This window comes from Thalia democratica, chromosome 6, assembly GCF_965202585.1.
Source record: "Thalia democratica chromosome 6, ktThaDemo2.hap1.1, whole genome shotgun sequence".
NCBI lineage: Eukaryota > Metazoa > Chordata > Thaliacea > Salpida > Salpidae > Thalia > Thalia democratica.
In genome coordinates this window covers 12,994,042-13,066,130 of record NC_139170.1, presented here as the reverse complement: position 1 = coordinate 13,066,130, position 72,089 = coordinate 12,994,042, and the positions used below count along the sequence as shown (strand labels likewise).

The window sequence follows — 72,089 nt, the reverse complement described above, 5'->3', positions numbered from 1 at the left end:
ATTTTACAAGTTTTATTTTATTACAACCACAGGACTTATTTTTGCTTAGAAAACGAAAAAAAATCCGGCCGGACCGGTTCAAAATCCAACTTTCAAGTGTATCTGGCTCGACATGAACTTTAATCTCATTTTTAAAGCAACAACAAAAAAAACTCCAAGTTATGATTAGATAAATTATCATGAACAATTTTTTGTTTAAATGAGTTATCCTGTAAGATAAACTGTTTAGTTTATTGTGTTTTGTAGAGTTTTTATCTTAGAAAATGGTCTATTGCTAAAAAATGTGTGTGTACTAACAAGCTCTAGGTTTAAAACTGTACTTTCTTGTCTTTTGCTCATACAAGTAGAGCTTTTTATGGACATAAATAACTTATAAAGTTAGTAGTTTATCCAAAGTAGAGCGGACATAAATATTAAAAACAGAGCATGCGCAAAAGTCTATGTCGAATAAATCCGGCCTGTTTCGTACAAAAATTTGCCATATCACGTCCACCTACCAGAGAAGTTGTCTAACTTTATTAAAGAAAACTGGAAAAGTGTAGAAAAACTGATATATTTAGAAATGAAAAAATACTTAAGTCTGAACCACTACGTATAAAAAAGCATTAGTTTGTCATAAAACAAAGCTAGTAAAATTACCATGAAAATTTTTTATTATCTATATAAGGAACAATCAATGTTTTACCACAAAAGTTTTAATATATTTTCACTGCGACTCTTCAGAAACTAATTGTAGAATTTTGGAATAGAACAATAAAATAAAAACAATAACTTTAGAAAACTGCTTAAGTAATTAGATTGCTGTAAAAAACCAATCAACAAAATCAGTTAATGTAAAATAGTAACTAACGCAAAAAATTAACATTTTAAATTACAAAACGAAACAAAATTATTAACACAAACAAAGACACTTTCAAGTAAACAAAATGACCAAGGAAGCTTTCAAACAAAGTAACCAAAGAAACTTTTAAACAAATAAAGAAACCTTATAGTCAAACTCTTTCTGCTTAAACAGTTCAGGTTTATTTAGAAATATTGAGATTGCTTCTAATCTGACCAAATTAATGGAATTTGTACAGTTGTAAATAACCTTAAATCTTGATGAATCAAAGTTATTCACGTTATTAATCAGGTGTTCTGGTATCGAAGATCTTTTTGTCGCATTTAAAACAGCTTTCGTCTTGTTATTACTGTTTTCTATTATAAAGTTTAATACACATTTCGGTATATGTTCATTTACTCTCGTTTTAAAATGTCTAGATGTTTGTCCAATATAGCTTTATTCGCAAAAGTAGTTAAATTTGTCTATAATACAACTTTTATCAAGATGGGATATTGGGTCTTTCAGTTCCAATCTGAGAACTGGTTTAGAAACAATTATTACTCTAGGCTTAACTTGGTTGTTAGTCGACTGCTGCGTTAGTTCTTGAACTTTCTTCTCAAATAAATATGAAACGTTACCCAAATATGGGAGTTTAAGAACCGCAGAAAGTTTCTCCGGTCCAAAAATTTTAGGTTTTTCACGGTTGTCATCGTGCGACTTTAATACTCTTCTTATTAGCTTTGATGGATAACCACTTTCGACTAGAATTTCATTAATCTTCTCTCTTTCCCTCTGAAGCATTTCAGGGGAACAAATCATACCAGCCCGATGGTATAGGGTTTTTATCAAGTTTATTTTTCTTTTCTTGGTTCAAAAAGATTGAAAATGCAAATATTTTCCTGTAAAAGATGGCTTTCTATACACACTGGTGAGAAATTTATCTTTATTCCTTTTAACTAATATATGAAAAAATGGAATTTGGTCATTGATTTCTACATCCATAGTAAATGAAATTTTTTCATGTAACATATTTAAATTACAAAACAAAACCTCATTAATTTTCTCTGTTTGTGTAATAACTAAGCAATCGTCCATGTACCTTAAGTAAAGAACTTGATTCCGATATATTATTTGAGAAGATATACCATAGCTAGTGATCTACCATATCCACAAAATTAAGGTCCAGCCGAAATCGGATCTTAGTTTATTTTTTAAATTAGGATCCATTAGTTAAAATTTTGATCAGGCCAGAAATGGATATTAAAGAAAAGGGCAATATCAGGCCGGATATGGGTAGTGAATCTAGAAGATTACTAAACCATATTGCTTGTTTTGGCCAACTGTGCACAGGAAAATATTTTTGATATCACGCTGTTGGGTTAGCATGAAAAAATAAAGTGAATAGAACAAATTTAATTATTGTTTTCAATACGAAATTAGTTCTTTTTTTTACTTTATAAGTATGGTCTTTAGTAAAAATTTAAAACAAACTCTTTTGTTTTATATTAAGCTAACTAACCTTATTTCAAACTCTTATTCATAATCATTTCTGTCTGAACTAAAAACTTGCTCTTAACTAAACATTTGAAAAAAGTCTAAACTTTGTTTTTATTGTTTTTGTTGTTTACACCATAGACCCGCTTTACACAATTCAAACGAGTAGGATAGGGTAGGCTTCTCTTCTCCGATTCATTAAAACAAAAGATGATTTAATAATCAATTAGACACAAAAATTCAGTACTTTAAAATTTAATCAGTACTTTATATAAATTAATAAAATATTACTAGAATGTATGTTTATTAAAAAACTTAAACATATAAAAATTACGTATGAGTAAAGGTTTTTTGGTGCTTAATACTTTGTAGCCTTTATTATTCTTTAAATTGTTCACTCTAAAAAACATTTTTAGCTTTAATGTTTTATTTTTATTTCATAAAACAGAAACTTTTTGCTTTATTTTTTGTATACACTTTAGCTTAGGTTTTAAGTAGCTTTGGTAATAAGTAAATACTAAAACTATTACCCGTTTCCGTTTAAATGGTCAACTAAAACACCTTTTACTATAATCAAAACTTTAAAATGTTCAAGCTATACTGTCTTGTCAAAAGTTTTTATTGTCAGTGGAAACGAATCGGATGTGTTTCCGGTTTCGTGACTTGTTGTAAAAGCTATTCGGAAATGATTGCGCAATCTGTTTTCTACTTCTCGATTGGGTGATGTCTTATTCATAAAGTTCGTTTAATGAGCTTTACTTAAGTTAACGCTAAGAAGCCGTTTATAATTAGTTTAATTTGATAATTAGATAATTTAATTAAACATTTAAAGCTATATTAATCGACTAAGCAACATAATTTTATATAAACAGTACATGAAAAATATGATCGAAATCTTAATTTTACCAAGCTAGTACTTAAAAATTTTAAACATGAGTTCTTAAAAAAATAAAACAAAACTTTCATTTTTTAAGTATGTTCGAGTACTACTCTAACACTCAGCACTAAGCATTGTTTTTAATTTAAAGTCCTTTTAAAATAAACTTGTTTATTTATCAAAATTTTGTTTGTATAGTACAGTATAAAAGTTCAGAAGATCCGATATTTGACATCTATTGCTTGTTTGATTATTATAATACAGACAATCAAAATATGAAGATAGTCGCTGTCTTCTTAGCATGCATTGTTGTAAGTTTTAAATTTACTATATACAGTTTTGTAAATATTTAAATTATTTATTAACTTTATTGAGTAAAACAACTTTACTGCTAACAATTGTTTGAAAAACTAGTTATATTTTATTTATAGTAATACAAAGCCGCATTAAACTTAATCTCATCTTCGATTATTTAAAAAAAAAAGTGATATTGTAATCAACTAGATACAAAAAATTTAAACTTTGTACCAAAATTTAAGGTTTGTAATCAATCTATCAAAAACCCTTATACTTAGTAAGTTGTATACTTACTTTAATGAACAAAATATCTAAGCTTGTTACATAATTTTTGACCATATTGATAAGCCAATATTCTATCAATTCTACACATTTCAGGCTTCCCAAGCTGCAGTATTTAACATCCCAGATTACGATTACTGGTGCAATCAGAACTTCTGTGTTGTGCCACATCAAAGCTACTACAGCTACAAAGTCAACTTCAACCAAGCTTGGTGTCAGGGTCACTTCTACAGAGGCATCCTTTGCGAATTCCCAAAATGTTTCGTACCAAAAGGCTGTGAAGCTGGTTAGAATTAAACCATAAAAAAGTATTATAGTACCAAAACAATCACTTAAGTCATTAATTTATTAAATATTTAAATTTTTGAATAAGTATAAGAACAAAATACTTTAAAAAATATGAATTATTTTCGAGATATATATATATTATATTTTTAATGCATTACATCTGTAACTAATATAAAATTTTACGCTACAACATAAGGAACTTAAATTGTATGACATTTTTTTACAGAGGAAAACGCCACCGGAAGAATCAGTGAGATCGAACAGAGACTCGCCCATGTCAGACAACAGATCTACGGTGAGTTGATGCAAGGACAAGAACAATGGATCAAGATGCTCATGGACTTGAACCACCAATACGTGTGCACCTTCAGAGATTACTACCAACATGCTACCAACTGCGCATACTCCGAACTTGAAGGTAGATTGAAACAATACTCCGACGAGCTTGAAGGTTACAAACAACAGGGTATTGCTCGCTACAACGGAAATGTTCAACAAATTATGCAAAAGATTGAGCAATACCATTGTCATCTTGTTGACCAGTAAGTAAAACTATATAAAGCATAATTTTTTTGAAAAAAACGTTTATTTTTAGTATGTGATTCGCTTGCAAAGAAGCAGATTAATTTTAAGTATAGAAACAGAAAATTCATTGAAAAAGTTAAAGTTAAAACTTTAGTCATCACATAAGATGATATACAAATATCAAACTACTACATTTTAAGCTAAGCACTCGAAAACACAAAAAAAAAATTTGAAAAACAACATGAACAATTGTAGAAAACATAAAATCAAACACGAATCAACTAAATTAGGTTAAAAGGATGTCTTCAAAAGCGTCAACACCAAATCGGTGGCATTCATGGTAAAATGGGTGAACGTGCCCAACATTACGTCAACGTTTACCATGAAAAACTTGATAAACTTCGTTCTAGAAAAATTACTTACGTCAGACACATCTTTGCTACTATCTACAGTTAGTGAATTTTATATTTATATAATATTTTGTATAAGTTTTAGCTAATTAAAGCTACATCATGAAAGACTATTAATCTAAACTAGAATATTATACGTAGCTTTTCCGACTAACAAACAGCTTTAAGTAGGTGTATCAAAAAAAAATCTATGTGTTTTACTAAGCTGTGTAAAAATTTATAGAAGGCAAAGATATGCCTTCCGAATTTGAAGATGCAATTAAGCAATGGGAAGAAGAAATGGTCAGATACGATCAGACTTTGGTCCAAGGTTTCTACACTAAAGTGATGCAAGCAGCACAAATGGTTGAAAAAGATTACAGATGTACTTATGTCTGTTACTTCAGAAACGGTTGCTACAGCATTGTAAGAAAACAATCAAAATGGTGAGATCAGTTTAATAAAATAAGTATTTATTTTACTTTTCAAAACGTCATAAATACTTTTTCTTTTTAGCGGTGATCTTCCAGTTGCACCAAAATGCAAGTTTAACCTCAGTAGTGTTGGAGCTTTCTCAGCTGAATGGAACGGATGTGCATACAAAACTCTTAAAACTTGTTCGAAGAGTAAGTTAAATTGTAGTGCTTGTTTTTTAAAAGAAAAAAAGGAAAAAATATTTTTTTTACTAATTTAAAAAAGTTTTTATTTTTAAACTTTATCATTAATGTTAACTCTTTAAATATGTAAAAATGTAAAAATAACAATTTTAAAGCGAAAATGTAATTACAGAGGAACAAGAATCCGGTGGCGAGTTCCATTCTGAGAAATACGAAGAAGAAATTCACAGAAAATGCAACGTATACACTCAAGAGCTCGCATACAAATACAGATCATGGAAGAAGCAAGTTGAAGAATGGTGCCATTTTGCTATCACTGGTCTTGAAGAACTTATTGTTTGCAAGATGCCAAAGGGATACAACGGGTATGTTTATAACTTTTTTTTTGTGTTTAAGAAACTAAAGTTTATAAAAGAAGATCTATCGAACAACTAAATATAGAAAAGTTTTGTTAGAGAACGGTTATGAAACAAGTTTGATCCAACACAAAAGTAAAGTAAAAATATAATTACTCTGTTTTTATAAAAAAATATGAACTTTAAATCATGATTTTATGTGTTAGAATAGAAGTTAGGTAAAATAGCAAGTTTTGTTTTGTCTAACTAATTTTGTGTGAAACGCTAAACGAAAAAAGCTTAAAATTATGAGTTTAAAAGCTACTTAACAGTCCCGTCTCTAATATTATGATTATAGTAATGGATCATAGTATACTAGTTGCATAGAAAAAAAGTTATCAATTTCAGATGCCCACCAACCCAAGTAGAAATTGAAAACTTCCACAACTTGTTGAGATCTCAAGCCAAGGAATGGATCGACCTCCATCAACATAAAATGCTCCACCAAATCGAGTGCGTCCACGAAAGAGTTCACGTTCGCATCTTGCAATGGAAAACTCATGCTGACCAGATGATCCACAAAGTGAAAGCCAACTTCCACCAGTGCATGTCCGGCAGACAGTCAAAGATCGACGCTTACATCAAGGGACTCTACAACAAACGCGTCCATCAACGTGCTGCCATCATCAAGACTTTGACCCACGTTTGTTTGAATTTACAATAACTTTCAAAATATCTCTATTTATTTTTATTTGATAATGATATTTTTCAGATTTAAAAAAAGTTATTTTATAGGCAGTATTAAAATTTTTTTTTATGTAGTTTATAGTATCGACTATTTTGTTCAAAAAATAGTGCACGAATAGACTCCTAGAACTTTAAAATGGTTAATGAAATTTTCTCATTAAAAAACTTACAAAAAATATATTTTTAATATATAATGAAGTGTATAGACTGTCATACTTGGTAAACACAAACTAAATATACATTCAAAATCTAAAGCGTGCCCATTGTCACTTGGTTTCTTTCGACAAGTTCTTTTCCAGCGTTTTTGGTGAAAATCCAAACCAACTCGTACTCAACCTGAGAACTCACTACCACGAATGCGTTGACACTAAAGTGAAGAAGATTATTGAAAAGTTCGATTACTTCCACCACTACTACGAGCCAAGATTGATCATGCACTACTGCTGCTGCTTCAAATGTAACGCCAAGTTCACCTGTCCATCGTTCAGACTCATGTGCAAATGGAACTTCTGTCCACCATCAGTTCACTCATGTACCTTCCGTACTTGTTAGGTAAATTTTCTTTATAGTATTTCAATATTTATTTATGAGTAGTTATTATTATGATAACATTTTTACTTTTAAGGCTTGTATTTTTTGTATAATTTATCTACTGATCAAATAGAGTTGCTTTTGATTTTATAAATAATAGAACTATTCTTATTTCAACCAACACATCTAATAAAACTTATCTTGCAGGTGATCACTGTGAAGAAAAAAGTGGTAAAACTTCAAAGAATAAAGAATTTTAAACGATTTTTTTAATAAACTTCGCAAAAAATTATAACTGTTTTTCTTTGGTTATCACTCTTTATTTTAACTATATTGTTGTCTTGTTTATTATGCAATGTTTGACTCAGTCATCAAAACCTGAGCAACTTGAACAGGACACACAAAATGAGAAATAAAAATAAAATAAGTTTATACTCAACATTGTTTAATGAACGACAAAAAAATACGCTCAAAAGGTTTGGTCCAAGGACCTGGTGTACAAAAAACCTTTCGGTTATCGAGTCATACACCAGAACAGTTTAACGTTATGCCCAGGACAACAATTTAAGATAAAAAAAAACACAAATAAAAAGTTAAACAAAGCTAAGTTTAAAAGGAGCTAGTTATTATGTTTAAACTTATTTGTTTGATATTAAAGGCGATGACTTAATAAGTAAAAAAATAAAATAGTAAATGTACGTTTACTACAAAGAACAATAAATAGACGATTTTCCAGAAGCAGTTTTTATAAGACATAAAACATTTGTACAAGTTTAACAAAAGTAAAGTTAAGCTTTGAAAATTTTAAGTTATAGATTTTAGTGTTACCCTAGAAAGTAAATAGCAGTAAACTGTAATTCTTTTAGCTTAAAATACCTTTAAACCTAATAAACAAGTTTCAGCTAACACAACAAACAATAATCTACACCACTTTTTAGTAAAAAATAAGTATAGTGTCTTTGTCATTGACCGGTAGTCTTTAAAATTTAGCCAAGTAGATTGACTAACAAAAATATTTCGAAAAAATATTAATAAATGAAAGTTTAAATTTGAGTCGTCACGCGCCGCTATCTTTTTAAATTTTGCTTTAAGAATATTAAAGTTAAATAAAAACTTTAAACTGACATGATCAACATGTTTTGTATCTTTTATCAATAACTGTATTTAGGTAAATTTGAAGTAATTTTTTTAACTGTGTTTTATTATTTATAAACTGATGTTGATTTTGAAGATAAGGTAAACCATAGAATCAGAAAATTACTTTTTTTTGAAGCTGGGTTGCAATTATAAATGATTTGACAAAAGCCGAGCTTGAAAATGAAAACTTATAACAAGTTATTCTATTAAATTCAGTAGTTATAAGCTTAGTGACGAAATTAAAAGAAATATTTTCTATAACATTACTAACAACATATTTTAGTAAAGAATATTTAGTTTTTGTTAATGGGCCTTAGTTTCTGTTACTAAGAATTGAAATGATGACACATCAAATTTATTCAAAACGTTCGTATTTTTTTTTTCAATTTTGTATTTATATCACGAGTATAATTTAATCACTATCTTGGTTGTCTATTTTACTTAACACTTAGAATTTTACATTTACCTTTGTAAGTTATATTTTTAGAAAAAAGATTGTTCAATATGTTTATTATCACAAAAATTTTACCCTTGGTGTAAAATAAACTAGGGTAGTACATATAAACCAAACGTTAAAAATAAATTAGCAACAGTTTTTGTAAGAAATTTAAATACAAAAATACGACTGCTAAAAATATCTTCTAAGAGAGTCACTGCCTTTCCCTATATATTGTTTATTAAACTACAAAAACAAGCGCTCAAAATAATTGGTTCGAGGACCTAATGCACGAAGAACATTTCGGTTATCAAGTCGCACACCACATGTATACCTTTTAATATCTTTTCCAGGTACAATAATTACATGTTATATTTCTGATTTATTAGTAGAAACTTAAATCTAATACAGATTTTTATATACAGTTAACAAAATGTTCTTTTATTTTAAACTTTAACAAAACTCAACTTCAAACATGGTGTGTGTATTCATTAACAAAATACTACTTAAGTTAAGCTACAGCATTCTGTTTTTAATCAGATTGTCATTTTATAAAGAATTATTTTTATTTCATACATTTTTATAGTATAAGCTATGCTTATTCAGTAAATAAAAAACAAAATAAGCTTCCTTTAAAGTTATTAATATAGTAAATGTTATTTAAACTGTTGGATTTAGTATACTTAAAGCAAAAAATAAAACTATTTAATTTGAAAATGCACAAAGACTAAATAAATAATAGCATTTCTAACAGCAATAAATTATAAAACAAAAGTTCATTCTAAGGATGAAGCTAACAACAGACAGATCTTGCTTATTTAAAAAATGATTGTAGTTGACTTAAGTTCTTGTATTGATGGATTTTTTATTACTAAGCAAGTTATTTCTAACATTGTTAAATAATCTTAGTTATAGCTAACTTAATACAGAAAATCCATCTACAGTTAAGATAATTGCTTTTTATGCGATGCACTTATTTTTAGTTATTTTAAAAGTACTTGAAAACTATTTTCCTTTTCTTTCCTGTAATTTTTTTAAAGATGTATACAGTATACACTTACAAGTTTTAAAACGTTTTTATGTTTGTAAGTTTTATGTTTTCTCTTGTATATTTTATAAATATACAAGATTGCTAATTCACTATGCTGATTTACAAAGTAAAAACTCTACAGTTTTTTTTCAACATTACTTTTTGCCGACATCTTTTATGTTTAAATTCAATTTTGTACTTAAATAACTACTGTTGCAGTTATACATTACGTTAAATTAATTATTTATAGATTTATAGTATGTTTTAAGTATAGTTCATGTACTTAAGACAGTAAATAAAATGTCTTAGTGGTTGTGGCACATAAATGTTAATAGACATATTGTGAATATGTTAAATAATATACGGTTAAAAATACTTAAAATTCTAGTTTTTGTTTCTAAAATGTAATAAAAGTTTACTTTTAAACATTATCTTTTTTGTTTAACTAACCTAAATTTATTAAAGTTGTTTTTTCTTAACTACGACTATAAGTCTTTATTTCTATTCATATACAAATAATATATTATTCTCTAATTTTTGTAACAGTTTAAAATACTTCCCTACTTGTCTTCAAAGTTATACAGTTGAAACTAAAAATAAAAACATCAATAGTTGTCACTAAAAGCAAAAAACAAAGCACTAATTATAAATTTGATTATGAAGGGTCTTTATTTAATTAATTTCAAACGTATAGTTTTTTTTAAATGTATTTTAGTTTAATTGATTAATTTCCTTACATTGGTTACTCTCATTGATCACTTAATTATTTTCAAGTTTTTTGTTTTTAGTGAAAAGCTATTTATAACCTTATGTTTATCTTCTACAGCAGGGTTTCCCAATTTTTTTTTTTAAATGGCCACATTTGAAGAAATTAAAAAAGCTATGGCCCCTTTGTACCAAGATTACTTAAAAATTACCACAATAAAACCCTAAACCCTTTCCTTTTTTTTGCTTTTCATCAGCAACTCCAGTAAATTTTGATTTATGACCTCTAAGCCCCCCCCCCCCCTTTGGCCTGTTCTACAACCCTGTTTTACAGTATGTTTCTAAGGACAATTGTGGAAATATAATAAACTGTAAGAAAATAAGAAGTATCATTTTGTTTGTACCTGAATAAAAAACAAAGTTAATGGTAAATATACAGTTTTATCCACATATTAGCTTTACCTAGATGCTAGGGATATTTTTAATTACTTTAATTTGTATCTTAGATTAGTCAAAGAATTATGGTAAATTTATTATGATCAGTTTAGAAAGTAAAACATCAAAAAAAAATCAAAAAAGTCAAAGCAAATACAGGCTTTTACAAAATTTTTTTTTTACTATTAACATATTTTTTTAAATAATTTATTTAAATAAACTAAGTGGTTTTATATAAAATAACTTTAAGTTTTAAAATGCATGTTTATTTTTGTTTTTATGTTAACAACGGACGACCTAGATTATTTAATATTATATCACAAAGTTAAAAAGAAGTTTTATTTTTTCATTAAGTTAAATATTAAAAAATAAAAATTTTTTTTATTAAATAGGTTGTAATAATGTTTTAGTTTTTGTTATGACAATACTTTTTGTCAACGTTGTCTTACTTAAAATCTTTAATTTTGAAAAAAAAGTTCGTTTTTTTATAAAACTTTTACGCATAATTATGTTAATTGAATTTTAACTTTTATTTTTTGGAATAGAAATATTGTTTTTAAATCATGTTCAAATCAGCTTTAAAACCAAATTATGCATAATGTTTTAGTTATATTGATTTTTTTTTATAAAATCATACAAGTATTTCACATTATGAAAAAAACTAAACTGTAGTAAAATGAATTAAAGTAACGGTTATAATGCTCTACTTTTTTATTACCAGAGAAATATTTCTTATATAAATTTCAAGGTATATCACAGCTACTAAAACCATGAAAAGTTTAGTTCCATTAACTGAAAAACTAAAGTTTTCAAATGATAAGCTGAGAAGTAAATGGAGTAAGCAATTGATTTACAAAATAAACATTTTACATAACGAATTTGAAAACGCTCAATACAATATCTGCTTGGATAACTTAAAAGTTGACAAGGATGAAAACCTAGTTGTTGTTAACGTTTCAGACAAATTGATCGTTGGTGAAAAGCTAGTTACAAATAGCAAATTCGACGCACCTGAGTTGTTTAAGGGTGAAAGTAAAAGTAAGGCAAGTGACATTTGGGCTGCAGGAATTTGCATTTACTATATCAATTGCTTTAAATTTCCTTGGAAATCTGCATCAAAAAGCGATAAAAACTTTAGTTTATGGGCAAATAAAGGCATGTTTCCAAGCGGTGTATACAATTTATACAGCAAAATTTTGTTGCAAATGCTATGTGTGGATCCTAGAAAGCGATTAAGTGCTAAACTGTTAACTTATAAAACTTTAGATGATAAACTTAATTCAAGTGTATTAGGTTAGCTGTTACACATTTGATATAAATTAACTCATTCTTAACTTAAAATATGACACAAGTATACTTTTTAGACCAAGTAATGTATTAGTTTTTATACATTTTAGGTAAGCTTTTCACAATGGTTGCAAGTGATTATATAAAGTATAAGGCAGACAACCAAAAGCTTTCAATAAGCTTTCAACGGAACTTACCATTTCAAAGTTACGACGACATTTTACCAAAACAATGTATGTTTAAAGTTTATACAGCATAATAAAAAAAGTTTAACAAAAGTTCTAGTAAACTAATTAAATAATCATATGGTATTAAAATATAAACACTAAGAGAATTTATAAAAGTTTTTTGTTCATTATTAACATATAGTTTACATAAAAACAGTGAAAGTTGAATGCACAAAGCCAAGTCAGTTTCTGAAACGAAAGATAAATGAAGATAATAAAACTTGCACTAAAACAACAGAAAATATACCATCAGGTTACAAGGAGTTTTTGGACGGTTTGATCTACCTCAACCCGAAACTTGTCAGGCAAGTCGAGGAAAGAGTGCCAAACTACAGAGAGCTTGCGAGTTCAAGCAACGCTCCGCACTCTAATTTGCCTTCGTGTCGTTTATGGCCCAGCAAGGAAACGCCGCCAAGTGTGCTAAACAGCCAAACGTCTTCATTTGGCGGTAAAATATACAGCAGCGTTTCCGCGAAGCACATTGACGATTCGTTGGTTGTACAGGAAACGGAAGGTCGAATCGGGTACTTGCCCTCGCTGTTCGTTGCCAAGGCGACCGTCGCGTTCCCGCCAGTTTGCGAGGGGGAAGTTTGGACCGTTGGCTGGATCCAAGCGCTGACAAAAAACGAAGTAAAAATCATCAGGAAAAATCTAAGGCAGCCTGAAAACTTGGGCAGACAGCCTAAATATTTAACGTTAGTTATTTTGAAGTTGCTTTTTTTGTTTCTTACTATAATTAGAAACCATTTATTACAGTAAACTAGCTGAAACAAGCTAAAAAAGTCAAAAATACAGTCATGTTACAATACATGTAAACTTTATACTAGTAAAACTTATTGAAAAGTTTATAAGCTATAATATTTATATTTATAATAACAAATGTTTTAAATTTAAAGATTTTTGTTTTTTTTTTTATTTATTTTTTTTTATTTGTAAAAATCGTAAGATATAATACGATATGTTTTGTAGTTAGTGAAAAAAATAAAAAGAATCTAATTCATTGGTGGATAAGGTGATTAAGTTCTGTATAGCTTAGGTTTTTACAGGGTTGTTCTAGCATGTTTTCACTGTCTTTATAAAAAATACATATAGCGTGTAGCTCATGTATCGTCAATTTCAACTAGATATTCTATAAATTTTGATAATACATTATTTAACAGTATACCACTTGAATAAAAAGCTCATTAAATAATTTATGTTCTAAAAATTTTTGTTTTAAGTTTATTTTTTCATTTAGCAATAACATCATTTTTTACAGAATGTTTGGAGGTCTTGATAATTTACAAAAAGGTTATAAGTACTGTAATGATGGCAACAACACTTCATATCCTTGGTTTCAATGTAGCGAGAAACCAGACAGTTTTGTCACAATAGAGGGACCGACTAACAAATATTCCATTGTTCACGTATTGGTAATTGCTGTTTACTATTTCAAATTTTTTTCAAAGTTCTCACAAATACTGATGTTCAAAGAGTTTTAAGGTCATTTGAGAACAGTTTATATTAAAACTTATGGTGATATTTTAAAACGCAGTGGTAATTTAATTGCAGATACTCTAACTACAACAAGATTGGGCCACGTACAGCCCGCCGACAGTATCCTCTGGCCCACAACATACTTTTTAGCTTAAAAAACATCTTGAATTATATTGAGCTTTATTTTTGAGTGACAAATATTTTTTTATCTAAACTAGGTTTTTAGTACCGAGTAGTGCTTATTAATTGATTATTTCTTTGCAATATTACTTTTGAAGACTTTTTTTTTTAATTTTATACTTTATCTTTTTAATTACACGGCCTGATAAAACTTTCCTTAATATGTTCGGTTCGCGAAAAATATTTGCAGATAAATCTGGTCCGCCAACTAGAAGACTTACTCTAAGACAACTTTTACGTTTATGACTTTTAATTTTTAGATACTTCGTGAGACAGTAACAAAGTGTTATTGAACATAAACATACGTATATACTAAGCGTGCAACAAATAAATTATTAGAAATGTTATTTTCAAAAACTATGTGTAACTGTAAAGTAAAACAATGTTTAAGAATACTCAGCGTATACAGCTTAACAATTATCACAGTCAACAAATTTGAAAAAAATAATAAATTTGATTATTGAATGATTTTTTGCAACTATTTACTTATTTTATAGCTACGTGACACTCCAAGTGCGAAAGTTGAAAAGAACATGTCGCAATACGAGCACTACGAAATTCTGCAGTACGAGCGAGAAGACGAGTTTGAACTGATGCTGACTGCAGTGGAGGAAAACTCAGGTCACATGATCATTCTGGCTACTGTTGAATGGGGAAAGTCGCTTGTATTGAATTATGACCGCACACAACTAATGCATTCAAGAATGATGGTGAAAAATTTTGAAAACTACTGCCGTCCAAAAAACAGTTAGTTGAAAGTTTTTATTTACAACTCTACTGACTATTAGATCAACAATAATAAGTTAGTATTTTTTTGAGTTTATAATATTTTTATTAAACTTTTTTTAAGCTAATAAATTATAGAAATTCATGCTCAATTAAAAGTTTGTGCAATAAAACTAAAATTTTAAACAACTCTAGGCTTAAAAATTATCTTGAAAGAACTACTTAAAACTATGTAAATACCTAAAAAAATAATAAATTGTTTAAAAGGTTTATTAAAAAAGTACTTTTATTTTTTTTAGTTCTCCTGACTCATACATCAATTTATAGGCTGCAGTCGCTCAACAGCTAAAAGACCCAGAAAGCCCTCAGAAGCACCCATTTACACCATCAGCAGTTTATCAAAAGTCCTGACAAGGCCTGCCACAACAAATCCCTTGTACAGCGCCCTGCACGGGCCGACAGCAAACAACTCTCAGGTATTCTGTACTTCACCGTTCTGGTGAGATCAAAAGAAAGTATTTGCGATCCGGTAACACAAGTACACAGCAGTGGCATGAAAACACTCCGCTTAGTCTTTACAACGGTAAGAGATTTTGTGTCTTGAGGAGCGGAAGTGATTGTGAAGACGGTTTGTTCGATCGGGATAACGACGCCTCGCTCGGACTTTATGATCATCAGAAGCTGAATAAAGTGTTCGAGACAGTTCAGGGCATCAAGCGTTTGTTGAGGGAAAACATGGGAACGCTTGGTATGCTGCAGTACCCTGTTACGAGGCTGAATTCAAACAATGGACGTTTTGAATTTGAACCGAGTTGTAGTAAATAACTAATTTTACAAAAATTTTTATTATCTAGTTACTTTGTTATGTTAGCAATAAACTAAATTAATTATCTATTTAATTGGAAACTAATCAACTAAAAACTGTGTTTATATTCTGACTACAATCTACTTAAATGTAAGAAAAGTAAACTCCTAAGGAACTTGTGTCCAATACAAAATAATTATAAACTATTAAGTAATCGACAACTAAGGCAAATATTTGTTTTAAAACATAGCTTTTTATATGTTACTTTTTTTTAAACAATAAAATATAGCTGAGTAAAATAATTAAAGCTTAAGAAAAGGATTTAAAATTCTAAACAGTATTTGTATGTTTTTCCTAATATTATGCAGCTACATTTACTGAAACTTTAATAAAAGAAAGAAAGCTCTTTTTGTTTGTAATACATATGTATAAACGATATTTTAGAATGTCAACAAAGTAATTAATAATAATGAAGAAGCAGCTTGTAAACTAGTGTTTAAAATCAAACGTATTTAAAATACAGATTAACTTAATATGAGAATTGATTAAAATCTGTCTTAAGTAAAGATTGCTTTGCTATATTGTGTGCTTTATTATTGAAATTGTTTAACTGGTTGTTTAGTTGGATTAGTAACTAAAATAATCAGCTTTTTCCGTACAAATGTAGCGATATTTTTAAACTTACATAACAAACAGGCTTAAAAATAGAAAACAGTTACAATTTTAAAATATCTAATGTTCAATCCTAAACTTTGTTTAAGACTTTATCTGTTGAAAATTACTAGAAAATATGATCAAATTGCAATAATAAATTATTGGAACAATATTTTTTAGTTTAGTAATCGCTTAACTTAAAAAATTAAAATAAAAGCGCAAAATAAGTTTTTAACGTCAGTATTTATTAACAATAACAGAATAACTTCTAACGTATTATCTTAAACTTATACTTAGAACATTTTTTAGGAGAACATTTTAAGTATTGTCTTTGTATACGAGTTAAAACTTCTTGAAGCTGTAAACAAAATTACGGTACTATTTATATGATAATTAGCTTCTTGATGTTAAAAATTCTTTTTATAACCACGTTCTTTTTAGGCTCCCTAACAATGTTGCACAAACTATAAATTCACTGATTAAATACTAAGGCATATAGTCTTTCTCTTTTATCATTAAAAATAACACATACACAGTACACAGTAATAACTAATTAAAAAGTTCAGGCCTCTAAAAATATTAGTGTACAGTAAAATTTGACCATCTAAAAACTAACTGAAAAAAACACATTTTTTCTGTCTGTTTTGTATACTGCTATAAATCTGGTCAAAAAAAACAAGAGAATAACAAATCACACTAAGTTTTAGATAACTCTTTATAAAAACGTTTATTCTTTTACTTGTAGATTTGTGATTTTTTTAGATTTTTTTAATACCATACACACACAAATTATTAGTTCTAGGTAATTATAAGTTATTGTTTTGTAGATCTTTAGCTGATGATGCTTGTTGAAAAATAGTTTTTCCACAAACTTATTTTTATCCTTTTATAACTTTAATCTTTTATAATTAATCAAGCATTAGATTATTGTAAATTTTTGTTTAAAAATCATTATTTAGCTGATTTTATTCTTTTTTCTTCACATAGATTGTTTTTTTTACGTTTAGTTTTTGTTTAACTGAAGTTAAAGTTTTTATTTTTTTGCTTTAAAAATATTATTAATCTGTATGATTTTAGCTTTATGGTTTTGTAAATTGTTGTTATTATTAATATTTCCGTTTAAATTAAAAAAATAGTGTATTTTTAACATTTTTTACTTATTTAGAATTTTAAAGCAGTTATTAAAACAGTAACAACTATAGTTTTCAGAGAGCGCAAAGTGTTTAACTTTAACTTAAATGTTTTGCAAGCAACTATTTGGTGATCTATTTTACATATTAGCTTATTATCTAGATAACGGTCAAGCATTATTTGTTCAGATCCTTAACTTTAGATAAAAATTACTATTAAAAAGTAATATCTGTTTTTAAAAAGACAAAAATTTTACATAGTTACGTTTATTTGTTTTTACAGATAAATAACATATTAAAAATATGGTATTTAAAAACATATATAAAATCTTGTTTTTGCATGAGTTTCGTTATATATAGTATTTTTGTTTACGTATCAAAACTCTGTTGTAAAACTCAAAAAAAAGTTTATACTAAAGACTTTAAAATAATTACTTTTAATCAAACACTTGTTTTACAAGTTTACTTGTTTTTTTTTATAGATTTTCGTTCTTTTTTGTATCGTATTTTTACACAACTTTAGTATAATAGTAAAGTAAAACCAACTGTTTATAGCTATAAAACATTTTAAATTCTAAAAACAAACCACATAAATCATGTTTTACATAACGAAACAGTATTTGAAATAAATATTTATTGGTAGTGTTCTAACATTTTTCTCACTATTTTATATTTATTTAAGTTTTAGTACAATTCAGTAAAAATCTAAAAGATACGCAACAAAACTATAAAACTAAGATTTTTTTTACATAAATAATATTAAGTTATAGCTGATTCTGCTAACTTGCAAAAAAAAATTTTTGTACCATCAGTTTAATGATGTTGCAAAAAATATTTGGTGTCATGAAATAAATAAAAGAAAAAATAATAGGAATGTATTAAGATTTGCACCAACTATAGATAAAAAAAGCTAATATCTAAGGGCGCAAAAGTTTAGCACTATCTTAAAAAATTAGATAAAGTTCTAAAATTGAATCCTACCTTATTTTACATAAATAAGCTTTAAAAATAAAATATTTAGCACAATTTTGTACAAAACTTTACAAAACGAAAACTTTTTTTTTTCTAAAACTAATTAACTACACAGGTTCAATGGTTGTTTTTTCTGAAAAAAAACTTTGAAGGCATTTTGGACTTTGTATTAGACGAAAAAGATAAAAATTTACTAGACCTTAAAACTAATATTAACTAATAGTATTATAAAATTCAAAGCAAGCAATCTCGTTTAACATGATTGTTTATTTTACATTGGTTTCCGAACAAGCAAAGTCATAACTTCAAAACTTTTTTTGTGTATACATTACTTAGAAGAGGTTATAATAAGAACTATTTTTACTTTTTTTAGATTATTCTTAAAATATAATCTAGATTTGCTTTTTTTATTTTGTATAACCAAATGTTTAGAATTCTTTTTTAATGTTTGCTAAACATTTTGCGTTTTAAGTGATTATTTGTTTAACTTTTGTTCACAGGAAATATACCGAGGGTAAATACTTGCTTCGGGATTTAAGCTTCAAAACTTTTCCACACTTAAAGATTTTTTTCTGTTTAGGTTTTAATGTGAAGTAGTAATAGTAGAAGTAGTTTGTCAAAAGACATTCCAACAAAAGTTGTTAGTTTAAAAAGAAGGCATTTTTTCTATTTTTATATTTTAAGAAATTTTTAAAACAAACAAATTTAAAGAAGCAAATGAAAAAATAATAAAAAGCATTACTTAACTGTTTGTCAATTAGCATATATTCTTTTACAAAGTTATTGAAAACAAGAGTTTTTTTTTATGCTTGCTAATGGTATAACTATAACAAGTAAAAAACATCAAAATGATCTTTATAGCTAGAAAATAGAATATCCTGTTGTTTAATTATTCTTGTATTTAAGTATTTGGTAACATAATTTAAAGTAAAAGTTATACAATGACCTTGCTCATCATTGACTTGTTCAAGCTATAGACTTTAATTTATAATAACATTTTTTCCTTAAGTATAAATAGTAAAGTTAAAGAAACTTTAAAACGATAAAGTCTAATAATATGCTGAAATATTTATTTCAAATGTTCCATATTGGTAATATATATGAAGTTTTTAGCTATTAATTACTAAACGTTTTAAAATGCATACTTAAAGTTGTAAAATTTTGATTTTTGTTATATTTTCTTAAAATTAAACCTTATTGAGAATCAATTTTTATCGTTTACATCTATACAATAAGAAGTTTAAAAATCAATTAAAAACAACTGGCTAAAATTTAGTTTAAACAAGTTTGTATTGACTTTCGAAACTTAAATTACGCTAGTTTAAAATTTTTGATACTCTAGTTTAAGTAAAAATTTTTCTACTCTTTTCTTACTTTTGTATCACTATTAATTTTTTAAATACATGAACTATTTGACTGATGTACATTTATAAAATAGTCGTATGTAATTTAAAGATATAATTTCACAAAAATCTGTAATTTTCTTTACAACATAAAGGTAAATTGTAAAGCAACACTTAAGTATATTAAAAATTTTTGTTTAAAAGTTTATAAAAAATGATATTTAAACCCTAGTTATATTTTCCTAATATTAGTTGAAACACATTTTATAATTTTTAGCGCTACTTATGCTATCCAAACTAGTTACACTTGGTAAAAAAGCCACAGGAAACTTAGCATTTCATTTGCAGGAAGTAGCTTAAAAAAACTAGCTTTTCACAAAGTAACTTTTTATTAGATTTTCATTCAGCTTTACACGTTTTTTTTTTTTTTTTTTTTTTACTACCGTTATGACTTTTGGTCTCAGTTAGTGCCTTGATTTAATTCTTTTTTATTTTATTTAATGATGAACCAATTTTTATTCTACGTAGACTTGTTCATTAATTATCGTTTTGGTTGTAGTCGATAAGAAAAATTATTTTCTGAGAATGGATAACAATTCATGGATAACTAACAAAGATATTTCTACAAATATATTTGTTATCACAGCGAGCTGGGCTTGTTTTCAATTTCTACTTCCAAACATAGTCGAACTGTTTTACTCCAACAAAAAGTTTTACAAACAGTTCAACCAAGACGACAAAGCTGATTGTTGCCACAAAACCATCGCCACAATCCACGCGATCATCTGCACCGTCGCCGCGTTGTGCGTACTGGCCTCCGACAAGCCCAGCTACGAAGACGCGCTTTGGGGTAAGTCCCTGAAAGGCGAAATGGTCGGCGCGTTCACGCTTGGGTACATGATCGCGGACCTGGTCATGCTGATTCGTCAACAATCGGACGGCTACAAGGCCATGCTCGTCCACCACTTCATATTTGTCTTGTTCTACCCGATGCTTCTCCTGAACAGCTGCATGACCCATCTGATTTTGATCAGAATTTTAGCGGAAATGTCGACTCCTTTCGTTTGCACGAGGTGGTTCTTGTCAGTGACCGGCCGGGCATCGACCAAAGTGTACTTTTACAACGCCCTCCTCATGCTTTTTGCGTTTTTTGTCGGCAGGATTCTGCTGATGCCGTACTGCTATTGGCGGTATTTTCAAACTGAAGGCACGGTTGGATACGAAAAGCTGGGAAGAATCAGGTTGTGTCTTCCCACTCCGGTAATTATGGACTGTTTGAACATTTACTGGTTTTATAGGATAGTTAATGGGTGTGTTAAAATTTTGAGATCGCAAAATAAAAATGAATAAAAAGCTTTTACATATAAAACACTATTAGTCTTTATTGACAAATTGACAGTTAAACTTTACAACATTAAATATTTTTTCTATCTTTATATTAAAAAATTTAAATATGAAGTAAAAAGAAAATCTGGACAAATAAAAATGTAAGTAAGTGAATATTTGTTTTTTCGATGATTATTTTTTTTCCTATTTAGTTGTTTCATTTACTTTGAATGTGTGATATATAAAATTGTTTTAAACGTATAAGCTTAACCTTAATTTAAGTATGAATATTTTTTTACTAATAAAATAAATAATTAAGTTTAACTGCACAGCAAACATTTAAAACTATTAAACTGTTTATAGTTCTAGACAAAAAAGTAAACTTCTAAATTACTGAGCAAACTACAGCAACGTTTTTTTTTTAATTTTTTTTTTAACTGTTTTTACTTTATTTGTACTGAAAAACTTGTAAAAAAATGCTTTACGTCTTACAGTATCTTTTAAAAAAAAAGTTTAAAAATTACAAAAAAAAATTTGAAATTTCACCCTTTTTATTAGTAAAACTTATTTTACTTAGGGTGTAAACTGAATTTTTAATTCTAATTATAACAAGTAGCATTTGTTTTTTGAAAAAGCTTGTATAAAGTTCTGCGTTTTTCTGCTAAAAACTTGCAAGATAATAGTTCAAAACAACTTTCAACTTTTAAAAACAATTTTAATTTTTTGTTTTAAAAGTTTAATTTTGTCATAATTAACAAACCAAGAACTTATCATTTAAAGATATTTTAAGTTAAAATTATGACGACTTTAATTTTTTGTATGCAGTTAGTTTGTTTGCACTTTATGTTTGCAGTAAAAACAAAATATTTTTTGGACAATATATATATTTTCATTAATACACACACTACTATTTTAAGTAACGATGTGAAACAAAAACTTACCTATTTAAATTTAGGCTATCTAAAAACAAGTTAAATTACATAACAGTATTTGTAATAATATAGACATTTTTCTCTTGCTTTTGCTGTAATTAAAACACCTATTGGAGTTTTTATAAAATTTAAATATCATTTATTAGTTTTTTTTATCGATAAACTTTTTTTTGATATTATTACAATTTTCGAGTATTTGATTAATTAGTTCTAAAAAGATGACAAAAACTTATTATGTTACTACTTAAAACTCACTTCCTTGATAAGGTGTCTGTCCACAAGTTATTGTAAAACTTACGTATCAAATAAATTTTTAAAAATATATTAAATCATGTGTCTACTAGTCTTGCTAGTTGTTTTAAATGTTTTGTACAAGCTACTTAAATAAAACCGTGTAGAAAAAAAACCATCATTCATTGTAAATAAATTTTTCAATACTTCTAATTTTGTCTTGCATAAAAATAATCAATTAAGCAAACAAGTCCTGTAACAAATATTAAAACTTAAATATTTATTTTCCAGCTTTTCTATCTCAAAAAAATCTTGTTATATAAACACTTGTTACAGCTGATAATAAGTCTTAAAACTTTAGATTTATAAATATTTGACGTTTTGGATTATATTGTAAATTTTTACAGCGCAACTTATATGTTTTGATGACCTATTATCCTGTTTTATGACTGTTGTCTAACAAATGAAATAGAAAATAAAAATAACATGTTTTCAAACAAAAGTTTCAAACTCAGTTTATTATTTATTGTTTTTAAAAAACTTTATTTAGAATTTGTATACCTATTACTGGCTTTATGGTAGTCTTAATTAACTGAATGTTTTATTTAACACGTATTCTATAAGATACCAATGGTTAAACTTAAACTACTCAGAACTTATATTAAGTATTGGTAGTTTTTTCAAGTCACTTAAGTATTAAACCACTTCCCATTTATAACTAAACAAGAATCAAACCTAAACTTGTATTAGTATGTAAATAAATACAATAAATAAGTTATGTAAAGCTTAATAGAAAGGTTTATTGGATAAAAAAAATTACAAAACATACAACTTTATTTATATTTATGAAAGTATTTAAAACTAAAGAAAAATCATTACATTTTTTTTTACCTTTTCGTTTAGTTTTTTTTTTCATTATGTTAGTTCGACAACACCTAAATAATGATATTCTGATTTGATAGTTTTAATTAAAACTATTTTTTTTACAAAACTAATATAAAAATTAACAACCGAACACACATTATAAAAAAACAAAGAACAAAACAAACTTTTTATACGATAGCAATTTTATTACAGATACTTTTTCATGTCACATTTAGAATAACCGCTTTTACTAAAGTCACATAAACACAAAGAAGAAATGGAAAGCTGAATCACTCCAAGTCTTTCTCGCAAATAACGGCACTTCTAAATATACAGTCGTGAGTGCTAAACAAGGTTGCATCTCTTCCCTCATGGTCGCTGAATCCGCTAACGCTGGTGGTACTTCCACTTGATGGGTACCTGTCGAAATTCATGCATTGCCACCCGAATTTTTCGTTTTTCACCCAAAAGGTTTCCCAGGTCTGATCGAGTGGTCCGATTGCTAACCTGTTTTGTTTGTTGTTTTTATTTTTTTTGTATTTCAGTGTTCTTGTTCTCGTGCAATTAGACATAGTATTGACAAGTTGTTTTTATTGTTAATTAAGACTTTTCAAAATTAATATTTAACATTTTTAAGTTATTTGCAAGAGTTTATTTTAGCAACTTTGTAATAAAAAGGCTGTTCATGCCTGTTTTTTTAATTATTGGTTCCTAATAAAAAGTATTTGTAAGAGTTTGCAAATTTAAATTTGAAAGATTTAGTTAGTTGAATTATTACAGATTGAGATTGCTTATTTTCTAAAAGTTTTCTTAAATGTAATTTAATCAGAAACAAGTTATTTAAAAAGGTTTAATTCTTTTTTGAAAATTATAACAGAATACATTTCATTTTCTTTAAATTTATTTTAGTTCTTTCGTAGTTAGGCTCATCAGAAATTGTTTCTTACTAAATTTGAATGAATACAAACTGAAATAAAATCATACTGAAATTTAAAGCTTTAAAATATAAAATGACGTAATAATCAAATGTTGAAATTAACCAAGTGCTTATGCTATATACATTTGGTATACTAATAAAACTCGTTAGAATTAAAACAATCTAAAATAAATAAGCGATAAATCTCAAAATTAAAACTATACTTTAACATAAAATTTAACAACAAACTAATTACTTTAAAATTACTTAAGATAAGTATTTAAAAAGTCTAGTTTGGTATACAAACTTTTTCTGCTTACATAAACTGGGCCTTAAAGATTGAATACATAAGGCTTCCAGAATATGCAGTTGAAAAGAGTTCTCCGCTCTCACTAAGACTGAAAGATTGTCCTTTTTATAATTTTTAGCACACTCAGGATTGTCCAAAAAATGTTGCCGAGAAGTATTTTTTCTTTAAAACCCAGTTTATGTAAGCAGAAAAAGTTTGTATACCAAACAAGACTTTTTAAATCTTTATCTAAAGAAATTTTAAAATAATTAGTTTGTTGTTAAATTTTATTTTAAGTATAGTTTTAGTTTTAATTTTTATTGCTTGTTTATTTTAGATTGTTTTAATTCTAACGAGTTTTATTAGTATACCAAATGTATATAGCATAAGCACTTAGTTAATTTTAACATTTGATTATTACGTTATTTTATATTTTAAAACTTTAAACTTCAGTATGATTTTATTTCAGTTTGTATTCATTCCAATTTAGTAAGAAACAATTTCTGATGAGCTTTACTACGAAAGTACTAAAATAAATTTAAAGAAAATGAAATGTATTCTGTTATATTTTTAAAATAATTTATTCATCGGAAAAAAGCTGTTAAAATTCGTTTTTGTTATCTAAAACATGTTTAAAGTTAACATAAAAACATGTGTTATTGTCTATTTTAGCTAGAACGGTTAGAAACAAACAAATAATAACCTGATATTTTCAACTGCTTTTTCGTACTCTCGACTCCATGTTGAAAAACTTCTAACTTCAACCTCCTCATACCCACCGTTTGATGCACTGACAGTTTTATTATAATAATAGTAATCTGGCACAGCTTGAAAGTTCGCCACATCCCAGCCTTCGCCTTTGTATCATTAAACAATTATTTGTAACTTCCTTTTATAATTACCTTTTATATAAATTGTTTACCTTTTGCGTGACAGATTCTCGCTGCTTCGTCGTAGGTCTTGCCTGTATGGGAACGATCGTAAGAGTAAGACTTTCTCCTCGATTGAGATTTGATCAGGTGCCTGTCTTCGGGGTATTCGACGTCCCAACTGTACGCTTAATATAAAGAAGTATGTTGAATGACCAACAAAAAAAAAAAATTCTAGACGAACTATTTGTTTTGGTCGCATACAGAGGAAAAATGAAGTTTTAAATAGAGCATTTTTATATAAGTTGTGTCTTTTATTAGCTGATAAAATATTAATTTAAAATTAAAACAAAAAAGTTAGCAAGATATTTAATAGCTTGAAATTTTTTATTTTTAATAAAGTTTATTTTGAATTAACAAAACTATACAAGTTTTTACTCAATTTAGAAAATCAATCAGACTTTAAGAATAGTTCTCAGTTCGATTAAAATCATTTTTAATCACTTAACGCTAACATACTTTTAATTCAAAGTTTAATTTTTACTGTTGTTCTCAAGTGGCATAAGAGTGAATGTGACTATAACAAAAATAAAACTACTGACATTTGCATCTGTTCCAAGTACCATCGGAGTGGTAACAGAAAGGACTGCTGCTCGTCAGCCAGATGTTCAGCCAACTGTCCACGTACTGCCTGGTGCACGTGTGCGAGTACACGGGCGTTACTTTCCACAGGCCGAAATCACACTGTCTGTCTTGTACAGTTTCAACTTTTAAGTTGGTGACGCCTGTAAAAATTAAATTGCGTTTTGTATCGAAAAAGGTTGTTTGCGTTTAAATTAAAATGTTTTTGTCGTTATTTGAAAGACTTTAAGTTGTTGGAAAAATTTTTTAGGGGATTTTTTAATAGAAAAATAAATAAAAATTTCAAGCCGAAACTCGTAAACATGTTGAATTGACATTTTAAAAAACTAGACGTTTATTAATTTAAAATTAGTTATATTTACAATTAGTATTTTCAAATCATTTCTAAAGTTTTTTTTTTCAATTACATACTGTATTAAATGTAATAAATAAAAAACATGGTTCTTTTTATACAAAACTAAAACTTACTAGCGTGGCTTGACACCAAAATTGTTCCTAGAAACTGTAAATATAATTGTTAGTTTAAATAATCAAACAATGTTTACATAATTCATTAGTAAAGAATATTTTCTTGTTGTTTAAATTAAACTTTTGAATATTCATAAAAGTGAAAATAATTAAAAGTTTACATTAAAAAACAATAGTTGAAATAACTTACTGCCAAAGCAAAAGTAAACTGCCCAACCATTTCAAAATATATTACACTACTTCTAAGTATTATAAACTATCTGTTTAAATATACATTGAACTGATTTTTAAGGAGCTTCATTTTTTAAATGGACTGAAATATACTCTAGTATAAATAGGATAAATTAATGAATGAAATAAAAATGTTAAATTTTATAAAAATTTAACAAACAAACTTAAGAATGTGTCTAAACTTTTTTTAAATTTATGTTTAGTAAGTGAGAACTGAATCAAATACTACTAATTGCAGTTAGTTGCATATTATTATGTAAGCTCACTTAAATGGAAGAATTTTTGTATAAAAACACTAAAAAAAAAATGGAATTTTAACTAAATATTTTATAAGCTTCTTAACTCATATTGTTTTGGACAATTTCTTTTGATAAGTACTAGCTATACAATTTTTAAATTTGTTTACGATTATTTATACTTTTTATTAAAATAAACACATCCTTGTTATATTTTGTTACATCTTGTTACACTTTGTTACACTTTCTTGCTTTTAACAAAAACCGTTTATGACAAAAGTTACTTTTTTATTAAATTTTGTTATGCCTTATTGTTATACTTTTTTAAACTACAATATTTATAAAAAATTAATTTTATCTTTAAAATAGTTTTCTTACTAATATTAATGTAATTTTGTAGTTCATGCATACTTTTATTCTCATGCCAGCAGCTAATTTAGTTCTATTAAACTTATGCTTTGTTTAAAATTTATTTAGAAGATAATTTCAAAATTTTAATAACTTTATATAACAACAAAGTTTTTATTAAACTCAGTAAAAGTTAGTTTCGTGATAATGTTTTTTTATTAGTTTTTAAAGTTTGCAAGTCTAAGTAGCTTAGATCGCACACAATACAAAACAAACAAACAAAAAATTCGCTACAATTACAAAGCAGAAGTAAAACGAGACTAATAAAACTATTAAAGCTATTAATAATTATTTAGTTATTTATTTAGAAATCTACAATTCATAAAGTTATTGTTTTAGTCAAATGCGAAAAAACATAGTGATTTTTTCAGAGCTTCGTTTCACATTAGGTAGGGTTCTGGATTCTATCAAACGCAGTAATTCAACGTATTTCTTCAGTTTTGTATAGTTTAATGTGCATATTTATGTTGTTACTGTTTATACTGTTATTATATCATTAAATAAATAATTTTTAATTAAATTAAAACTTTACTTGTTTATAAATTGCAAATTGCAATCATAAACTTATTTAATAACATGTATAAAAATCAAATTTAAATCAGTTTAAACTGTACTTTTTTGTATTTATTTATCGAACATTAAATTTTTTTAAATAATATATTTTAGAAGTGAAAGTTTAAAAATTATTTTTAGAAAATTTAAATAAAAAAACAAATGAAAAAATATCGCAAAAGCGAATGTAAACTTCTTAACCATTTAAAAAATTTATATTAACTCTATTTGTATAAAAATTTTATATTGACTATATTTAAGCGATTAATTATTGCGTCTTTTATGATAAATGAGTTAAATTTCAATTTAAACTATAGTATTGTTATCAAGATAAGTTACTTTAGGATGTGTATATTTTAAGCAGAATAAAATAAGTGTTATGTTAAAAGCATCAAAAACTAACTACATAAAATATGTGTTGGTAGTATGTGGTTTATTTAAATTTAAAAAGGGTTAGTTAATAAATTTCCCCTGTATTTATTTTATTCAGATTAATAAGTACTTAAATAAACTCCTTTCTATTTTACTACGACTTGTTTTATGTTTTTAACTTAAAAAACACTAGTTTTCAAATTAAAACTGAACTAATAACTGTAAACTTAATTTAAATTCTTATATATAACGGAACTTTTATCACAAAGCAACAAAACTTTATATGAATATAAAACAATGTTTTATATGAAGGTGCCTCGACTCGAATGTAAAAGATATTAGTTAGTTCATTTAATAGCTGACTTTAACAAGTTCATCCAATTATGAAGACTTTTTTTTTCAAGTTATTAACAAACAACTGTTATTAAATGAGTCAAATGGATTTAAAGTGATCAAGATATTTGTATATTTAAGGACAAGCGGGTCTTGATTTCATATTTTTACTACTAACTGTCATTCGACTTCTACGACAGCAAGACAAACTTTTACTACTGTATGCATTATTTACTGGTATTACTACTTAAGTTACTTTACATATTTAGTTTTTCAAAAACGAAATTATGAAATAGTGTCTTTCATAAAAAAGCTTTGTAGGAATTTTTGTTAATAAATAAGTTTTTTTTCAAGTTAAACAAGATTTAGATTTCTAAGTGAACTATTTCATTCATAGTTTTCATTTAGCTCATAACATGAGACTCAATGTGTTGTTTTTGTTTTTAACTGCTAACTTTTTATAAAAGAACATAGTATGATTTTAAAAACAAATGAAAAGTTTGATCAATACTAAAACAATTTTCTGAACATAATTTAAAAATACACAAACTAGAGTAACATTAAATATTAAATAAACATAAAAAATAATCATACCGATTAAGTAATTTATTATAGCTTTAGAATGTTATATTTTACAGTTTTAAACTAAAAAGTTTATACATGAACAAAAGTATTAAACTTACCAACCCATAAATTCTACAAAGTTAAAAAGGTTGTATTAGAAAAATAAAATTAGTTTATATCTGGTCAAAAAAGTTGCATTCAACAAAAATTCTATTTATTATTTACTGAAACTAAAAAATGTTGTAACAAATAACGAAAAAATCTTTAAAAAAAGTGACAAAATATTGTTGTACAATAATTTTTTAATTGTTTTTTAGAAGTATTTTTATAATAGAATTATTTTAACCATTTTATAATACGTAAACAATAATCTAAAACATTTTGCTCAATTTTCTTTAAAATACTTACTAAAAAACAGAAAAAACATTTTTGCGAAGTACCATTTTTACACTAAAAGAGTAAACTGTGATTAAATAATTGTTTACCTTTAAAGTTTTACAGTTATGATTTATGGGCATAAAAGAGCATTGTCATGATTTATCGATAAGATAGTTTATCTGACCTAATTTCATTAAAAAAGTAGCTCAACAAAACTGCTTGTGTAGTTAGATAATAGTACCATATTCTTTGTTTAAGAAAAAGTCCGAGATATTGTTTTTTATAATCTAAAATTCATTAAACCATTGTTTTAAGGTAAAAAACATTTTCTTAAAAACGCAGGCAAGAATAATTATTAAGAATTCCAAAAAAAGACTATTGTTTATTTGTTTAGCTTTTAGTGTGTACCAAGGCAGGGACGTTTTTAAATAAAAAAATGCTGAGCTAGAACGCTAATATTGACAAGTTTTTTTTCAAAATGTCGTTGAAAAAAAAAAGTTTAGTGTCACTCTCAAGTAATTTTTTCGAATAATTGTAAACTACAATGTCAAAACACAAAGATGTAGCGCTTATACTTTCTTAAAACAACACTTCTGGTTTATACTTTCTGTTAAAACAGTTTTTGCTGTTAGTTTAGATAACTAAAACAATTTTGAGAAAAGCTATAAAAATAAAAAGTACTGTTTGAAGGAAATTAAAGAGCTTCAGCTTTGTCTCTGTTGTGTACATTTATTTTTAAATTAAGGTGTATAGCTGTTTGAAACGCTAGAACGAGATTAAATTAAGTTGTAATGAACGCAACCAGTTTTTATCACCAACATAGGTTGAGTTTTTAATTTAAAATTGTATGCGACTATATCTATTTTTACATAAATTTAAAAGTGCTACTTGCTAAGTCAGTATACCAACATATCAGTTTAGTTTCTTATATCTATTTACGTCATTTCTACCTTCTCTAGGGACGTGTTTTGACTGGTTTTCCGTTTTCTGTGCAACCCCTGAAAAAAGCGATTGAATGTGATTTTATTTTAAACATTAATCAACAAGTTCATATCTGTACGCTAATGTTTTTATAAAAAATAAAAATTAGTTAATAGTTCTAAAAGAACAACGTCAAAAATTATGTAATTTTATATGTTTTTCTGTAGAATAAATGTATAATTATGAAAGTTTTACATTAAAATAAAAAACTTTTCATTCAAATAAAGCCAAGTAAAAGTATTGAATAAAATATTTTGAAATGGTTTTACAAGTCAAAGGGTTTCATTTTTAACTTTTGAAACTTTGGACCAATTCACATTTTGTTTTTGTTTTAACTATGATAAAAAAACCGTAGTTTTACATCAAACGTTTATTTTTTCGCATCAAATTGTAAACTAATTGATCGCGTCTGTTTTCAAAAGTACCAATTGTTTTCATATAAATTTGATTTTTAGCTAAATTATTTTAACTGAAACAGTTTGACAAAATAATTTATTTACATATCACTAAATGTTTTTTTCTATTATTAAGACAAGTAAACTAATGATTGTGATTAATATTTTAATTTTAGTTTCTTACGAATAAAAAATTTGTTATTCATGTTACCTTTACAATGTAAAGCAATGTTTTTGTATTATCTATAAAAACAAGACTTAGGTTTATATTTAAACTATTTTACTAAAACAAAAGAACTGGATTACTTATTAAAGTTTTGCATTCTGATTTACTGGTACTTTTAAATTGTTTTAAGTTTCAACATTTTTATGTACCTTAATAATTTAGGCAGATACGTAATAGACAGTTGTGTAGTTTTTTAAGGTCAACCAATAAAGACTACTGTTCAAAATACTCTATTTTTAAACAAAAAAGTTGTGCAAACTCAGTAAAAAATTCTAAACACGACCCTATCTTCTTTGATAATAATATTGTTAGACAGTAGACACTTTCTTTATAGTCATTTAGGTCTTTATAATATTTTTTTTAATTAACATCAAAAAAAAAAAAAAGAAATCATTATTACAATTAGAGAAATAAAGTTTACTAATGTAAAGACATTATTTAGCCCAGGGTTCAGGAAACTGCTTTCAATGAATGGTAAAAGTCCTTTCCGGGAGCATGTTTTTATTTTAAATGGTTTCTGGCATATAAAAGGTTCAACCTGCGACCCGTAAGTATGTATTATGATTATGACCTAAAAAAGAAAAATATTGCAATGTATACAAGATATTCTGAGGTTTAAAGTGAAATGTAAAAATATAAGTTTTCAGAGACCTTAACCAGAATATCAAAACTTAAACTAAAAATTCTGGGTGTGTGTGGCCTATAATAACTTCAATTTTCAAAACGAGGTTGAAGGCTCATAAATAAAACTTTAAAATTCTCTTAAATATTCATAGGTTTGAAGTGAAAAGCAAAAAATAGTTTACGAAAAAATTCAAAATTTTTAATAGATATTGCCGGTGATTTATTGAAAATAAAAACTTAAACAACGACAGTGGATCGCAATATCTTTTTTTTTAGTTTGGCCTGCAACCTCCAAATGCCTACCTCTGGCTAAGTTATAATTAGTGTATTAAAATTACCTCTGGTAACTAAAATTTATTGAAAATTAAACCTAAAAAAGTCCCTGAAAAAATTATTTAGATCCAAACAAAATTGTTCATAACTAAATCTAAAAAGTATACATAATCAAAATTTTAAAAAGCACTAAAGCTGTAAATGTTTTTAACACTCATTTTATAAGGTTTAACAGACTTAAGTTATCTTATATTTTTATGTGTAATGAATACAGATGGTAAGTGTTATTGTATAATTTATACATTCTTGGTTCACATTACACTGAAAAACTCTGGAAAAAATATTTTTTACCTACTACAACAAGTTAGTATAACACTATTTCATTGTTAAAACTAAGTGTGAGTTCACTGTAATGGCTGTGATCAAATTGTTTGATTGCTGTTGTAATTTTTGTTGAAGCATCAGTGAATATTTGCTTGAGGATTTGAGCTTATTGATTTCCTACATTTTGTGGTTTTTATTGTTGAGACTTTGGCCATGTGGGTAATTACTTAGGATGATGTTGCACCAATATGTACTTAATGTCTTTTTTTACAATAATTGTAGGTTTAAAATCAATGTTTTAAGGCTAATATGTTTAATCTAAAAAGATACTTTGGTTTAAACAAGCTATGTAATTACATAGTAAGAACTAAATTTAGTTTTATAAATTAAAATATTTAACCGATTTTATTTTATAATACCGTAGTTAATGTAAATTATTGTGTTAATATAATGCTTTATATTGAAAAATCAATATTAAATTTTATTAGTTTATTATAAAAAAGTTTTGCATGATTTATGTTTTAAAAAATACAAGTTTTTAGCCTAAGATTATGGTTTTAAAAAACATTAAATATAATATAGTTTCAGCTTGATATTGGTGCAACATTTTATTTGGCAATTATCAAAATATTTTAGCATAAAAATATACTGCTTACAACTATTGTCAATGGATTAGTGTTGAGAAAGATCTTTTGGTCATCAAGATACAGACTATCTGTTTTTAAACAGTGTAAGCTATTTCAACTTAAATGATTTATGTGTCGATTTTTATCTACAAAAAACAGTTGAACTTTCTAGATCAAAGATTTCTAGTCAACATTTAAAAAATTAAGAAAAAAGTCTAGGTACGGTTATTTATATTTTAAAATTTTAAATTAAACAATTTTATAAGAAACATTTTAAAATGTTATAATTCTTACTTAACAATTATGTTTATTAAATTATTATTGTATTAAATTTTCCTTTAATTTTTGTATTACATTTTCCTTTAATTTTTGTATTATTTCTCAAAACTAAGATGTTGAATGAAATTGATTAAAAAAATAAAATTAATTTAAAACCTGAATAAAATCAAAACATTTTTTGAAGAAGTTTCTAAAATATCAAGGGCCACTAGGGTGCATCTGTTGTCCCGACTCTGGAATTTTGCAGAGTAAATTTTTTTTTGACGTTTGGAAATCACATGAATAGAAAGCACAAAAAAAGCTCCCTAGCTTATAGCCTGTTGGAGCAAATTACTTTCCAAAATTTGCTTTATAATAGTATATTTAGTAAGAGGTAAAAAAGACTATTTCACTAAAAATTTATTTTCTCCCATGTTTACTGAGAAAATTACCTGAAATGGTTAGGAAGTATTCCTTGCCATATTAAGAAAATTTGGTATAAACAAAGTTAATTAAAAATTTAAATTTTATGCTAAAATAACAAAAAAAATTACATTTTTTTTTATAGAGTGGCAACCTTGTAATAATGGCAATAATTTTAAGTATGGACACAAACACACTTTTAAAACATCAAAAATAATACTGTTAAGGAAAATTTCCACAACAATTAAAAACTCTTGTTGTTAAATGATCCTAAAAATTTTTTAAACAATTAGTTTATTATTTTATGTTATACTTTAACTTGTGAAGAATGTACTGAAAGTTGTATATTTAGATAGGACATAAGACTTTTTAAGCAATTTTAAAAGTTATCAATTTTTTTACGTCAGGAATTTAGCTATTGTTTACTTTTAAGTTTTTTTGAAATTTAAAGTAACTAATGGTATATAGGTTATAACAAGAGAGATATGAAGGTTTTGTATGTCAGGTACTAACCAAAGGCAAAACGATATCATTAAAATTTTCTTTCTACACTTTTTGAGCAAAATATTTTTAACTCTTACAGTTTAATCTTTAATATATTATGGAAGCTTGTAGAAAATATTTTTTAAGTTTATAACTTCAAATATCTTATTCTTTCAAAAGTTCACAAAAAAGAATTGTTTGAAAATTTTGATTATAAGATATAAAAAAAGTTTTAAAATATTTCACAACCAAGTTTATACATGTCAGGACAAATCAGACTAAACCTTTTTTGGAAATATTACCAAAATGTTACTTCTTGTCTGTCAAATACTTGAAGATATCTCAATAAATTACCAATTTTTTAAAGTAGATATTTATTGCATGATTATCTTTTTAAATAACAAATTGTTTTTGTAGGCCTATTAAGGCCTAATTTTGCTAAATTTATTTCTTAAATGTCAGTTTTTGTTAATACAATAGCTTAAATACTTTAGAATTTCTAAGAAAAATGACATTAATTTTTTTAAATTGACTATAAATTTTTTATTTCTACCTGAATAAGCGCTTAGTTTTTTTAGCCTTTACTTTACTAAAATTTAAAAGATATTTGGCAGGATTTGTCAGTACAAGCTTGAAAGTTTCTGAGTTTCAAAAAAAAAAATTAAAGTTTAGTTAATTTGTTTTTAAAAAAGAATTGTGAATTTTTTTACAGGGTTGCAACACACTTATATACACAGGACAGCTCAGGATGTTTTTAAATTTTAAACACAGGCTGACTCAGTATAGTTCTCTTGAAAAAAAACAAAGCATAGTTTTAAGATTTTAAAATCTCAGGGTGTTTTTTTAAGATTTTGAGTAATATATAGTTGATTTGGATGCAATACTTAGGGGTAAAAAGTGCATCACATTTTTTGGTCATTTTGTAAAATTCATATTTTGCAATATGAGTTTGATGTGTTTTGGCTTCATTAAGAAGAACTAAAGAAAAATTGCTCCCAAAAAAAATTAATTTCAACAATTACACAAAATATGCAAATTTTGTCTGTAAAGTGGTGCTTTTTAAAAAGTTAAAAAGGATAGCTGGTTGTTGATTCTAATATAAACTTTTTACTGTAAAACAAAACTTAGTAGGTATACTTACTTACTTTTAAAATATAGTAAACAATGAACTTGACCGCACGACCAACAACAATAGCATCCATTACAACCTACTACCGGTTTTGTCCTCTGTAGGACTCATCAGGCAGGCTTAGTCAAAAAGGACAAAACAGGTTGTAGGTTGTCTTGGATGCTGTTGTTGTTGGTCGTGCGGTGAAGTTCATTGTTTATTATCAATGTCATAAAACATCTCAACTTTGTTGATGATGGCCAAAATAGATACTGACTTTTAAAATATAGGTGATATGGTATTTTTATCAGCAGGATATTTGATGTCATGATTCATTTAGCTTTAAGTGTTTAAAGAACCTTAAATAATTATTTAATTTGCATTACAACAAAATAACAAAATATTAAAAAGTTATTATTTATTATAAGCAATATAATGTTGTATGGCATTGAACATTAGTCTAATGATTGCAAAATAAAAGGAATATTGCACTGTATCATGTAGTATTACAGGGTTACCAAATGTTTTTGGCAAATTTTTTCCAGGTTTTCAAAATTTCCTCAAGGTTTTTAAAAGTACATTTTACACTTAACATTACTGCCAAGTTACTGATACTTCTAAAAATAATAGTATACAGTAAATGTCTCATGGTTAATAAAATCTAATGGACTATCTGTTTGAAATAATTAGGTAAACAATATACCCATAAACATACCAAAAAAATCTTTTAACTTTTTGTAAAAGACATCTGTTCTACTAAAAAAATATATTTGCATATGAGTTTTCAGTGAAAAAGTATTAGATCTTTCATTAGAAACATTCCATTTCCCATCAGTTTTACAATCAAGAATATAATCTGTATGCAAGTTCTGCAAATCACGTTTAGGTAGGTGTTTGCACTTTGAATTTTTTCCATCTTGAACTCTCATGAAGTGGTCCATCTTATAAGTTCAATCATCATTTTTATGTTTGCAAGTAGCAATTAACCATGTGTGTGATAAGTTGCATAACAATGCTTTACCACAATACCTTTGTTTTTTTACTTCTCTATATTAGGGATAGAAGCTCCTACAATTAATAATGCATCAGCGTTTAGAACATAGAAAGCACTCATCATATTCTGCAACAAGAGCACATAAGTTTAAAAGTCATTTCTAGTAGGTATTACCATTCACTTTAAATAGTTCCTGGGTGTACAACACTTTAGATTTGTGTGACTCTCTTAAGTAATTTAAGTCATTACAAACAATAACTTCATTTTTAACAGGATAAGGTTTTAATATAGAACACATTTCTTCCACGCTCACTACAGGACCACCTCAACTTTTATACAGTTTAAGACATATCTGCACGTATTGATCCCTTTTCTTCTCTTTTTTAATTTTTTTTCTTATCTGTTATAGCTTATTTTTTTTTATGGTACCCACCTTTGCTACATCTTATTCAGAAATGAAAAAGTTTTATAAAAAAAAATCATGCTTAGTTTGAAAAGAATCAGGTACAGTAATGTACAGTCATTACTTATCCCTTTAGCTGTGAAGCTTTGGTTCCTAAACTTTGCCACTGCTGTTTGTTTTCCAAATGCAGCAAGATTTATTTCAGATTCCAAGTTATTAGTTTGGAGTCCATTCAATTCTTCTTAAGTTAATAAGTTTAGCTCAGTAGCATTTGGTGGATTTGACAAACAAAACTTTTCAAATCTACATTCTCTACCTTTTTGGTGATCGAAAACTTGGGCGGCACGGAGACCCATCTTGTTAAGAATTTTACTACACAACTCAGAAATAGCTTTAACACCTTATTAATTGGATAAAGTACCACATAGGCATCCAACGTATTAATTATTCCAATTATTATCAAAGAAGCTAAAAGTTGAAACAGCAGAATAGTTTGCTTTTTATATTAGAAAAAAGTACTATTTTACAGAGGAAATTTGCATGTTTTGTGTGATTATGACGTCATTATACATCAAATGTAGTTAATATGTATTTAAATTTATGTCTAAAGTATAAGGTTTCATTTAAAATATACGTTATAAGTCCAGGACATAGATATGTTCTTAATTACTATTTAAGTCAACAATCATGAAGTTATGTGACTTTAGGGGTTGAAATCAGTTTTTGGGCAATATTTTTATTTTTTGGTATTTTTTTTTAAATTCTTCTTAATGAAGAGAAATTACATCTGAATTATATGTCCAAATAAGTCAAGTAAACATCACCCAAGTACTCCCTACCCCTATAATATTTTGTTATTTTAAAATAATTTTGTCAATAAAATTTATTTAGATTAATTTCAAACATTATAATTTTTTTTTAAGGAATAAAAAAAAACTTTAGATGACTCAGAACAGTTAAAGGTCACTCAGGACAGTTTTTGGTGACTTGGGATAGTTTTTTCAACTCAAAGAGTGACAACTCTGTTTAATAAAGTTCTAGGTTTTTGTAACTTTGATTGTACTAATTAGAAATTATTATATGAGTGACAATGTAATGTTTCTGAGAGATATCTTTAAATGTTTTTTATTTTCATTTTACGGGCTTGTTCAGGGTTAAGCTTAAATTGTAATTTTAATAGCATTAATGCGCTTTTTAATAAGCGTGTTCAAGGGTTATTTGAATACATATATCAGTTAGATGGGAGTATTAAAAAGTTAATGTATCAGTATTGCTCTACGTATAAATATTAAAAAAAAAGAATGAGTGAGCTACCATATTGAATGTAAAACTACTGCTAAATATTTTTGAAGTATTTACAGGACAATTAAGATTCTTATGACATTTTCAAAAGACTATGTTTTATAAAAAAATTTTTAATTGGTAACTAAAAACTTTTAAGAACGTCCTATAATTAATAAGCTACACCATCACAACTTAACTTTATAATAAGTCGACATAATTTTGTCTGATTATAAGTCAAAAATGACACTGACCAACAAAGTTAAGAAAATTTCAATCTGAGTTAAGGCATGTTGAGTCCCGCTAAAAGTTGTGAAATCAGGGTTGCCACACACTCAAGACATGCTTTTTTTCTTAACTCAGGCTGACTCAAGATTGTTTTGTTTTATGTAAAGAACATAAAATTGTTTACATTTATGATAGTTTTAAGATTTCTAAAATCTTAGGCCAGTTTTTTTTTTTAATTTGAATGGTATTTACTAGATTCAGTTTTAATATTTTTTTTTTAAAACACAATTTTGTTTAAGAAATATGTTTTTATTGATTTTTAAAAAAAGGGTTTGCAAAAACTTTGGTCCTACACACAGTTAGCTAAATAGAAAGGTCTAACAGACATTGACTTTTGAATTGACTAAAAAAAATCAAGAGTTTTATCATATTTAGATAAACTTGATTTTTTTTGTTCCTTTTCTGCTTTAAGTATTTCTGAAGTTGTTAAATTTAAATCTTGGCAGTTTAAATACTTTTCAGTTTAAAAATTACTCCTAGTACTTCATAATTTAGATCAAAATAAGTAAAACTACACAAAAATACTTAAATAATACTTATTTATTACTATTAGTTTCTTTATTTTTCGAAAATATTGCATATCTTTATTGAAAAAAAAGTAAACTCTTAATTTTAAAACTTTTTTTAAATTTAAGTTAAAAAAAAAACCCAAGTAAGCTTAAAAGTATTGCTTCCAAAAACTTTAAAAAGTTTTATTTCTAGAAACCAATTTTTTTATAATTTTTTAATACTTACTTTTATATGTGTTACACCATAGAAAAAAATAAAGTGAGGTTTTTGTTAGGATTTTTGAATTGTATAACTCTCAATTTACCTTAAAGTTTTTATAAGCGCCAAAAATTTTGAGTTTCTAAATACTTATCTTATCTATTAGAAAGTCTAAACCTTATCCAAAAACAATTGGAAAATTTTTCACGCATATAGTTATTTTATGTGATTTTACATAGTTAAACCTGTTCTTAAACTTGAGGATCAGTTGTGCAGCAGTTTAGATAAATTTTCTTCAAAAAGAATACCTAACTTTTAAGATACTTAAAGTAGTAAAAAAATGGAAAATTGTTTTTAAAACATGAAACCCAGTTCTATCTTACAATGTATTGTATAACACTGATGTGTTTTTTTTTTGACATGAAAATAGTCCATGTACTCTAACCAGCCTACTGTAGTCAAGTAAAATAAATTGGATTAAGTGTAACATTTTGTTATAAATTTTTCAAAGGATACACATGTTCCCATTATAAAGAGCCATTTGAAAGCTCTAGCTTTTGTTTTTTTATTTAGTAAAAAAGCAACTAATAACTTGCAAAATGTCTACACTACATTTTATCCAATCAAATCGTAAAGAAAAATTCTCTTCTTTTATCCTTAATTTCTATTTACTTTAGAAAATATAAAGTTTTAAACTTTTTTTTTTGATATAAGAGTTAGCTTTCGCTTCTTTGAGTTGAAAGAGATACATGTGCTTAAATTATTAAAAAATATTAAGTATGTTTTATTTTCAACTTTTTTCTAACTAAATTTAAAGTTTTCTATTATTAGGTATGATTAATAACAAATAAAAATTAGTGATGTTTAAAAGAAACCAGGTTCAACATAGTAATCTCAAAAGGAGTTCATTTAAACTTTTTGTTTAAAAAATAATTATGCTTGTTTTGTAAAAGAAAGATGCAGACCAACTATTTTTAAAATGTATATTTAAGCTAGAATATTGTATATATATATACATTAACAAGAGTAATAATTTTTTTCATTTCAAGTTACTTGTTTAAGTAAACTAACTACATTATGGCAAGTAAGCGACCTGCTGAAAATGAGGAAGATGTACCAATCCTTAAAAAGTCAACTTTAAATTTCAATTCTTCCACCTTCAAGTTCAAACCTTCTACATTAGATCCAAACAAAAACAAAGGTTAACTAAGCTTTTTTATTAATTTATCTTTATATTTTTATATAATATTTTAAATATTTTATTTTTATTTCAGGCTTGATCATGTTTACTATATTGTTAACAACAAAAGTTACAGTTTTATAATAGCTAATCAACTTCAAAAGTATTGTTTTTAAATGTTCAATTATTTTAAAGTTAAAATTTTATAAACATCAAATTTAATAAATAATTCAAGGAAAATGTAAAGCAAATGGCTTAAAAATGGTTAATGAATAATTTTTTTTTAAATAGGGCAACCTGTGGGCAGGATTTGCCAAGCAGAAATTTTTGGCCTGCACTGTATTTTTAGATTTAAATTTATTTGTGCTCAAAAAAGCTTAATTTTTTTTCTTTTGTATAATGAAGGTTGTAATAGTGTATTCTGGCATCATTTTGTAATAAAAGAGGTGAAATATTTTAATTACATATAATAAACTACTAGTTCTAACTATTTCTATAGAGTAACCAATAATTTTTTAGCTTAGTGAGTTTTCTTATATCTCAAAGTAATTATAAAACTTGACTGTTCTAAAAATCAGGTGATATGTATCTAGATTGACCTTACAAATAAAGTAAGACTAAGTTATAGTAACTTGTTTTGATTAAAAAATTAAACAATTGTTATTACTAGTGTTGTCTAATCTTTGAATACAGTATTTCTCATAAGTTTAGTGAACATCTAATGCAGATGCATACACATAAAACTTTCCTTTTAATTATAAAGGAGAAAAATGAACATGAGGTATAAGTAGTTACCACCAGAGATGAAATATTACTTTCTGATTTGAAAAAAAAACTAAGGGTGTTCGGAGTAGTTCAAGGCCACTCAAGACTAATTTAGGTAACTCCAAGCAGTTTTTTGACTCAAAGACGGGCAACCCTGATTATAACATATTTTTTTAATTATTAACTTTTTAATTTAAATAATGCTTTGCTTTGTATTAAATACCAAATTTTATTGTTAGTAAAGGAGGATATGGCATTATTTTCTATAAGTTCATCTTATTTTAAACATTGACAACTTAGCTGACAAATGCCATTTATTGCTTCTTAAAGTTAAAATTAGTTTTTGAGATGTATGGATACAAAGTTAGATAATTTAATAGGTTCATTCTTGAACGTTCAAATTAAATGGTAAAAAGACATTTCTATAAAAATCTTCTTTCTACCACAGTTTTTAAGCAATAACTCTCAAACTTAATCAGTTTAATCTTACTTAAGACTATGAGGGGTCAAACGTTTTTATTTACAAAATTTAACATTGGCTCTTATATAAAAGCTTTAAGTATTAGTTACAAGAAATTTTTTATAGATTTTAATTCTATACACTTAGCTTAATTCTTTAAGAGTTCCTCAAACAAACATATAGACTGCATATTTTTCATAGTCAATTATCTCATAAATTAATAAATTTACTAAAAATCTATCTACTCCTTTTTTAAATTGGTTAGAGAATTGTTTAGAAATCTCTAATTTTAAGGAAACACTTCTTATATACATACATGGTTTCCAAAATCCTGGAATTTACAATTTAGGCATAAAAAACCTGGAATTTGTAAAATTTGGAACCAAAATAACTAAAAAGCCGGGATAACCTGTAATTTTTAACTACTTTTAATTATTTATTAATAAGATTTCAATTAGATATGAAGAGTCTATCATTAAAATAAAATATTTTCTACAGATAATAGTTAATAATAGGTAAAATACTTAATATTAAATCCGACTGTTATAAAACTATATAATATTTGTGATTATTAAGTCTAAAGTAAGTAAAGTAAGCTAAATTACACAACAAAACAACAAATCATAATATAAACAAACAACTCACGTTAATGGGAAAGATAACTGATTCAAATTTTATGGTTGTTAACTAATGAAACAAATAAATTCATTACAACTAATAATTACGTCACAATATAAATGAGGTTATTTAAACTATTTAATTTGTATTGCAAATTATATTAATTTAGTTTTTATGTAATCTATTATGAACAAAAACAAAACGTTAACCATTAGTTAGTATATTAATAAAATTTAATAAAGCTTAAGAACGGTGAAGGCAATAAAAGTCACAGAAACTCGATGTAACATGTATATTATATATTGAATGTTTGTAATGATTGAATCAAAGTTATATGCAATTAGGAAGCAGATTTAGTTCAAATGTAAAAATCAAAAGTGAAAAAATTAAACTTTAAGAAAACAAAACACAAAAAAAAAGTTATTCAGCTTACAATGTACTGACCGATAATTAATTTACAGCGACATACATGAAATCACAATGACTTAAATTAAATATATATTGTATTAAATAATTATTAAAATAATTAATTGGTAAAGTAGCAGTTGGCTGTTTAATTTAAATATCCTTTAAATCTGCTTCCTAATTGTATATAACTTTGATTCAATCATTACAAACATTCAATATATAATATACATGTTACATCGAGTTTCTGTGACTTTTATTGCTTTCACCGTTGTTAAGTTTTAATAAATTTTATTAATACACTAACTAATGGTTGATGTTTTATTTTTGTTCAAATTATATTACATAAAAACTAAATTAATATAATTTGCAATACAGATTAAATAGTTTAAATAACCTCATTTATATTGTGACATAATTATTAGTTGTAATGAATGTATTTGTTTCATTAGTTAACAACGATAAAATTTGAATTACATATCTTTCCCATTAACGTGAGTTGTTTGTATATATTAATTATGATTTGTTTTTTTGTTGTGTAATTTAGCTTACTTTACTTATTTTAGACTTAATAATCACAAATATTATATAGTTTTATAACAGTCGGATTTAATATTAAGTATTTTACCTATTATTAACTATTATCTGTAGAAAATATTTTATTTTAATGAAAACATGTATACACCTACTTTATTCTATGCTTCTATTCTCTCACTACAGTAATTATTTTTTATTTTTTTTACAGAACCCAGTTGAAGTGTGTTGATTAGTTAACACACAGAAACATATGTTGGTTCAATAAAGGAAGATTACTGTATATTTGTTTTTATTTATATTCCAGTAAAGTTACTTCACTAGGATCTTTTGTTAACAAACGATTAAACCTATATTTTTGAACAGTAATTCTGTATATGAATATGAAATATTTTGAATTTTGGAATATTAAAAGTTGAAAAAAGAACAAGAATTTTAGATAAAAACAAATCAAAAATATTATGTGGTTAATTTATTTTTTTAGACTTGAAATTCATGCATTGTAAAGATTCAAGTATTAAAAACTGACCTAATGTAAAAACTACAGGGTTGTCAAAAAACCTGGAAACCTGGAAAAATCTAGAATTTGACAATTAAGACTAGAAAACCTGGAACTTGAGAAATTTTGAAAAACAAACATTCAATTTTTAACATTTTTAACAGTAGTAAAATTTCGATTTGACACAAAAAATCTATCATATAGATATTTTTTTTGTCATCATCAAAATTTGATTTTATTTAAAGCAAATTTAAAGTAGCTTTACAGTATCTTTTCAATGTTTTTATATTATCTGACACAGTTTCTTACGTTAAACTTAACTTTAAACTTAAAATAGACCCAAAACTGTTCACTTTTAAAAACCTGGAGGAAATTTTGAAAACTTGGAGAATATTTGCCAAAAACATTTGGCAACCCTGCTAAAGCTTAACAGAAATGTTAGTAAAAGCTTAATAAAAATTTTATTCTTTAGATGAAAATTAAAAATATCAGTTTGATATAATTTAATTAAATAATATCCTTAGATTTTTTTGATATAACAGAAATATACATTTTATTGAACACAAACACTTGTACAAATTGAATTTAGCTAGTAATGAAAACATAAAAATATTTTTAAAACTGTTTATCAGCAAAATTTGTTTTACAGACCAGAAAAATCCTTTTTTGAAGCCAAGTTCATTTGCCAACCCGTTTGCCAAATCAACCACTCAGCAGCCTGCTAATGTGAGTAGCGACAATCCCTTTCTGAATGTCAGTGTTGATGAAAAGCAAGATGAAGATAAAAGTGATAGTGAGGTTTGAAGTTTTGCAAGGTTTTAATTATTAAGTTAGCTTATTTTATCCTACCAAAATTTATCAAATTAAAATGAGTGGAGTATTATTATGATTTGTTTTGTAATATTCTGCATTGCCACAAAGGCAGTAAAATCAGGAAAAGTCAGGAAAACAAAAAAAGACAAAAGTTAAGAAACTTAATATAAACATGATTTTTTAAGAAAGTTTATCATCACTAAAACTGCATTTTGCTAATGTTTTTTTTCTAAAAAATATTGCTTTTGCTGTTTATAATTTTTCAGGGTCTAATTGAATTTTTGGAAGAGATTAACAATGTTTATGATCTCACGTAAGTATTTAATTATGTGGTAGAGGATGAGTTTATTTTCTGTTTTAAGGTGTTTAATTAGAAATACTTGTACAGAAAATAATATTTTATGTATAGGGTTTTCAAGTTCAGACTAATTACTGTTGTTTTTCTTTCGAGATCAGTTTATAGTACTTAAGTAATTTTGTTATTCGTATATGATAGTTTAATTACTTCACAGTCAAAACCATTATGTTTCTAGAATTATTGGCTTTCTAAAGCATTCTAAATGACTTATTAAAAATGGTGATGAAATAATTTTTAATGCAAGTGGTGTTCATTAGGGTAGAACTATAAATACGGAAACCTTTGAGTTTTCAGCTAAAAAAAATATTTACCAAATACCACAAAAACACCCTGTGCAAGATTTTAGACGATTTAAAGAAACTTTTACTTTAGTGAAATTTGATGTTTTGAAGATTATCTGATATTTTAGCTGAAAGTTTTTTTACATGTTTCAATTATCACAAAAACATATTTTGCAAACTTTGAGACAATTTAAATAAAGTTTTGTGGTGGACTTCTTGATAGCTTGAACAAGAAAACTGGAAATTAAAAAAAAACTTACAGAAAGTGATAAAAAACTGCATTTTAAAAATACGGAAAATTACATAGAAAAGTCAGGAAATATTTTTCAGCTTTATCTGTGGCAACCCTAAATATTATACTTCCAGTTTTTCAAAGGTTTAAAATAAAAACAGCTAAAATTGTAACATTAATTGATTGATATGCTATTAGTTATTATAAAACTTTATAACAACATTCTAATATATTACTGTAATGATTTAAGATACTGAATGATTAAAATTACATTTATAATGTTTGTTTTTAAAAAAGATAAAAATAAATTTATTTATCATTTTTTTTTGTTTTAAGCGAATTCAACAGTTTAAATTAGTTTTATAAACTACTTAAACTGAACATGCAATAAATTAGGCATAATTAATTTGATTAATTTTGATTTCTACTAATAATACAAATAAGGTAATCTTTTATAAATAAATTAAGTTACTATTTTTTTCAGCTATTATATGGTATTTTAATTAAATTTATAGGTTTAAGCTTTAACACTATACTTTTGATAGATGCTAATTAAGTTTAACGTGTAATCACAGTTTTTCAAATAACCCCTTTAAAAGAAGATGGTTTCTTTCTGTTTAAATAGACCCTTATAAAAGTAACTACAATTAATGTATTTTTTTTCTAATATTGCTTTTAAAGTTTATGTAAAGAAAAACTTGACTTTTTTTTAAGTAATTTACAAAATGCGTTGGAGATAGTATTGGTTAATACAAAGTTAAGGGCATAGGGGAATAAGGTACTTTTTCACATTTTGATCTAATTTTAAAGCTGCTTTTACCATAATGAAAATTAGTTTTTGAGATTTGAGGGGACAAGGTCCGAGAGTTCATTAGGATCTATGTAGAAGGGCCAAGTAAAAAAGGTGAAAACAACTATTTTATTATTAAAGATATATCTTCTACAGTTTTTAATCAATCTTTTTCAAAATTTTTTAGTATAATCTTAACTTAATAATAAACAAATCTATTGTAGAAAATTCAAAATTTTATTTGATTTTTTTTTTAAATCACAATATTTGGTCTTAAATAATAGTTTCTTCTCTTAACTAAGTGATAATTGGTTTATACCAGGGTTTTCCAAATTCATTTTCATAGATGCTTTCTTGGCAAAAATTAAAAAAGTTATTGTCCCTTTACTAGTTAATAACCCATAAAGTTTTAATTTAGTTATCGTCCTCTAGTAGCCAATACCTCCCAAAATACTTTGCTTCAAATTTTAGACAATCCTGGCCTATACTATTATAACTTAATACTTTCTACAGAAAAAATAAAATTACTTTATTTCTTAATTCCAATATAATAACTTAAGTAAGTTACTCCATTATGTTTAAATCTTATGCTAACAGTAGAAGTTTACTCAAATTGAATTGGATACATATTATAGTTTGATAACGGCAACATAAAGTTATTCATTAGCAATAGAGTTAGTTTTACAATAATTAAAAAATGGTTTTAGTTGTGACTGATATCGCATTAATTTTTAACTATAAAAAGTACTTTATATTAGTGAAGTATTAAATAAAAAGTAATAGTATCAGAAATTATTTTACTAAAAAATATTCTGAGAACTTTAAAGTACATTCAGACAAAAATTTTTTTTATTTTTTAAGGCTGAAGATACAAAGAAAAGAAAGGCTGACGAGTCAAGTGCTTCTGAACTATCTGATTCAAAAGTTGCCAAAACTGAAGAAAAGTCTGAAGACAAAGTGGAAACAAAAGCTGCTACAAAAACTTTTGGTGGTAATGCAGCAAGCAAGTTTGTGTTCGGTCAAAAACTGTCTGAAAGAGCTAAGGTAATTTTTGGTGGTATTTTTTGTATTGATGTGATTTAAAAATTAAGTATACTCAGTAGTTGCAATACTTATAAGTTTAAAAACAAAACTACAACGACTTTTTTTTAAGTCTTGCTTACAAACCAATATTTTATGAATAAGTATTATAATAGTTTTTGCAAATTTGTAAAACAATATCATGAAAATGGTTCATTTTTATGAAATTCAAGTTATTTTAATTAAGTCTTTAAAAGTTTATAGCATCATGTATTAGTATTTTCAATTCATAATAATTAAAGATACAATGTTATATTCAATTTTTTATAAGCATTTAATTTATTAACCACTGAGCCCAGTGTTAAACTTTTATTAACTCTTTATTAAAATGCAACAGTCAAAAAATTGATTTAGTTTTTTTTAGGCTTTAAAAAATGTGGTTCAATTAAATATACTTTTGAAATTCTAAAACATTGATACACAAACGTTTTAAAATTTAAAACTATTTTAAGTTTGTTAAAACACTCTTTTCTTATTGTGTTTAGTGTTCAAAAATCAATTTTTTACTAATTACTTTACACCAACTTTGTGTTTAATTTATACAAATTTTAATTAACTATTGATTAGCTTTTACCTAAAAATAAATTAAATCTACAACTTTTTAAAGCGTAATAACTTTTTAAGCCTAAAGAATAAAATTAACAATAACAATATAGATTAGTTTTAAGTGTTTTATATAATTACGATAGATGTACTAAAAATGTTCATTAAACCTAAAGTAGAGAAAGACAAGTATTTTTGAAGAATGACTAAGTAGGGATTTTAATTTTAATTGTAGTTTATACATATGTATGGTCTAACCCGCTTTTAATCATTTAAATAATGTTTGTTAAATGTTTTAAATTACAAACTTAAACTATTTTTATCGCACATTCCTACCAGGATAATTTAGTATATAAACAACATTGTAGTATTTAATTGATGTTAAAAAGTTATAGTTTTAATGGGTTACAGGTTAGAAATAGGATTTTGTAATAATTAATTTGTACCTGTACACAATAATTAAATTGCAGTAATCTGTAATATATCATTGTACAAAGCACATCGGAAATAATAACTACGGAGTAAATAAATTGATTAGTTTTTAGTCTATGAATTCTAGTTCAGAGAAGCTTCTAAATAAATTTAGTATGTTTTAAATAACTAAAATGAAATTATAAAGTGCACTAAACTTTTCCTTCAATGATATGCTGTGCACAGTTTTTAAAAGTTTAGAAAAACATTGTTAAAAAATAAAAGTACTTTAAAAAGATAATGTAGCTTAAGACTAAGGTTTTTTGCTAAGCGTTTTTAGGGTCAAGCGGTTTAAAATTAATTTTAAGTCAAGGGTCAATAATTTAAACTGACATTTTAATATTGACATAAGTTCAAATCCGATGTATATGTAAACTAGTTAAAGTTTTATGATTTAGAAATACTTGTGTAAAAAATAAATACCAACTCGAAAGGTAAAATTTATAAATGTACCAAGTTGAAGGTATGAAGTTAAACATTTCAAATCGATTTAGTTGGAATTGTTGTAAGCTCTTTGTAAAAATAAATGTGTTGCTTAGTCATTTAAACTTTTTACTTAGAAAATATATAGTTTTGTAATCTGCTTATCTCATTTAATGAAAAATATACAAGTTTTACATAGAAGTGAAATACTTGAAATGTTGAAAACTTTTTTGAGTTTAGATAAGGCAGTATTTTTAATAAACTTTGATAAATCGTATTTGAGGACTACAATAGTTTTCCTACATAGTTAGATAAACTACTAATATTGATAGTACAAAAGTGAGAGTACTTTATGGTGTTTGGTACAAAATTTTTCGAATTGTTATAAGTTTGTGAATTTTATTAACTTTCATAGTTCCATCAATCAAAGAAGTCTATACACATTTAAATATGACATAAATTAACTTCGTTATAAGTATTTTTTATGTTGTTTATGTAGACAATCTACTTTAAAGAAAAATTATAATGACAGGTTGATGAAGTAAAAGATGATGGCAAAAAACCTCTCATTTCATTTTCAACTGTGCAAACAAGTTTGTTTTAGCTGAGTTACAATGTTATATGTGCACAAAAATATGTAGTAATTTTATAGGCTGTCGTCTCTTTAATGAAGCGTAATTTTTTATGAAAATAACGCTCAAATATATAGGTTAAAACTATAACTTGTACTGTACAGCGCTGCTTGGTTTTTAATTTAACAATGTTGTAAAATATGATAAATTGAATTATGGTAATGTTAAATGAACAAAAAATTAAAATTTGTAACAAATAATTTAAGCTCAAGTAATTTTAGTACAGACAATTAACCTTTTTGTTTCAAACTTCCTACTGCATTATTTAAATTCGCATTTAAAGTAAACAATTAATCCTTTTCAATTGGAATAAAATAAAATTGGAGTTTGCATCTAAAATTCTCAAGTACGTTAAAACCGAAGTTTTTTGATTATTGTATTCAGAAGAAGAAGAAGGCGAGTCTTCGTCGAAGGAGGAGAAGAGCGAAGAAGATTTGAAGAAGTTGGAGCAGGATGCGGCTGAGCAGTTCGCGGCGATCAACAACAAGGAAATTGCTCCCGAAATCGACATTAAAACCGGCGAAGAAGACGAAAAATGCGTGTTGCAGGTATTTTGTTGGCTTTTTTCACAAAATTTTAATTTGTTAACAATGGTAATTTGGCTTATAAAAACGAGATATGAATTTTCAGTTAGTAAATGTTGTTCAACAATCGGTATTTAAACGTTGAACTACTATGTTACATGTAAGAAATTAATAGTTACCATGTTGTCCACTCTATAAAAATATTTTGCGGTCAATTCAGACTAACAATTTTTATTTACAATTTCTTTTCACGAGTCATATACTTTTATTTTTTCCAGACTACAAATGCATAAAAAATTAAAAGCTTAACTAGTAGAAGTGGAGAATATTTAATTGAATATTTGTTTCAAAATATAGTAACTTTTAATGTTTTTCTTAATATAACAATAAAACAAAACTAGTAAATTGTGAATTATTGATGTCTAAAGGAACACGTGAAATGGTTGAATGTACAGTTTCTTAAAAGCAACCACATCATATATTTTTACTCGAAATGATAATGTTATTTCTGGTTAGAAATTAAAAATCCTGAGTCTTTCAAATTCTATTTTATTGAATTCAAGTCTACCTTTTGTCGAATTTTTTTTAGGAATTTTGACCAAAAAAAAAGTATATAGTTTAGCTCTGTTATTTTTATAGCATTAAACTGGACTCAACTAATAAATGTTTCCAAGGTTGCCACAAGGTCAGGAAAAACTAAAAAAATGACAAAAGTCAGGAAAAAATGGGGGTTTTTGATAAAAAAGTCAGTAAAAGTCAGGAAATTCGACAAAATTTAATAAAACGTCAGATTTTGTCTATTTAAATTTACAAAATTCCTTATTTTTCAAAGCCTTCAAAATGGTAAAAAATTAATTAAACTCCTTTAAAGTCAGAAAAAAGTTGCAAAATTTTTCTAGAAATTTACAAAATTATTTTATTTCCAAAGCTTTCATCTGGTATAAATTAATAAAATATCCTTTATAAAACTGCAAAACTTTCTATTAACATATCAAACAAGTACCCTACTTGAACAAGCAGTTTTTGTAAGCTTTTTAGTATTGATGATCTGTAGCAAGGAGACTTCCATAGTGAAACTGTGATATATACACGCAATTTTATCTAGTATAATTTTAGAATCAAAGTGTTTTTTGTTTATGTAAATAATTGAATTCTTTACAACTAATTAGTTAGTTTAGTATTTGAGGTAAAAAGTTGATGTGTATACTTTACCTCTTTATGATTTTTTCAAAGTTGTTTAAATTTGTAAAATAAGTTATAAGAAAGGTATTAATTATACACAGATGGTTCAAGTAATGTAATGAAAAGTTAATGATTGAATTCAGCAAAATAAATATTGTTTTAACCCAGGGGTCGGCAGGTCAAAAAGGAACATTTTTTTATGTGTTTTAAAAAACATATTTAATGACAATTTTTTTTGAACAAAAAATTTTTAGGCGATAGAATATCCTATAAATATAACACTAAAGTTTTACTTTTGTATTTTCGAAAATATTAGTATATTAAACTTGTTGAATAAGAAAATTAATGCAGCCCGCGGGCCGCAGTTTGCCGACCACTGTTAAAACCTGTAATAAAATTAGATTGAAAGCTTTATATAGTTTTAAGTGTGAGATTATGCATTTTAAAATAAGTTTAAATTAAGAGTTTGATTTAAAAAAGTCAGAAAAATTTTAGTAAAAAGTCAGGAAATTTTTCTCAGCTTGATCTGTGGCAACCCTGTTGTTCACTTTAAACTAGTTAGCTATAAGTTTTTATTTTATAACATTACCCCAAAACTAAAACTAGTTTGTTTTTTATTAAGAATAGCATGCTGAAACTAATCTACCTTATTTTTTCAAAAATATTTTTTTTTAATTAAAAAATTAAAGCAGGATTTCTCTAACTCTTTTTCATAAACGCCCATTTTTAAGATTACTAGAAAACGATCGTCCCACTCATTACAAATCTAAGAATATCTAGTGTAAGTTTAAAATCTCCCGTAAATTGTGCCTAAGACCAGTGGCGTATTTTTCCGAGGTGGTGCAGAAAAAAAAAATCGATTTGCCGGTGCTCGATTTGCCCCTACTTGAGTTGTCCCTGCTCGAGTTGCCTCTGCTCGAGTTGCCTCTGCTCGAGTTGCCTCTGCTCGAGTTGCCTCTGCTCGAGTTGCTTCTTCTCGAGTTGCCTCTGCTCGAGTTGCCTCTGGTCGAGTTGCTTCTTCTCAAGTTGCTTCTTCTCGAGTTGCCTCTGCTCGAGTTGCCTCTGCTCGAGTTGCCTCTGCTCGAGTTGCCTCTGCTCGAGTTGCTTCTGCTCGAGTTGCTTCTGCTCGAATCGTCTCTGCTTGTCTTGCTTCTACTCGAGTTACCTCTGCTCTGCTTAGCTTTGTTTTCATTTTTTGTTTACAATAGCTTGTGGAATGATATTTAAGCCTGTACTGTTTTGGGGAATTTTCAACTTAGCTTACTTACAGCAAGATATTGATTTTGCGGTAATTCTTGAAGAAGTTTTCTTTTTTTTTTTTGAATTCATTTGCGGCAGTCAGCTAAGAGTTTGCGGCAGTGTAGTGAGCAAAATGGTCGTTTTCTAAATTAGAGTTTTATAAGAGATTTTGTTTCAAAAAAATAACGAAAACGTTATAGATACTTAATTTTTCTTACAAAACTTTAAGGTGGTGCAATTGCGGCAGCGCAACACCCCACGCGACGCCTCTGTCTAAGACCATTTTATCTTCTTTTTAAATCAAACCCAGAATATCGAGTGAAAGTTCAAATTTATTGTAAATTGTTTTTTTTACTCCTAACTAGTCATGGCCCCCCTTTGCAGCTTATCGCCTCCTGACTTGCTAAGAGGACACAAATGAGGCCATATGAAACGAAATTGGAAACTCTTGTTTAAAAGCTAGAAAATTATACTTTTTTTTACACATTACAGATGTTCAAATTTAAAACCTCTTACAAAATTTTTTAAAAAAACTCTTGATACTCATTTTTTTTTTAATAATTTTTTTTTATTTTAATTATTTATTTTTGATATTTTTTTTATAACTAAAAAAAAAAAATAATGTACCAGTTGCTTTAACAACCCTAATTTCAAGTATTAGAACTCATCACTTTATTGAGTATGTGATAAGATAATTCAAAGCAAAACGTGTAATAACTAAAAGTGAACGCTTTTATTTCGACTGCAAACTCGTTACAGCAATTTTGTGTGTTGACGCAGGTGATGTGCAAGCTGTACCAATACGACAACAAGTCGCAGTCGTGGAAGGAGAGGGGAGTCGGCCAGCTTCATCTGAACGATTCCATCAATGCCGAACAGTCGTACTCCAGATTAGGTTTGCAATGTTTAAAAAATTAAAACAAATATTTTATTTTTGACTAAATTAAATTCAAAGGGATTTGTAAAATGTATTTGTAAATTTCAACTTCGATTTATGGTAGTTTATAAAAGTTAAAATAATGTTACTAAAGTTTAAAGAGAATAAATTGTTTTGCAATAAAAATGTAGTTTTCTATAAAATAATCAAATTAAAATTGGCTTGTAAAATACCTTTAAAAGTATTTATAGTTTTTACCAATCTATAAAATGCTTTTTACAGATTTAAAAATTTCAAAACAATTTTTGAGATATAGACGGTCAAAGTCGGAGGCAACAATAGGATCCTTGTGGAAGGCGCAAACTAAAACGGCAAATAACTAGAAATCACTAAAAATCTATCTTCTCCTACGATTTTTGAGATAACTGCCTCAAATTTTCAGGAAATGTTCCTTGCAATATTTGAGAAAATTTGTCGGAACAGAACTTAGAAAAATTAAAAAATTAAAATTTATAACAAAAAACTAAAAAAAAACTGTTTTTTTTTGTTTATTTTTTATATAAAATTTTTATTTTTAAATTTTTTTAAAATTTTTTCCGACAAATTTTTTCAAATATATCAAGGAACATTTCCTGAAAATTTGAGGTAGTTATCTCAAAAAACGTAGGAGAAGATAGATTTTTAGTGAAATAGTCTATTTTTGCCGTTTTAATTTGCGCCTCCCATAAGGTACCTATTGTTGCCTCCGACTTTGACCGGCTATATCTCAAAAATTGTTTTGAAATTTTTAAATCTGTAAAAAGCATTTTATAGCTTGGTAAAAACTATATAAAATAAGATCAAAAAATAAAAAAGGGTGTTTACCCCCCCCCCCCTATGCCCTTAATAAATTATAACTTAACTATTCAAATTATAAATTTAAGTGTTTGTTAACAAAAGATCGTTGTGAAACAAGTTCACAGGAAGATATAATAAAAAAAAATTATACAGTATCCTTCAATAATAAAAGAAGATTACTGTATAGTTTGTTTTTATCAAAATATAACTTATAAAAAAATTATTAAAAAAACCTACCGAGGGTAAGGGCTAGCGGTAATAGTGAAAATAAATAAAAATAATAAAAAATTAAGGTAAAAAAAAAGTTTTTTTTTCAACTTGTGCAAAATTGACTTTTCGTACAAAATTGTCTTTGTGCAAAAGTGACCCCTCGTGCTAAATTGACGCCGTGCAAAAATTTCCCTTTGTACATATTAACAGGGCTGCCAAAAGGTCATGAAAATCAGGAAAAACTAAAATGAATGACAGAAATCAGGAAAAGTCAAGAAATAATGGGAGTTTTTGAAAAAAAAGTCACGTAATTAAACCAAATTTAGAAAAACGTCAGATTTTTTCAGTTTAAATTTACAATATTCCTTATTTTCAAAGTCTTCAAGTGGAAAAAAAAAAAATTAAAACCCTTTAAGGTCAGACTAAAATTGCAAAATTTTTCTATAAATTTACAAAATTACTTAATTTCCAATGCCTTCATCTGATAAAAATCAATAAAATATCCTCAATAAAACTGCAAAATTTTTCTTTAAATATATTGAACAAATACCACACTTGAACTAGCAGTTTTTGTATGCATTTTAGTATTTATGATCTGTGCCAAGGATACTTCCCTAGTGTAACAGTGATATATACACAAAAGTTTATCTTGTAGAATTTTAGAATAAAAGTGTTTTTTGTTGAAGTAAATGATTAAGTTCTGTAAAATTAAGCACTAAGTTTAGTATTTTATGTAACAAGTTTATATGTATACCTCTTTATAATTTTTTCTAAGTTGTATAAGTTTGAAAAATAAGTAAAAAGCAGATTATGTTGTTAACTTGTAATGAATGTAATGGAAGTCTTGTTGATATTTTAGAATAAGTTTAAAATAAGAGTTTGATTTAGAAAAGTCACAAAAGTTTCAGTAAAAAGTCAGGAAAAGTCTTATCAAAAAGGAAATTTGTCTCAGCTTGATCTGTGGCAACCCTGTAATAGACTTCTACCCATACTTTTTAACTTTCATAATTTGTTTTAATTGGGTGTTGTAATAGTTTTAGTCTCCTTATTTTTAGTAACTAAAAACTAGCAAGTTTTTGGTTTAAAATTTGTTTAGTTTACATATAAATTCGTTTTTAACTCAAAAAATAAAAATAAAAAAAGTTACATTTAAAACCGAAAAATAGTGATGGAATATGTATTTTAACATCAAAAATCAATGAGGTGTTTGATACAGCTTGTTGAAAATATTGAGCAATGAAGATATTACATTTTTTAATATAAATATGTAATGTAGTTTGAAAAATAAAAACTGTTAGAGTCCAACAGCTAGATAGTCTTTTGCTAGCTAGTGCAAATATTTATTAAGCTTTGTAGTAGAAAGGTATAATTTATAACTAGCATAAATTTTAAATTATAAAAAATATATATGTTTATTGTTTATTTTACTGAAAAACTATAGTTACAAGTCCTATAAGAACTAATAACAAATTACTACTTAGTTCAAAATTTGTTATATAAGTGCATATTACAGTTGAGCCACTGTGAACGACAAACAATTTTTATGTTCGCTAAAGTGGACATATTGAAAACAGTGTTTATTATTTTAACGTTTCAGTCATGAGGTCGAAAGGAAGCATGAGATTGGTGCTGAACACAAAAATATGGGCAGATATGTCGCTCACGAGAGCTAATAAAAAATCAATAAGAATTTCCGCTAGAACCCAAGACGATGAAATTGGAGTTTTCCTTTTGCAGGTATTCAATAATAAAGTTGAAAGTTTATTTTGGGTTTTATTTTATAGTTAGATGTAAAAAATTTCTCTAATTCTAAAAATTATTATTTTAACTAGTGTATTAAGATATATGTTAGTAGATAGTCAAATATTAGTTATATTTTGTATCAAATATTGATTACATTATATTGTTATGTTGACGTTTAAAAAAACGGTACAATAATAAAAAAATACGATGTGATCGAATTAGAAAATACGAAAGTTTATCAAACGGTACGGCTTGTATAAGTCTAGTCTAAATTATTTTTTTTTAGTTTAAATAAGCAGCAGCTTTTGATCGTTTTTACAACATAGTTTCTAAGATCAAATATTAATTTAAATATTTTTTATGCATTTTAGATTGATAATAAAAGTTATTAAAAAACATTTATGCTTAAAATTTTCAACACATATAACTTTGTTTGTTGCTCCTAGTTTTAATAGAAAAATATATATTAAACATTTTATTTTGCTATTTAAAACAATTACTATTGCTTATTAAACAACATTTCCTATAATCAATTATCTATACTCATTCATTTAGTCGTTAACTGAAAAAAACTAACATAACTTAATATTATATAACAAAATATACTTCAAACGTATTTTCTTCCTTAAACGATGATATTAAAAAAAATCTAAAAACTGATATGTGTAAACAACTTCAACGTGAACTGTGCATAATTGTTACGTTGATCTTATCGTTCATCTTTGTTTTTGTATTTTAAGTATTTGTTTCATAACACAACTTTGATCTTAAGTCCTATAAAAAGTAAGCGTTTGTAAATAAAATTTATTCATTTGTTTGTTTTTTTTTATTTTACTTACTAAAGACCATTTTGTTCTGATGATTTTATTACTAAAATTAGTTATGTTCTAATGTAAATTTTACAATAACTGATAGTTTAATGTCATCAATTAATTTAAATTATTACTGTTTATTTCACGCTATGAAATAAAAAAAACAGTTGAAAAAATAAAACCTACTTAATAGTTAAAGTTTAAGTGTGATACAAAAATATTAAGGATTTGTTATTAATCATTATTTAGGAGTATTTATTTTTATTTTTAAAATTTTTCTAAATAAATATTAAAATTTAATTCAAAGAAATGAAATTAATAAATAGTTTACGGCCTTAAGCTAATCAACTAGTAATGAATAAAGCTTTTGAAAACAAAAAAAAAATTGTAAAATGAAAGCCTTTATATTATAAAGCTTAAATGATTTTAGTAAAGTGTAAGAAAAACACATAACTTTTATTTCTTAAAAAGTAACAAGTTTTGGTCAACAAAATAACAGGGCTCGATATCGGACATGACGCAGATGTGGCAGGCGGTTGATTACCGCGTCGTCAGGGCCAAGTTTGCCAGGGACAAGCAGAGGGAAAAGGAGGAAGGGGAAAACCCACAAACGAGCAACGGCGACTCCCAGAAAGAAAAGGAAGAATCCCCGAAAGAGAAAGCAGAAAAAGAAGGAGAAGAGTCTAAAGACTTGAAATAGAAGTTTTAATTTTTTTACTTTGTTTTTTTTTTTCAGTGGTAGGTTCGCAAAGAAGGAATTTTCGACCATAGATTTTAAATAATTTGATTGTGTAAATTTATTTAAACATTCATTTCAATTAGTTTATAGTTTTTGAGTCACTTGTTATAGATTTCCATGGCCACTTAGTAAATGTACTAGTTTAAATACAAATTAATTTGGCTTTTAAAAGATCAAGATTTAGTTTTTATTCAAATTAACTAATTTATATTTCCAGAAGTTTTAACTTCGACTGGTTTTTACATCAAAATTATATGTATATAGTTATCTATACTGGGCAATTATATTGATATACACGTCTAACTTTTAGATTTGAACCAGTAATATCAATTGAAGTAGTATTTGTTAAGTTTATTTAAATATAAGTCTACCAATGTTTAGTTTCAATGGCTTCCAAATTATTTTCAAATTCCATTATAAGTCTAGCTTTGCTGTTTTGTTACATTTTTTGTTAGTAAAATAAATTTATACAATATTGATTGTTATTATTTCTCACTCAAAATAAAATTTCATCTTGTTGCTAGTGTATGATTCTTTCAAAAATATTAACAGAAAAATAGAATTTATAATAAAAATTATAAAACTATTTAATATAGTACACTGTAAAGTATATACCGTAACAATCAATGCGTTCAAAAATAACTAAATTTAATTCTTAAATTTTATTTGGCTTAATATATTTATCCGTAGTAATAGTCTATTGATTTTATAACCTATATTTTTCATTTATTTGATTACATAAACCTACTGCTAAAAAAATCAATACAAAATAGATTTTGTGTGTACTGTAAAGTGTAAAGTAGTTTTTTGAAAACAGGCTACTAAAAAAGTTATAATAACTAAACAATTTATACGTAGTTTTAAATTTGTTTTTCTAAATAATTATAAACAAAGTTTCTAACATGGGTTTCCTGAAGTCGGCGACATTGTCCTTAACTTTGGAAATTACTGGTTCAATTGAATATTATCATATATTATTGTAAGTGTTATTTTTTCTTAACTTATATGGATGTTTATAGCGTGTTAAAGTGGGTAGCTGTCAAATTTGCACGAGCGTACAGAATTTCACGAGGGCACAAAATTACACGAAGATACTTTTGCACGAGGGGATAAAATTGCACGAAGACACTTTTGCACGAAGAATCAATTTTGCACGGGTCGATTTTATTTTTTCTTTACAATTTTTTATTTATTTCACTGTTACCCTTACCCTCGTCGCTAAATTACTTTTTTATTTTTAATAATTATTTTTTTTAATATATAATAATAATTTTTTTTATTATTGATTAACTTTGTTTTATTATTATTATTATATTGTTTATTGTGCAGTGTTGGACTCAGGCATTAAAACCTGAGCCACTTAAACAGGACACACAAAAAGAGAAAAAAGAAAATAAACTTATATTCAAAACTTTAAGATAAATAATATATATATGTATATATAAACATAATTTAAATGAAAACACAATGTTAAACACAATATGATACACAAATGAACTAAATTAAAAATTCAAACTTATATATTACTTAGTACACACAATAAAGAAGTTTGTCTAAAATCATCGCTTATAAAACAAAATTCATAATTACAAAATAAATAAGTAAACTAATAGTTTGTAGGGGGGAAGCGTAGGGAAACGAATATTTTTTCTTTTGTTACAGTGGAAAATTAGTGAATTTTACTGGTATTTATCGTATTTAAATCAAATCTTTTTAGCTTTAAACGAAATTGTTCTACCCTCTCACAAGATACTATATCCTGAGGTAGTCTGTTCCACGTAGATTTTGCTCTGTGAAAAAATGCGCCTTGCCACTGACTGTTTTGAAAATCATGTTTACATTTTATTTTCAAATTATTTCCTCTTAGTTGGTATTTATTTTGGGAAAAATTAAAAAACTGGTTAAAAAAACTTTTATATTTGCCATTGATAATTTTGTAAAGAATTAATAAATCAAATTCCCATCTTCTATATTCCAGTGATTTCAAGCCAAATTTAATCATTCTATCATTATATGACGTGTAAGATATGTTGCAACGACTACAAATATGACGGGTAAAACTCCTTTGCACAGATTCAATTTTGTTAATATCCTTTTTTAAATGGGGTGACCAAATTTGGGTACTAAACTCAAGTTTAGGGCGAACGTATGTTTTAAATAGTTTTGTCAGAATTGAAGCAGAATTAGTTTTAAAACTTTTCAATTATTATTTTCTATTAATTAGATTTTTTTAAATAATAAAAAAGGTTAGAATATAAAAAATCAACTAACTTTATAATAAATAAGTTATTTAAAATCAAAAAATATTTAAGATTTACAAAAATTAAAAATTAAATAATAAATAGATTAAATAAAAGTCCAAAACAAAAGTTAATAAAATTAATATAAAAAGTCAAATTAAATGAAATAAATAATTAAACAAATTTAAATGAAATAATAATAAATATAAAAGTCAAAATGAACAATTTAAATAATAAACAAAAATCTATCAAAAAAATTTATATAAATAAAAACAAAAACCAGATTATAAATTTAGATTCTAACCGTTATTAAAATATAATTACCAAAAAAAGAGTTTTGTTTAAACTATTATTTATTGTTAAAAATAGAAATTAACTAATTGTAGCTGTTGTATTATTTTGTTTGTTTCATTTAAGTCAAAAGCTTATATTTCCTTTTCTTCTAAAAATGTAAAAATAAAATTGCACTGACAGTGCTTTTTCGCAAGTCTTGGTTAGATAAAGAGAAAATACAGAGCAGGAGAAACTTAAGAGCTAATTAGACTAAAACGCGTGCAAATACTGATGCAACTAAGATAAAGTTTAGAAAAATATAAAATAATGATATATAAATTAGGTTTAAAACTTTTATATAAAACAAAAAAGTAAAATTTTAAGTATAATTTATGGAAATACAAAGCCGTAACAGAACTTTTTGTACAATGCACAATAAAAATTTCAAAAGACGGATTTTATCTTTTTTAAATTTATTTAATTGTTTCACTATTTCGCATGCTGGTTTTTTCTGTACAAAAGTATCTTCGTGCAATTTTGTCCCCTCGTGCAATTTTGTACACTCGCGCAATTTTAACACCTACCCATGTAAAATTTTATTTTTTTTATTTTTTTCTAATCTTGTTTTATTTCATATTTAAATTTCGTATAATTATAATATAATTTATGTTTACATCAATACATGTCTAGTTTTAAATAAGGATTATTTTAAGTATGATAAAATTCTAGTTTTATTTTTATTAAAATAAAATTTTAATTTATAATAGTTTTCAAACAGATTAATTTAGTTTCAATTAAAAAAAGGTTATACATATTTAATAAATTATTTAAAATTAATTTAAACCTGGTTAAATTAGAATGAACTACACTAGCACATGCTTATTATTATTTTTTTATAAAACATAAAGATTTTATTATATTTTTTGTTTAGTTTTTTAAGTTGATATTTTTTGTGCAAAATTGACCCTCCGTGCAAAACTGTCTGTCGTGCAAAATTGACCTTCCGTGCAAAATTGTAACTCGTGCAAAATCGACCTTCCGTGCAAAATAGTCTTCGTGCAATTTTCTCCCCTCGTGCATTTTTGTGCCCACGTGCAAATTAGTCTTCGTGCAAAAGTATCTTCGTGCAATTTTGTACACTCGAGCAATTTTGTTCTCGTGCAATTTAGTCCCCGCGTGCAATTTAGTAACCTCGTGCACTTTTGTCTTCGCGCAATTTAGACCCGTTCCCCATTATATGATGTGTAAGATATGTTGCAACGACTACGAGTATGACAGGTAAAACTCCTTTGCACAGACTCAATTTTATTAATATCCTTTTTTAAATGGGGTGACCAAACTTGGGTACTAAACTCAAGTTTAGGGCAAACGTATGATTTAAATAGTTTTGTCAGAATTGAAGCATAATTAGTTTTAAAACTTTTTAATATTTGATGACATGTAGTTTTTGCAATCTTATATAAATAGTTGATATATTCATTCCATTTTAAATCTTTAGAAATATAAATTCCTAAATCTTTGGAAATATAAATTCCCAAATCTTTAAAACTTTAGTCTCTGGTAACTTGGTGTTATTGATTAAGATGTCAGTTGGAGAAGATTTCTTTATTGTTAATGGTTAGAATTTTACATTTGCTAGGATTTAAGTTTAGTTTTCTTGTTTTTAACCATATGTAAATATGATCTAAAGATAGTTGTAATGAAGTATTTGACTGACTAAAGATTTTAGCATCATCTGCAAATAAGCTTAATTCACTTTTAATATCAATGTTTGAACAAATATCACTAATATAAATTAAAAAGAGAAGATGACCAACTACACCACCTTGTGGTACTCCACTGTAGATTGTTAAAGAGTCAGAAAGCGTATTATTGATAAGTACTCTTTGTGATCTATTATTTAAAAAGTTATCAAACCAATCAATTAAGCTTTCATGTAGCCCAAACTGATTTAAAATTTTTAATAATGTTTTGTGTGATACTGAATCAAAGGCTTTTTGAATATCCGTATAAACTACTTTAGTAATTCATTTTTGAGATAAGGAACTAACCAAGAATGTAAGCATGTTAACAGTTGAATGGTTGATGAGCGGTTTGGGACAAAACCAAACTGTTTGTTAGTTAATAATTTGTTATCAAAGAGGTGATTGAGATTTTTTACAGATACAATATGTTCATAAATTCTTGAAAAGCCACTTGTTAGAGATATTTGTCTGTAATTTAACGCATCGTGTATATTACCTTTCTTGTGCACAGGAATAATAAAAGATGTTTTCCATTGTTTAGGAACATCAGATAGTTCTAGAGAGCAATTAAATATTAATGATAGTGGAAAAATTATTGATTGGATAACATGCTTGATATAATAGGGTGGAATGTTTTCTGGCGTTCTTATGATTTTATCTTTTAAGTGGTTAATTGAACTTATAATGTCTTCATAGGTTATGAAAAAATTTTGCATTTTATTACATTTCTTTTGAAAATTTATGTTAAAAAATGTGGCTATTTCAAAATATGAGGTTACTGTTTTGTTTTTATCATTATCATATAAGAGATGTATGGAATTATTTAAATAAGTTTAGATTTCACGTAGCTATAAAACTTTTTTAAATTTGGGTTTTTGCAAAATTTGTTTTCATATTCAAAGTTGTATTTTTTAATAGCTAATTGATATTCTTTAGACTTGTTTTTGTATTTTATCAAAAGTGATTTATTTGTCTTACTTTTTTTTGTATAGATTCGCCTTTTCTTTTAATAACGTTTTAATATGAGATGGATATTTTTTACTTTTGTTATTTTTAGAATAAATTGGAACTAAACGTTTGATTGAGATTTGGATTAAGCTAATGAATTGATCATAGAAATGCTGGAGATGTTCTAAATTTTTAAATAAAGAGTTCCAATTACTTTTTGACAGGAAATCATTGATGCTTTCAAAATCTGCTTTTTTATAGTCATATGAGACTTTTTTAGCAATAGGTACTATTTTATTTTCAATTTTAATTTTTAGTGAAAGCAAGTTATGGTCACAAGTGTTTGTTAATGGAAAATTAGTTGAGTGTGATATGATTCTATCTAGACCAAAATGATTGCAAATTATGAGATCGAGAATGTTACCATTCTTATGGGTTGGATTTTCAATTACTAGGGTTAAAAAATTGTCTGTACAAAAATTAAGAAAACACTCATGGGGTTTATTGAAATCTGTGCTAGGAATTCTCCAATCTATGTTTGACATATTAAAATCACCAAGAACACAAAAAGAACACTCTTTTGGAAAAACCATTTTAATCATTTTAATTACATTCTGAACAGCCAGTGCGCATCTCGCAGACAGTGGAGGAAGGTAGACACAAAAAAAATCTTATAGGTATTCAAAACTGATGTTGCTAGTAGAGATAGAATCGTTTTTAATTTTAATAACTTTAAGCGAATTTTTTAAAAGGAAGCAACACCTCCACCTCTACTAGACCTATCACTTCGTTAAATGTTATAGTTAAAAGGACACACTGTGGCATCGTTGACATTATTAGTCAACCATGTTTCAGTCAAAAAAAATAAATCAATGTTATTCAAATTTATATAGTTCTCTAAAATAGAAAATTTATTTAAAACAGATCTTATATTAGTGTAACAAACTTTTAAATAGTTGTTGTCACAATCTATATAGAAAAACTTGTTAGTGTTAAAATTAATCCTATCACTTAATAAATTTATACCCGTTGACTCACGATTTCCTCCACTAATCCCAGATGTCTTGGGATCGGTAACGAAAGGGCTGTCTTGTTAGTTCAACTATCTTGTTGTTCCTTATAACATATTTTATGTTCAATTTTTTCTCATCAGCGATGACTTGCTTTATTTTAACTTCTTTTCTTAATGTTCTGAAAGCTTCAATTTCCAAGAAAATTCTGTCAGGGTTGATGTAGATTTTTGATTCAATTTCACCATTTTCAAATCTCTCAGTCTTAACAGTCTTTGTTTGGATGCTAAATTGTTTAATTTGACTATAATTGGTCTGATTTTGTTATCTGCAATTTTACCAACTCGATAAAGTGACTTAAACTCTTCTTTTTTCATTTTGTTTTCTCCTAATACTTGTTGAATAATTTTTAGATCATTTTTGCAACTTTCTAGTGCACTATGAATTGGATATTTATTTTCTGGAATGTTAAATATTATTACATTTAAAGCCTTTTTTACTTTCAGTTTTTGTTCATCTCAGCCTCTATTTTCTCTGCTACTAAATTTAATTTGGTACTAATGTTTGTGATAATTTCTGTTGGTTCACTTTTCTGCAATAGCATCAGCATATTTGGAGAATTTAGTTTCAAACTTATTAAATTTAGAAGAAAAATTTATTTATATTTATTTATTTTTTTCACTATCACCCCCTTATCCTCGGCCGGTAGCTTTTTTTTCTCTTAGCTAATTTATTTTTATTTATTTAAATATAGATTTTTTAATAATAATTTTTGTTTATTATTTTATTTACTTTCGATGCAGTTTCATTTCAGAAAATTGACAATTTTCGATTGAAAAGTTAAATAGCTATTATTAAAAAGTAATTTTAAGTTTAAATGAAAAACAAAGCATTAAATATACACTCATAAAAACTAAGAAGCTTATAAAGTAGAATTAACATTTAAAGGTTGTAACAATAAAAGTGATCAAAAAAAACTTTCATGATTTAGCATGACAAAAAACTTTTGAGTTATCTTTTTTAATATTATAAGTTCTCTTAGTTAGTATTAGTACTATCCTGTTAAAATTTATTCAAAAAATCTAAGTTTTTGTTGCAACTTTTATTATTTAAATATTTTCTTAACTGAAACTGCATCGAAAGTTTCGTTCGTAATTTATTTATCTGTTCGATTTATTTAATTTTTTAATATCACTCTTATCCCTAACCTTATCTTCGGTCACTAACTTTTTTTCTTTTTGTTATTTTATAAATTTATCTTTAAGTTTTTTGTTTCTTTCTTTTTTTTTACTTTTGTGCGAAAATGAACCTCCGTGGAAAAGTATCTTCGTGCAATTTTGTGCCCTCGTGCAACTTGACTCGTTCCCATAAAGTACCACACAACCATCAGTTTACGCTCTAATCAAGGATCATCTTCATTCTTTTTAGAATTAATCTGATAACAGGGTTACCAAAAAGCTTAAAAATCTGGAATTTGAAAATTTTTGAAAAAAAAAAACCTAGAATTTTGAACAAAAATCACTAAAAAACCTGGCATTTTAAACTTTTTTACATATTAAGTAAAAACATTTTCATTTGATACAAAAAATTTACCATATGGATAAAAAAAATTGTCATCATCAAATTTTTTTTTATTAAAAAACACATTTGAAGTAGCTTTACAGTATCTTTTAAAAGTTTTTTTTTACTATAGCACTTAAGTCCTAACAAGGACGAAACCGGTCGTAGGATACTGTGGGTGATGGTCGTGTGGTAAAGTTTATTGTTTGTTATTGATGGCGCGAAGCATCTAAACTTTGTTGACTATGGCCGAAATAAATAAGGTATAAATTATTTAGAAAAGTTTTGTGTTAAAAATCATAAAATTTATGTGAAAATAGAAAATAAGTAGTGGCATATGTAACCGTTGAAAAGCTTATTTACATCAAACTTTTTATGATGATTTCTACCGTGTGATCTTCAGAAAATTAACTAAATGAATTAAATATTTTCCATTGAGGAGAATTTTGAATACAAAGGATGTGACAATCGATGTCTAATTTTAATCTATTTAGTTGTTTGAATTATATTATAATATAATTTTTGTTTTGTCTGTAATTTTTTTTAAGTATTGAGGCGCTTAACAAAAATTAAGTTGTTAAATATTTTAAGTTAATTAAACAAATTAAGAATATGTAATGAATAAATAGAAAACAAAATCGATTTTAAAACAAGGCTACATTAATTATCATTGAAAGAACACTTTTCGTTTACTTGTTGGCCATCTTCGTTGTAACCTACTTTGACGATTTTTTGTGGTTTCTACAAATTTAATAAAAAATCTTTCATTGAAATATTTTTTGGTAGTATGTGATTTTTAGCGTAGTGTAACTTAAGGGCAGCTTAATTATTACTTTCGCTGGTAAATCTACTTTTCAATCTGTGTGTATTAGAGTACTGTTTTGTGTGAAGAGGACATAATTGTCTGTTTTTTTAACTTTGGTTGTTTACTTATATTCGATATAAAGTTGTTTTGTATAGAAAATTTTAAATGGCTTACCTAGTTTTTTTTTGTCTGAAAAATATAGAATGTTGCATTTACGATAAAAAATAATAAAGTTGGCAGAGATCTAGTCGATTTTCAAATGTTTTTATATTAAGAACTAGATAAGAATTAAAAACTGTAAAAAAGTTTAATATTATAGGACAGCTTTAGAAACTTGTTTAGTATTACATTACTATTTTAAGTTAATTGAAAGTTTAAATGATTATAAAAGTTTGTAATAATTGTCACCAAACATTTTTATTCAAATCACAACAACTACTTTGCAAGGACGATTCTTTGACGCTAAAACTTGCTTAAAAATATACCTTTTTTGTTTTTAGAATTTAAAAGTTTTTTAGATTAAGCTACTTAAAATATGAAATACTCTTTTGAAAAAGTATACTGTTTCAAAAAGGTCTAAGCTATGTCTCTGTTATACTTACAAAGAATACAAAAAAAAAATCTTAAGTTTGTAAAAAACTGTAAAGCAATACAACAATGCATCCTTAACTGTTTACCTATAAATACTAAAATTACGTTTTTACTGTCAAAATTTTATCATGAGTAAGAAGTAAAATAAAAATTATTATTTTCAAAATCTTCAGAAATCTTTCTATGTACAACTGACTTAGACTACGGCGTTAGATTTCATAACAGGTAACACAAACTTAAAGTTTTTGAATATACTTTAAAAAAATATAAAATATGTCAATAACATTATATCTATGCAAATAGATTAATTGGTCTTCGTAAATCAATTTAATTTTGACTTACTAGCTAAATAAGTTTTTAACCTGTCTTTTTACAATCAACTCTTGTGTCTTGCATTAGTTAGTGTTTTTTACAAAAAACGATAGATTTGAAAGCATTAGAAGTTGTTAAGTCGAAATCTTAATGACAGACTTACGGAGAAATGTAATTTAATTGTAATCTGAAAGGCTTAAAAGAATTTATTTGGATTCTTTGTAATTAAACTGTAAGCGAAGAACACTATAATGCCATAGTCAAGTAAAATATCATCAAAGAGAATTTTTTTTTTTTGATTTTTCAATAATGACAGAGCATGTGAACTTGTCGGAAAGCAGAGAGATAAAAATACTTAGTACAATGAAAATTTTGAAATTTTTCTGACTGAACGCAAAATAAATTTTACCTTTGCTATTATGTTAAATCAAGTTTTGTTTTACTACTTTATAGTGTATACGATAGAAAAAAAATTAAGCTGAAAAACCTAAAAAAATATATTTAAATACTAAACTTATTTTTAATTAAATTAAATTTATTATTTGTAAAAATAGGTTCGTGCGCGTCAGACTAAGTCAGGTTAGATTAACTTTTGAAAAAAGTAGCAAAATGTCAGTTCAAATGCTTTAAAATTCCTAAATGTCAGTTTTGTCAATTCAAATACTGGAAACTTCTGAATTGTAGAAGAAGGTTAACATGTTTTTTTGTCTTGAGTATATTATTGAGATAAAAAATTATTTCTGAATTAACTCTTGGTTTTTGCAGCAATATTGTCAAAATGTCAAGTTTTGTCAGTAAAAATCCTTGAAAAGTATTTGTAGAAGAAGTTTTGCAATTATTTGTGTTTTGAATATATTATTAATAAACATTTTTCTAAATAAGCACTTGGTTTTCTAACCTTATATTTATTAAGAATTTTTTCAAGTTTAGATAAGAATGAGTTTAGAATGCCGTAATTATCCACTGGAATGTCCTTTTTACTTAAATTTTAGTTTTGTTTATCCTGATAATGAAGAAAAAATATTTTAAAGCTTTTTAAAAAACCTAAAAAATATTGTAAACAACATTTGAAATTGTATCAGAAGTTTCAGTTAAATCAGTTGCTGTAACATAGACCCTTAAGAGGGACAAGAAAACCAATATGATTTTTATTCTACGTATTTAATTTAGAAAAAAAACCTCATACATTATTAAAACATACTAAGTGCGAAATTAGTACTTTTTTTTGAACATATCTACTTATTACACTATGTGTGGCTTAAAGTTTTAACACAGAATAAAAAAAAAACTGTATTATTTTGGTTGATTTAAAACATTCATCTATAATGTATAAGTATTTATCTCCTTTAAATAAAGTATAAATATTCAAATATATTTTTAGTTAAAGTTTTTTATCATTTTAGTTTTCTTTTGTTTTGACAAGAATAAAAAAAGTCATTTATGCTTAAAATTAATTTTATCTTTTAGCTGTTAAAATTGACTAATTAAAACCTACTATTTTTGACAATTATTAATTTATTTAAGTACACCAACAATCAATTTACTGAATAACAAGTAGAAAAAAAACATACTTTGTATTTTAATTTAAAAATTAAACATTTATAGTACTTTTAAAACAAGTCAGTTGTACTTTAACGGCAAACGGTCGTTATAAGTAAAACTCAGAAATGAGGTAAGTGTTTTCAAATGTTAAAAGTAAAACCATGCATTGTTATGAACTAGCAGTAAAGTTTATCTAGTTTAGTATTCTAATAAATATGGAATTAATGAAAATATTTTTTTATAATTATCACATCTTTGAATCCTATGATAAAAACTTACGAAAAATTTATTCTAAGTAATACTTTAAAGTTATTGTTACTTATGTTACAATACTTCAATCAACAATGAAATATTAGCTTGTTATTAACAATTTTTTTGAGCTTAACTTTATATTAAATTGATGTTTTTTTTAATTTCTGAAACTGTTTTAACATCTTTAGATCACTAGTATCTTTACAAGAAACTTATTCAAGCATAAAACAAAAGCAATCGTTGCTGGAGTCTACTAATATTCTTTCGATATTTAACTAATTTAGACTATACAGAACTCTTAAATAAAGTATTATTTTTTTGATTACAAAAATATTTATAAAAATAAATTTAAAAACTAATCGTATCTTTTCAAATAGTTAATAAATAGTAACTAAAACTTCAGTTCAAATCGTAAACGTATAAAGTACTTAATATATCTTTAATTATAACAGCTCTTCATGTTTAAGTTTTCTTTGAACATAAAAATGATAAACATATATTTTAAGACTGCTTTTTTTTCTATCGAGTTTTATTGTCGCAAAAATAAATGGAAGTATTCAAATACATAAATAATCGCTTTATAATACACAAATAATGTGCATTTAAGTTAAAACTAATACACTTATATTGTTGTACATTTGGTTGCTTGAAGAAAAAATTAAAACCTCTTTTTTAAAACAATAACAAATATACAGCTTAATCTTAAGTTTGTTCAGAAATATTTTTTCGCTCAAATGATAAGCTCTTATGAGCAAACATTGTTTTCAGAATAAACTTTAGAAAATAAGTATAGTTTCATAAATGTCAATAGCTAATATAAACTACTTAGTGTACATTAGTTTTTTAGAGTATTTTTGACAAAATTTTGCAACGAGCTGAAATTATGAAAATATTCAAACCAAACAAAAACTAATATATAAAAATAGTTTTAAAAATTGATTAAATTATTTGCCATAATAAAAAAAAAACACTTAATAAGTTTACTTAAAACGATAAATTAGAGATAAAATAATTAGAGTATAAATAGAGATAAAATATTTAAACAAAACCGTTGTAATTATAAATTTAGTGACTATAGGATACATCACGAATTTATAATTTACACTACATAAATAAACACTTTATATGGTTACAAAATCAAACTTTCATCTAAAGTTTTAGATTAGTACTATTTTGTAAAGTGTTTCAGAAAGTCATTATTATTATAAGCAAGAAAAAAAGGTGTTTCACCAATAGCTGCTGTCATTGTAAGACCGTGAAGTGATCGACCGAGAGTCAAAATCACGCCGTCTCACAGGAACAGTCAAAAAACCCTGCCCTTTCACAACGTTGTTCTCGCATCCGGGCATTTCCCTTTTGCTCACGACAGCCTTCTCCTCCTTCTTTTTCAAGCCCAGCCTCCACAGAACGAAAGGAAGGAACCCGTTGAAGCAGGTCAGTATGGAGGCGACGTTGATGAGGAGGTTGCTGTTCCACATGCAGTTGATGAAACAACTGGGCGCCGACGACGCGGGTATGACGTAATAATCGATCGTCGTCGCCACAAAGTCCGACGTCGACGACACGACAGCGCACCACGTGGCCAGCTTTATGGCTTTCAGCAGCCTTTTTGCGGTGTTGAGCTTTCGCTTGGTCTTGCGGCCTCTTATTTCCTGCTGGAGCTTGGTGGCGAGCTTGTTGCAGTTTTGGCGATGTTGGAAGAGAGGGCGAAGCAACAGAAGCAGGAGTATGGAAGTTGCCATCACTTTCGCTACGAAAACCATCCAAATTACCTGTGAACAAAAAAAAAGTTAAACGGGCGTACTAACTATAGTTACGTCTACTAAATACAGTCGAACTTTTAAACAGCTGTAATTAAACATGAATTATAACTTAAATATCTTTGTAGTCAAAGTTGCTTGGTTATACTTCAGCTATTTTAAAATATGTTAGTTACTTTCAACGTATCTTTAAAAATATTTTTTTAAGTAGAAAAGTGATGATTGAACATACAATCAAAAATAACCTGGGACTTTACTTTCACTTGCTGGCACCCAGACTCCAACTTCCTGTGGTTGCCGTAGGAGACAAGGATGACTATGTGCACTGTTGGCACGACAACCAGTAGGAGGAGCACGAAGCAACTGAGGGAGGTCACGGGGAAAGTTTTGAGGGATCGGAGGGGCTGTTCGGAGTACAAGCGCTCCATGCGGTACCAGAGGAATATGTAGGTACACGAGAAAGTGTAGATGAACAGCGGTAGGGTTATTTCCATGGCGACCTGGCACATTTGGTCGCCACGCTCGTCAGTTGGCGCCATCTTGTCGATAATCAAATCAGCCTAAATATAAATGTTGATAAAAATAACAGTAATAAGGTTTTTAATCAGAATACTCCTCAAACTTAACATGCTGAATATAAAAAACTACAAGAATTTTTTTAAATATATTCAAAAAACGATTAAAGTAAGTTGTGTTAGAAACTTTTACTTTTTCTTACTTAACTTTGCTTGAAAAAAAACTGTCGTTTCAATTTAGTAATTTTAATACAACAACAAACTTGTGCTACTAGAAAAGTGGCGAGTGTTAAAAACGACGTAACTATGGCAACCAAGTGCAAACGTGCGTTGCCTTCCCGTTTGAACCTTTTCTTTTGCTGTTTCAATCGGGTGTAATCGATGAAAAGCTTCAAAAGCGTGGAGATTGTAATTAACAAAAAAACATTTATTATCTGTGAAAACAGCCATGATTCTGGAAACCAGTTGCTAGTTTTGGTATCATTTTGTCCAAGTGAAGAATTTGTGAAGTTGCTGAATTGCATGAATTGATTGCTCGAGTTCATTAGAAAAATTAAAGATTTCAAAACAAGTTTATCTTATAAGTCAAAACCTTAAAGTGAAAATCAGCATTAAACTTAAATTTGTGATTCTAAATCTTTCGTTTTAACCAAAGTTTGCCCTAATATTTGTATTATGTTTTAAAAACAAGAAAACATATAAAATATGTATTTGCAGTATAATAAGTATCAGAATCAACGTAAGTTGCTTAGATATTTTTACTATAAATAAAAAGATATCACTTCTTTAGATCATTTTATTAACTTACTTAATGTTTATATTAAGTTTGAGTACTGTTGAAATGAGATAAAAAATATTAAACTAGTGTTTTTAAATAAGTTTTGTTCGAACAGGTATTAGATAAAAAATATTTCAATAAGAGAAACTTGTGTTTTATTTAATAATTAAAAACCAAAATTTTATTTATTTAGTTGTAATTTGTGTAAAAAGTTTTTTAAAATGTAAATTGATATTTTTATAAAAATTTCTTTATAAAATTGCATGAAACATACAGAAAAACTCGATTACTTTTGTTATTTAACAAAATAGTGTACAATTTTTTTTGTTATTATTTCTATTGCACTTATTATCAAAAAGTAAACGAAAATTGCTATCAAACTGTTATAAGTTTTGAATGCTTTTGTTCCTTTTCTATACATTCCAATACTATACTTTCTAGCTAACACTTTGATAAATAATACCAATAATAATGTACTAAATCATCTTTTTAACAACGAGCTTTTTTTTTACTAAATTTATTTTGATAACTTACAAAAAATAAGTATTTTATAAATACGATTCTAAGTATCACATGCTCGCATTAATAAAACATTTATTAAAAATAATCTTTTACTGAGTTTTTGAAACAACATTTAAACACTTAAACCATTAAATTTAACCGAAGTTTTAAAAAATTAGTTTAGCTTTGTACTACAGTTTAAATTAAAGTTTTTCGTCCAGTTCATAAATGTAAAAGTAACTTTTTTCAAAGTTTA

General features: G+C 26.3%; 2 protein-coding genes across 2 annotated transcripts; both read left to right on the top strand.

The window, feature by feature from the left end:
- The first annotated feature begins 3,403 nt into the window (after positions 1 to 3,403).
- Positions 3,404 to 7,500, top strand: LOC145839524 (uncharacterized). The gene is made up of 10 exons (XM_082947122.1): positions 3,404 to 3,505; positions 3,870 to 4,059; positions 4,288 to 4,603; positions 4,877 to 5,037; positions 5,220 to 5,421; positions 5,492 to 5,601; positions 5,765 to 5,957; positions 6,336 to 6,630; positions 6,930 to 7,226; positions 7,413 to 7,500. The coding sequence occupies exons 1-9, from the start codon at positions 3,470 to 3,472 to the stop codon at positions 7,224 to 7,226; spliced, it is 1,800 nt and encodes a 599-aa protein (XP_082803248.1). The 5' UTR covers positions 3,404 to 3,469; the 3' UTR covers positions 7,413 to 7,500.
- A 32,308-nt stretch (positions 7,501 to 39,808) lies between these two features.
- On the top strand, positions 39,809 to 57,422 carry LOC145838471 (ran-binding protein 3-like). The gene is made up of 8 exons (XM_082946070.1): positions 39,809 to 39,955; positions 43,865 to 44,013; positions 46,551 to 46,733; positions 48,739 to 48,799; positions 49,223 to 49,386; positions 52,564 to 52,678; positions 55,305 to 55,444; positions 56,762 to 57,422. The coding sequence occupies exons 1-8, from the start codon at positions 39,832 to 39,834 to the stop codon at positions 56,960 to 56,962; spliced, it is 1,137 nt and encodes a 378-aa protein (XP_082802196.1). The 5' UTR covers positions 39,809 to 39,831; the 3' UTR covers positions 56,963 to 57,422.
- The last annotated feature ends 14,667 nt before the right edge of the window (positions 57,423 to 72,089 follow it).

Bases quoted from the DNA above. Each gene is read 5' to 3' on its own strand.
- LOC145838471 (XM_082946070.1), top strand. From the start codon at position 39,832: ATGGCAAGTAAGCGACCTGCTGAAAATGAGGAAGATGTACCAATCCTT. The intron at 44,014-46,550 runs GTTTGAAGTTTT...TTATTTTTTAAG, and splicing joins AAGATAAAAGTGATAGTGAG to GCTGAAGATACAAAGAAAAG. The intron at 46,734-48,738 runs GTAATTTTTGGT...TTATAATGACAG, and splicing joins AACTGTCTGAAAGAGCTAAG to GTTGATGAAGTAAAAGATGA.
- LOC145839524 (XM_082947122.1), top strand. From the start codon at position 3,470: ATGAAGATAGTCGCTGTCTTCTTAGCATGCATTGTT. The intron at 5,422-5,491 runs GTGAGATCAGTT...TTTTCTTTTTAG, and splicing joins GTAAGAAAACAATCAAAATG to CGGTGATCTTCCAGTTGCAC. The intron at 5,602-5,764 runs GTAAGTTAAATT...ATGTAATTACAG, and splicing joins TCTTAAAACTTGTTCGAAGA to AGGAACAAGAATCCGGTGGC.